The 64,349-nt window shown below is 36.3% G+C and overlaps 4 protein-coding genes across 12 annotated transcripts; 2 read left to right on the forward strand and 2 right to left on the reverse strand.

Moving 5' to 3' along the window:
* Positions 1-9,659: 9,659 nt before the first annotated feature.
* LOC114251446 (cytochrome P450 4C1) lies at positions 9,660-20,812 on the reverse strand. The gene is made up of 10 exons (XM_028185705.2): positions 20,577-20,812; positions 16,113-16,202; positions 14,152-14,262; positions 13,509-13,694; positions 12,007-12,203; positions 11,381-11,444; positions 10,709-10,889; positions 10,466-10,617; positions 10,188-10,376; positions 9,660-9,900 (listed from the first exon to the last, which is right to left on the reverse strand). Exons 1-10 carry the CDS (start codon positions 20,731-20,733, stop codon positions 9,740-9,742), a joined length of 1,488 nt encoding a protein of 495 aa, XP_028041506.2. The 5' UTR covers positions 20,734-20,812; the 3' UTR covers positions 9,660-9,739.
* Positions 20,813-27,790: 6,978 nt separating this feature from the next.
* Positions 27,791-43,708, forward strand: LOC114251435 (protein smoothened-like). Of its 4 annotated transcripts, none has more exons than XM_089737386.1 (11): positions 27,839-28,010; positions 28,136-28,334; positions 32,845-33,499; positions 33,581-33,794; positions 35,676-35,796; positions 36,653-36,734; positions 37,430-37,654; positions 38,447-38,648; positions 39,037-39,207; positions 39,798-40,001; positions 42,785-43,708. In XM_089737386.1, the coding sequence occupies exons 2-11, from the start codon at positions 28,323-28,325 to the stop codon at positions 43,182-43,184; spliced, it is 2,286 nt and encodes a 761-aa protein (XP_089593512.1). In that variant the 5' UTR covers positions 27,839-28,010; positions 28,136-28,322; the 3' UTR covers positions 43,185-43,708. The 4 variants fall into 4 exon arrangements, with proteins under 4 accessions (XP_028041489.1, XP_089593512.1, XP_089593515.1 ...); XM_089737389.1 differs by lacking the exons at positions 27,839-28,010; positions 28,136-28,334 and adding exons at positions 29,513-31,035; positions 31,108-31,229; XM_028185688.2 differs by lacking the exon at positions 28,136-28,334 and having other exon boundaries at positions 27,791-28,010.
* Positions 28,154-30,979, forward strand: LOC149503285 (pre-mRNA 3' end processing protein WDR33-like). The gene has a single exon (XM_089737380.1). The coding sequence runs from the start codon at positions 28,154-28,156 to the stop codon at positions 30,791-30,793; it is 2,640 nt and encodes an 879-aa protein (XP_089593506.1). The 3' UTR covers positions 30,794-30,979.
* Positions 43,709-45,169: 1,461 nt separating the features above from the next.
* LOC114251441 (protein quick-to-court) lies at positions 45,170-56,638 on the reverse strand. Of its 6 annotated transcripts, none has more exons than XM_028185696.2 (6): positions 56,382-56,637; positions 49,890-50,157; positions 48,506-49,549; positions 47,626-47,727; positions 47,270-47,362; positions 45,170-46,640 (listed from the first exon to the last, which is right to left on the reverse strand). In XM_028185696.2, exons 2-6 carry the CDS (start codon positions 50,124-50,126, stop codon positions 46,437-46,439), a joined length of 1,680 nt encoding a protein of 559 aa, XP_028041497.2. In that variant the 5' UTR covers positions 50,127-50,157; positions 56,382-56,637; the 3' UTR covers positions 45,170-46,436. The 6 variants fall into 6 exon arrangements, with proteins under 6 accessions (XP_028041497.2, XP_028041499.2, XP_089593523.1 ...); XM_028185698.2 differs by lacking the exon at positions 56,382-56,637 and adding an exon at positions 50,369-50,758; XM_089737397.1 differs by lacking the exon at positions 56,382-56,637 and adding an exon at positions 50,365-50,421.
* Positions 56,639-64,349: the final 7,711 nt, after the last annotated feature.

The following is a 64,349-nucleotide window of genomic DNA, read 5'->3' on the forward strand; positions in this document are numbered from 1 at the left end:
AATAAACGCGGCACGGTCACGGACTGATTTTATATGCGGGCGGAATGTCATCGATGCATCCAGGGTAACGCCCAGGTACTTGACCTTCCTGGCTCAGGGTATGGGTTGTCTAAAGAGAGTAATCGGGGGTGTGTCTTAGGAATTGAGTGCGCACACTGGTTATGTAAGTGATAACTTATATCACTTCTATTTCACAAAGATTTATGTTCTTAAACGAAGTTCAACGCACTAAACGTTAAATCTAAGTAATGTAAAAATTATATATCAATAATCCAAAAAAAATTCGGATTGGTTTCGCAAGTCAGAAGTTAAACGAAAACACAACAAACTTGAAATGCCGCCTGATCGAGCGGGCTCTCCGAATTCAAAAAGGTGCTTTATGATACTGATGCTATGCTAATTGAAATACATACTCACATAAACACTTTGCTCATACTTTGCCAGCACTACTAGTCCGCTTCGACTTTGTTGGCATATTGAACAGCTTTATTTGTCTTTTAATAATAAAGGTGGAATCAATAACATTTGCAGTATTCAGTTTGAAATTTGGAGATGTTCCATTCCCGATCCTGCGGACAGCATGGAAAGCAGTCGACGTCGCCCAAAACACTTCATTTCGGACCCTCCCGATCCACTAACGGTGCTTCTAGGCACTTCAAGCACCGGTCATCGTCTTCGTCGAACACGTCGCTTGCGACGAAGGACTCGACGAGTAAATTAACCCACAGACACAGCCCACTGAGTTTCTCGCCGGATCTTCTCAGTGGGTTGCGTTTCCGATCCGATGGTAGATTCTGCGAAGCACGGCTCTTGCTAGGGTTCGTGTTAGCAACGTCGTCAGGTTTGAGCCCCGTGAGCTCACCTACTAGTTAAGGTTACGCTGGAATAGCCTCTCAAGGCTATCAGCTTAGGTAGGAAAAAAACGGAGATGTTTAAGCTTTCTGGTTCTAGTAATATATATTAGTTGCTTTTTTGAACTGAGTTGAAGGAATCTGTTATTGTCTATTCGTTTAACTGAACGCAGGGCCTAACAATACTTTTGTTGTAAAAATTCAGCGATGTCAATGAACATAAAGCCAAATTGGCCTCTAAAATGTTGGGAGTCCTCAATAGAGCGAAGCGGTATTTTACGCCTAGGCAAGGACTTGCGCTTTAGAATGCACATTCAATATTCTCATCTTCTTACAATGGCATTAAAAAAAAACCAGTGGAAACAATTAATAAACTAGTTTTTGTATGAAACTATAAATTGCGACTTACTTTGTTTTTAATATTTTAACGTGATCTCCATGGTCGATATTTTTTATTTTTTTATTTCTTAGATGGATGGACAAGCTCACGGCTCACCTGGTGATAAGTGGTTACTGGAGCCCATGGACATCTGCAACATAAACGCGCCACCCATCTTGAGATATAAGTTCTAAGGTCTCGGTATAGTTACAACGACTGCTTCACTCTTTAAACCGAAAAGCATTACTGCTTCACGGTATAAATAGGCGGGGTGGTGGTACCTACCCGTGCAGACTCACAAGAGGTCCTGCCACCAGTAATTACGCAAATTATAATTTTGCGGTTTTCATTTTTATTACACGATGTTATTCCTTCACCGTGGAAGTCAATCGTGAACATTTGTCAAGTACGTATTTCATTAGAAAAATTGGTACCCGCCTGCGGGATTCGAACATCGTTGCATCGCTAGATACCAATGCACCGGACGTCTTATCCTTTAGGCCACGACGACTTTAACTGATACTATAGCCACGTTTCCGCGGAACATACACATTGTCGGACACTGTATACCCAAATTATTTAATGATTACATTATATGTAGGTACTATACTATAGCCACGTTTCCGCGGAACATACACATTGTCGGACACTCTGTATACCCAAATTATTTAATGATTACATTATACCATAACACACAAAAAATATAACCTCCAAATTTTTTGATCAAATAACAATGTTAGGTACCTGTGCTTTGGTATAATTGTCATTGCGGGGCTGCGGAAGAATTTGGATTCCCGCGGCCCTGCGCGCACGTGTGGGTGGACACCGGGGTGGTTTTAGCCGGTAGGAGTCCGGCAGGCCCCTCCGCCTTTCCCCAGGCGGAGGTAGTCCTTGAGGATTTCCCCCCGAAAAAAAAAAAAAAAAAAAGGAATAATTGTCATCGCCGCAAGATGAAGTGTTAATTGTTTCTACAATCAAAATTAACATATCCACAGATACATGTTTATTTATTAATGTAGAGTGACATTCTGTAATAAGAAAATCGTTAAAGGAAAAAAATTTTTTTTGTTTTCGTTAAGCGTAGATAACATTAAATATATTTTATGGTTTAATCCAATCCGAGATTAAGTCGTAAAGTGCCCGAAGTTTTAAAGAAGGTCAATAAAATGCAATTTAAAATAAATCTTTTTCGTATACTACTTGGAGTCACTGCGGTCATCCACAGTGCGTTTCCAGAGGTACCTATTTTTTACCACGTACCATCCGGCTATGGAATGAGCTCCCTCCACGGTGTTTCTCGAGCGCTATGACATGTCCTTCTTCAAACGAGGCTTGTATTAAGCGGTAGGCAGCGACTTGGCTCTGCCTCTGGCATTGCTGAAAGGCATGGGCGACGGTAACCATTCACTCACAGACGGCTCACACTCAGGTGGGCCGTCTGCCTACAAAGTTTTGATACTGTAATTATTCTAAATGGCCCGACGATGTCATGGCCGACTTATCTTAAGTGGATACCGAAGCCCATATCACACTCATGCTTTACTCACTTTTACTGATGTCAACACAACTTTAACGAGTGTTTTGCGGCTTCGTTAGCGGTTGATGAACCAGTACCTAGCTCGTACGTAACGACATAATGGATAAATAGTAACTATTGTTTATTTTAAAGATAAATTATGCCAAATATCATGTCTTTTAGAAATATTATGTGTGTGATATCCTTCATTGTCGATATCTTCTTTTATTTGTGCGTTGAATTCAATTTTATGTATATGAATCCTGTTATATGATTGTAAATATTGATGTGAATGACATTCAATATTCTCTTCAAATAATAAGAGCCATAATATTTGCACAACGTTTCCTAGTTAGTAACATTTCGCAAGTACAAATATTGCACCTACATTACTAATTTGCATTACGTCTAAGTTAATAAAATTAATATTTGTTTACCTGATTCCACAAAAAGGCCATGTTCGAGCCACAAACGTATAGTAGAAAGCGATAAACCATGTCTTTGTCAAGGCAATCTAAAATGATTTGTGCGTGTTCTGTGTCGCAAATTGCCTTAAGTTTAATTATATTTATATACATATTACAACACAACAATTACTTTTACAACAACATTTACTTATTTTACAATAAAAGTCAACACCGCAATAAAAAGTTATTCGGTCTAATAAAAAATATGATTTTTATCTACTATTATACATATTTACGACTTACAGACACCTACCTAAGAGTAGAAGCTCATTTATAATTATTATTTTTCTAATCAACTAAACCATATGCTCTTGACTCATCATGAAAATACTTTTGGGTATTTTAGCCCAAAAGCTTCGTGTATAAATTTCGAGTACGGAATAATTTTGCCGTTTCTACGACTAGAGGTACGGTCTAGAACAGAGATTACGAGACTTTTTTCTAATATACCACTTTTAAAATTTGACTGATTCCGGTGGACTATGCCGGTGGTTATTATGCATCATAGATGACGTTTACAGTACATAACTCCGGTGCTTAGTAGAGATACCAATGTATTAGATTACGTAAGTAAGTATTATTTTACGTAGTGTAAGTATTTATTTGATATTAATTTTAGTTTGTTACGATTGTAGATTCATTGGTACCTATTCGTACCTTTATCTGTCATTAGATTTCACTGTTACTATCTCCACATATACAAATTGGATGAATTTTTGCGTTTTTTATCTACAAAATGACTAAATATCTAATTGTTGGAATTGGAGGAGGCCTTTACTCGAGGAGAGGTTCTTGCAAATGAGTAATAGAAGAAAAATAGATAAAAAATGTATGTATTATCTTTCTGGTCGTTCCCTCAATGCTGAGGATCGTGACTGTATGTTAATCTTCTCCACTCGGTCCGATTCTGCGTCATATGTACCGCTCCTCGTATCTGGCCTCCAGCCACCTCCTTGAGTTGGTCCACCCATTTAGCTGGCGGTCTTCCTCTAGCGCGCTTCCCCTCCATTTGTCCGAGAATGATGAGTTTCTCCAGGCTGTGCAATGGGGATCGCATTATGTGCCCAAAGAAACTCCGGATCCTTTCCTGGCACATAGTAGCAGGCGCCTTGTGACCTTCAGCTCTTCGAGAATGGAAACATTGGTTCTCATAGCTGTCCAAGCATTATGTATGCATTATAACCAGTAGGAGTAGTAATCGTACCAATATAATAGGGATCAAAAAGTACTAAATAAAATTAAGTCTTCTCCTATGAAATTGCTGTAAAGTATGCAGGAAGTTAGTAATTTTTTATTTCTATCATTCAAAATACCTATATGTATCCTAGGTAGCTCTCTCAGCATCTCTGGCAGCACATTAGTAATTTTTCAATGCCCTTCTTGAAGAAGTCAGGTGTACTGGAGTCAATAAACTCTTCAAAGGCATTTTGTATTGCCTCTCGGGTACTGTATTTTTCCCCGTCAAGAAGTTGTCCAAACTTTGGAAAAAGTAGAAATACGTCAACACAAGGTCTGGTGAATAAAGTGGATGACGCAAAACTTCCAACCCTAGCTTTTGTAGCTTAGAGCTGTCTGTTGTCGGGCGGGGTCGTGTAAAATCAGCGGGGACGAGCAATTAACCAAGACTAGCCGGAGATTCACGTGCTCTGCATCATTTTGTCCAGGGTAAGTTTTCGTTTGGGGCATTGTCAAGGTGCTGAACTAAGTTCTAACGCACAGGACGACCGCTTACGTTTAAAAAGAATCATTATGAAGAGGTGAGTGAATTCATTGATTCATTCATTCATTGAATTGTTATTCATTTTCTTTTCAACGCACGGCACGATATGGTTCAAGACCGAGGTTCGTTTCTGTGTCACGCAAGATATATCTTGACACGTTCATCGCGCTGGTGATCGTTCAGTTCGTTTGGCACCCACTTATCAATATTTTTTACCTTCGCAATTTAACGCAAATGGACCATAATTGTTTTGTAGATAACGTTGAAGCTGCCAAAAGCTGTCGCCAACTTAGCGGTAAATTGAATATCGTCAGCTAGCACTACGGCCTTTAATTCATCGTTGTTGATTTTAGTTTTTGGGACGACCACGGGATTCAGTTTTTAAATCAAAGTTTCCATGACGGAAGCGTTTAAACCAATAGCGAGACGTGCGTTTATTTATACTCGTAGTGTTGACTCGGAACACGTCACTAATGTTATGAGCCGTTGGTGCGGCATTGCTGCCGCGACGGAGCCCGTATTACATGATTACTTCTAATTTATTGTGTCCATATTGACGTAAAATGTAGTGAAACCAAATAGTAAACATGACTAAATTTGAAAACAATATTTCATATTTCAACATTAAAATTAATTTGAATTTAGAATTTATTTACCAGCTATAAATAGGTAAATTGTTTCATAGGTTTTGTTAGATAGACGGTCGTGGTCGTGGTATCAGAGCCCATTTTATTTAACAAAAAGAATACTGTCCACTTTAAATGGTAGAATTTTTTTTTTATAGCTTAGATGGATGGACGAGCTCACAGCCCACCTGGTGTTAAGTGGTTACTGAAACCCATAGACATCCACAACATAAATGTGCCACCCTCCTTGAGATGTAAGTTCTAAGGTCTCAAGTATAGTTACAACGGCTACCCCACCCTTCAAACCGAAACGCATTACTGCTTCACGGCAGAAATAGGCAGGGTGGCGGTACCTACCCATGCGGACTCACAAGAGGTCCTACCACCTGTAAAAAATTGTATTTGTTTTATATAACGACTACCCGCCTTTCACATAGGAGCGCATGAGAGCTCCCCGTGTGGGATCACAATACACTACCTGGCAAAGCCCATCTCTCCTGGCTGAGCCTGTGCTCGCCCATCTGTCCTGTTGAAGCTTGAAAAGCCTCCGGGCCACCAGTAATCCTTCCTTCATAATTTTTTTAATAACACTAAACGACATGGGTAGATGAGCCTATCACCCGACTGGTGTGAAGCCGCATACCGAAATCCACAGCCATCACGTTTTTTTTTTTTTTGCTTAGATGGGTGGACGATCTCACCACAGCCCACCTGGTGTTAAGTGGTTACTGGAGCCCATAGACATCCACAACATAAATGCGCCACCCACCTTGAGAATAAGTTCTAAGGTCTCAAGTATAGTTACAACGGCTGCCCCACCCTTCAAACCGAAACGCATTACTGCTTCACGGCAGAAATAGGCAGGGAGGTGGTACCCACCCGCGCGGACTCACAAGAGGTCCTACCACCAGTACTCACAAGAGGTCCTACCACCAGTACTCACAAGAGGTCCTACCACCAGTACAATGACACCACCTCCCTTGAAACCTGAAGCCCACTATTGTTTCGTGGCAACAGTTCGGATATGCATCACCTGTTAATATTAAATGCTCAGATCGCATGATACCGCGTATTGATAGATTTTTACACTTTTATAAAAACCAGACTAGATTATTGTGAGAAAAAAACTCATGGTCAGATAATAATTACATTATTCAAATTTGTTTTCAACCTATAATGGGGCTAATCGACAACAACAGTTTAACAGCAAATTTTACACTACTCAACAATTCTTCGTAAGTACATACACGTAGTACATTATCTACACGTGAGATTTTTCTGTTTACTGCAGATTTAAAGTGTGAATGATAACAGTATACGTACAGAGAAGGTCAATGTAGTCACAATTTTTTTTAACAAAACCTAGATAGATTAATGACTATACCGGTGGTTCTTGAAAGTTAACATTACTTAACCTGATGTTTGAAATTTCTTTAATGTACCTAAACATTTTTACTGTCTACAAATATTTTAACATAAATAAAAGTAATTACTTTAAGGAACTTTCAAGTTGGAATGGTGAAATACTTCAAAACTAACGTGTATGCAAGCATTTTTTAGTGTTCATTTCATACAGCTTTCAGATAAAATCAACTAAACTCAATTCTATGCAAAATATTTAATTATTTAAATCTATAATGGCCTCACTCCACAAGGCAGAGGAATTCTGTAGGTATAATTTTAAAATCTGTGTCTTGAAATCGTTATATTTTTTCCTTTTTTTCTCTTAGATGGATTATTTATTTATTTATTTACTAGCTTTTGTCCGCGACTTCGTCCGCGTGGTATATTACTTTGGTATAACGCTAAATTTTTCCCGAGTCTTCATTTACGTAGAAAGTGAAAATATTTTTGAATAATAGAATGTTAAGGAGCTATTTAAGGTACCAAAATCACGCTTTCTAACCGACTTCAAAAGAGGAAGCTATCAATTCGACATCATTTTTTATCTATGTATGTTCACCGATTTCTCGAGAATGCTCGAACCGATTCTGACAATTCTTTTTTCTTCTTTTTGTTCGAAAGAGTAGACTTCCCGAATGGTCCTGTAATCATCAAGATCTGATGATGGGATCCTGGAGAAATCCAGAAAAATCTATAATTGTCAAAACCTATCTTGAAGTGATTTAGGTGTTTCAATGTTGTAATGAATAATGTATTTATCTGGATAGGGATTAATATCATCTTTATAAAAACACCTTCACAAATAATGATTTATTTTAGAACAAATTTGTTTAGCATAAATAACGGTATAGTGAGCCAACCTTTAAATATAGACATATGCTGTAGCGGTTTTTTTTTTTAGATCTTATAAAGGGGAACAATTCTCTCATACATTACTTTAGCGAAGCTTTAACCGTTTCCGCAGCACACGCAGCGGAAGCTCTCAAAAGGGAAAAATACCCCGATTTTGAAACATTCTTTATTGTTGCTCCGCTTGTATTGGTCTTAGCATGATGTTATATAGCCTATAGCCTTTCTCAATAAATGGACTATCTAACACTGAAAGAATTTTTCAAATCGAACCAGTAGTTCCTGCGATTAGCGCGTTCAAACAAACAAACTCTTCAGCTTTATAATATTAGTAAATATTTATTTATTTACTTATTTAGTGTACTTAACGTAGGCATGGGTGGGACAAATGTTATTGACATACAGTATAGATACATACTTTTACTTATTATCACAAGTCATTATTGAACTCACTAACCCTCAGACACAGCCCACTGAGTTTCTCGCCGGATCTTCTCAGTGGGTCGCGTTTCCGATCCGGTGGTAGATTCTGCGAAGCACGGCTCTTGCTAGGGCTCGTGTTAGCAACGTTGTCAGCTTTGAGCCCCGTGAGCACACCTACTAGTTAAGGTTCCGCTGAAATAGCCTCTCAAGGCTATCAGTTTAGGTAGGAAAAATAAATAAATGAACTCACATCTCGCTGCATCGATAGACTCCCGTGACCACTTAAAATGACTTAAATCGATGAGTAAAACCACTTTTAAGATTTAATCTAGTTAGCCTTTTTTTTATTGTTATTATATATTATTACATAAAATCGGGACGCGATCTCGTTCATCAAAATTATGCGAAAAAGTCGTATTGATATTCGAAATTAAATAATTACTATGTGCTCTCCAAATAGGTAGATTCACATTTTTTATCTCGCCTTGTACTTATTTTAGGCAGTCATCGAAATACATATTTCGCTCCGTGTCCTGATTTGACTTATTGACATTTTGTTTTATATTTGTTTTACGTGATGATCACGTAGTCCCGCAGCTCATTGATGATACTCATCACGTAAGCAAATGGTTGGCGACTAATCGTATTCAATAGTAATAGCGGCACATTTTATGTAATTTATGCAAGTAAAATTATGTAATATTTGTATTGTCGACAACAGGGTTAACGATTTGAAATATTTGTTGGATTTAAAAAAAAAACTAATAGTATGAATCTCTTGAAATGACTTGAAAGTCTGATTGGATTGTTATCGGGCGTATTCTTTTGGCGGCGTTTGAACAGTGGGAAGGACAAGCCATTAAACAATACAATTGAGGCTTTGATTTCATGTCTCAAAGTGGGTTGCAACATTGATGTCAATGGGCTCTAGTACTATTTAATGCAACATGGACAATGTATCGTTCAATCAATTAAGTATTATATAAAAGAACGAGCAATGGATGCGTTAATTTCTTGTATATACCACGCGTTAAATCATTATCGTACTAAAATACATAAATCTGTTTGATGTACAATGAATATTGCAATTTCAATCTTGGATCCCACAATCAACACGCATAGTCCTGTCTGTCATAACACCACGTCCTTCTTCAAACGAGGCTTGTGGAGAGTATTAAGCGGTAGGCAGCGGCTTGGCTCTGCCCTTGGCATTGCTGAAGTCCATGGGCGACGGTAACCACTCACCATCAGGTGGGCCGTATGCTCGTCTGCCTACAAAGGCAATAAAAAAAAAACCAACGACCACAGACAGTACTAGTAAATTCAATTTTAATTCTTGTTCAGTACCTTTATTAAAAAACATTTTTTTAGAGTACATTATATGTATGTACGTAATGTTATTTAAAAGAAACAAAATTAAATGAAAGCGATACGGAACGGCGTTCGTTTTTATTTTTGCATATTCTTTAAAGTGTTTATAATTAAGTTAAAAATTTAGTTTAAATTAACCTAAAGTTTCTCTTCTAGATATTCTAATTTGATGACCTCTGATTGGAAATAGAAGCATTTCAATCTTAAGCGGCCCAAGTTCATCTGCTTCGATTCTATAAGACCTGGAGATGGTTGAGACAATGCTCTTCATTATCAACATGCCGAAGTTCCGTCCTGTGTTACCAAAAAAAAAAATTGTCATAGAAGTTTTTTTTTTTCATTTGTTGTAGATTGGCAAACGGATTACAACTACAACTGGCGAACCTTGAACTATGTAATCGAAAACAAAATAGTAATAACGACTGACCTTTGAATTTGAACGAATATCTGCTTCATGACAGTTTATGGATTCTTACAACAAGGTCATGTCCATCCAGTTAATACATTATAATTTAAGACCGCTAACTACAAGAGTGTAGGAGAGCAATAACAAGAATGTTTTGATGCAGGATCTTATTTACCGATGCAGTTCCTGGATCCGTGGCTGAAAGGCAGGAACGCAGCCGGATGCCTATTCAAAGACCTTTCCGGTAGAAATCTGTCGGGATCGAACTCATCAGCGTCGGGACCCCATACTGCTTTGGACCGGTGTATGGCAAAAGGCCCGACTACAGCCCCGATTCCAGCTGGCAATGTCACTCCACAGCGTGCTGGGAATTCAAAAATGCCGTGTCATATGTCTGGACAAGACTTCTTAATATTTAGTGGCACTTTAAAATGCATTGGTTAGTTTGCTTACGGAGGTACGTATCCTTGTGAACGTTACGGGCAATAATCGGGACCACGGTATAAAGCCTCATGCTTTCCTTCAGTACTCTCTCTAAATATTGCATTTTTGCTACGTCAACTTTGTCGGCGCCTCGTTTCGAGTCTCCGAAGATTGTTCTCTGCCTACAATTTTGATAGGTTCACATAAAATGGATTTCATGAAACTATTAAAAACAACCAATCCCTTAAAACTTTAATGCCTAAATATACTCACTCAAGATAAACTTTTTCTTGTACGTTCTGATGTATTCCTATCAGTACAAGAGTGTACGCAATTACAAGCGCTGTAGTGTCGTTGCCGGCGATTGTAATCGAATCGATATGTTCTCGAAGCTGTTCGTCAGTAAATTCTATTTCACGACCGAAAAGCATATCAAGAACGGGTCGAACTTTCCCTGTCGGAAGTAAATGAATTTAAAAAAAAGGTTTACAGAAATATCGGCATTGTGATGTGTAAGGGCTTCGGTATCCGCGTTAACCCAGGTGTGCTGTCAGCTCGTTGACCCGATGTATTATGAGACTGGATTTAAAAAAAAAAAAGACTTTGCTAATTAATAAAACTCGTAAGATTAATAGACTTTAGAATTTTCATCCATTACCACCATTCTCAGTCTACTACAAATCACTGTCGGATTTGATTTTGTTATTAACTTTAAGTTTTTTTCCATTATTTTTTAGGGTGGCACACTTTATAGATCCCGGGCGTTGAACCTTAAAAAACTCCATTGTCATTATATTACAAAAAAAAAACATCTTTCTTTGTAGACATCATGCCACAAGTTTAAGCATTAGTTATATCTATTAATACAATAATGACAATCAATCGTATTTGTACATTATTATGTTAGTAACAGATAACGATTTGATATAATTAATAATAATTTACCCGTATATTGATCTGTACCGTCATTTTTCTTTCTTTCATATTCAAGTCTTCTTTTCTTAACAACCTGAAAGAGCTTTATTTTTTATTGCTTATATAGGTAGACGAGGTCACGGCCAACCTTGTGTTAAGTAGTCACCGGACCAATAAACAAGACAAGAGTTCTAAATCTCAGTTTTTACAATAGAACGGCTGTTCCACCGTTTAAACCGAATCGTATTAGTTACTACTTCACGGCAAAAATAGACAGGGCGGTGGTACCTACCCGTGCGGGCTTACAAGACGGCCTACTAACAGCTTAGTTGGTTATCTAAAGTATTGAATTGTTAAGTGAATTTGATTTAATGTGAGAAAAAATAAAGAATATCTTTATACTGTTGTTAACACATAGATATATATTTAGTATACTTTAATTTCACATGTAAATAGGTAATGATTCCAAAAGACTACACGCGATACGCAATAAATTTAAATTTAAGTACAACTAAATAAATTCTGTAGGCAGCCGCTTGGCTGTGCCCCTGGCATTGCTGACGTCCACGAGCGACAGTAACCACTATCAAGTGGACCGTATGCTCATCTCCCAACAAGGGCAATAAATAAAAACCTACGCTGAAACTCTAACATACCTCATCTGTGAACTTGTGAGTGAGATCTATGTTGTCCTTCTGCTGTTTACTATAAGATGTTAAATTAAAAATGCAGTCTGGTTGAAGCCATACTTTAAAAAAGCGCATGTTTAGTATTGTCATAACTGTATGCCGAGCTCGCAAGTAAGGAGTGTCGGGAGAACGCTGAACATCCATTCGTTCGCCCATCGCTGTTTCTGTGCAATACAATAAATAAATTGAATAAAATTAATCGAGAAGTAATGCAATAATCTAAGAGTGACACAGAATAAGGCACCTTATCTTCTATATATATATATTGCTGTTCGTTAGTCTCGTTAAACTCGAGAACGGCTGGAACGATTTGGCTAATTTTGGCCTTCAATTATTTGTGGAAGTCCAGGGAAGGTTTAAAAGGTAGATAAATATGAAAATGCTCGGAATGAAATAAAAATAACAATTTTGTTTTTCCTTTTATGTGTCCCCCGTCGGACGGATTCCTTTTGTTTGTTTTAAGTTTATTTATTACAAAAATTTTGGTCTTTTATTTATCGATTGAGGCACTACGAAGTCTGCCGGGTCAGCTAGTAATAAATAAATATTTACTAACAATCACGCCACGTTTTGGTCCACTGGTCCCGTGATAAGTTCGTAAAGAACTTGTGTTACAGGTACCAGATAACGGAAATAAATGTAAGATTTTTATTATACACATACATATATTTAATATACATCCATAACCTGGAAAAGACATTTATATTTATCATGCAAATATCTTTCCTTGGCGGGATTCGAACCCGCGACCCCCTTGTGTAGTGACCATGTCACTTACCACTACACCAGACGGCTTATCCAAACAGACCAGACACTTATATTATTCGTTTTCTTTTCTTTATTCCCTTCGAAAGCACACGGACTTACGATCTATCTGACCCGGTGCATGGTTTCCGATGTTCGTGGTCATCAGTAATGCCATGAACATAGCTGAGTCGCTGATTGCGATTGAGGACCATTTTTGAACCTCGTTTGAAAAAGGTTATGGTCGTAGCGTTCAGACAAAATCACGGAGCGAATTTCATTCAAGAGCTTAGTGGTAGAATCAAAAATCAACTCCGGGAATGGACTGTAGATGAAGGCAGTGTCACTTTCACATTGTCTTTGAGGTTTATAAGCCTGTCGGTCTCTGTCTTACTACACTGTTAAAAATATAGAAAGTAAAAAAAAAACTTGACAGGTGTCAAGGGACACCCGGATGGAACGAAGCTCCTTCCTATTAACTATTACATTGTATTCCTATTATAAAATTAGGAATTGTAATAAATTTTTTTTTAAGTTGTTATAATATTTTGTTTATTATATTATTTTGTTTAGTAATAATATTTTGTTTATTAAAAAAGATTCATTACTATTTTCGTTTCAATTCGTTACAACTTTTCGTCTAAAATTTTTTCGTCTAGCCCCCTTTCGCAACGCGCGATAAGGAACTTCGTTTCAAAAGTTAGTATATTTTAAAGATAACTTACCGAACACTATGTCTAATGTACAAGCGGTTATGTATTTAAGAACATCGAACTCTCCTTTATTTGCTTTTTCGTTAAGTCGTTCGACAAGGATGTCAGCTTGTGCGGATATCATTTGTAGATATTGTTCAACAACTTTATTATGGAACACTGGTAATAGTACTTTTCTATGCGATTTCCATAAACAAACTGAAATTAAATATGCTATGTAATTTATCTAAGAATAGATTGGATTTCATAGCTATGAATGAGTTAGGTATATTTATTTCCTTGTTTTATTTAATATCACTAATTGTTAAATTAATTTCCGGAAAAGTGAGAGCTTAAAAGATAATGAAAGTTACAGAATTAAAATATAAGATGTATATGGAGTAATTTGTTAGAGTAAAATCTGCTAAAATGATAATAATACTATTATGTAATATGAGTGGAACTAATTTCATGAAAAAAAGATTATTTTATTAATAAATGGGAAAGTGTTATTTATGAGGCTTAAAAGGATAATTAGGCACAGTTACTCAAATATGAAAGCAAAATATTTGAATCATATTCTTTGTTAGTTACATTTCGCAAGTTGACAATTGCTTCATTATTACACTTACGTCACTAGTTTGCATTACGTATAAGTTAATAAAGATATGTTTACCTGGAGCCACGAAAAGGCCATGTCCGAGCCACGGTCGTAAGAACCGATAAACCACGTCTTTGTCAAGGCAATTTTCTAGAACTACTTGTGCGTCCTCTGGGTCGCCTATCGCTGTGATATAATTGTAAAAGTATTTACATTTTTACAGCTAATAAAATGTTTCGTGTCGATTATTTTGTAAGTCCAATTTCTGCGTTATTAATGTGACTTTACTAAATAGGCATTTCCTATTCAATATAATATAGGAATTAAAAAACTAGAAAAGAAGCCTTCAAATTACACAATTCTAAATAAGTAACAAGTGAACAATTTATTTATTTAATACGTATATTTCATTTCTTTTGTAGATTTATCTAAGCTTATTTGTGATTAAGCTTTTATTTATTCCTCAGTAACTATGTGGACGTATGTTTGTAATTTTAATGATACATGTTAACTTATATTCGGTTTATTTTTAATTATTTTTATTGCCCGTGCAGGCAGACGAGCATACGGCCCACCTGATGGTGAGTGGTTACCGTCGCCCATGGACTTCAGCAATGCCAGGGGCAGAGCCAAGCCGCTGCCTACCGCAAAATTATGTATAATTATTATTATTTTTGGAATGCACTATAAATAAATTACGTATGAATAGAACTACATAATCCCCCGGTAACCGTACTCGTCGAACTCGACAAAGAGGTCGACGTGCAACCTAACCCATGCATCAGCCCGCTGAGTTTCTCGCCGGATCTTCTCAGTGGGTCGCGATTCCGATCCGGTAGTAGATTCATTCGCGAAGCAATTGCTCTTGAGTTGTTAGGTCTCCTTCGGAGGCGCTCGGGCAGTTGTTAGCAAATCCCGCCCCTCTTGGCTGAGCCTTTGCTCGCCCACCTGTCCTGGTGAAACTGGAAAGGCCTTCGGGCCACCCGTAAACTTTCAATCATAAAAAAAAAAAAAGAACTACATAATAGTTTTCGAACGGTCGTGACATACGGACGTACGGGCTGAATTAAATTATAAGGGTTCCAATTTCTGTTTTAGGTTACAGGAACTATACGCACAAATCAGCATTCCGTGTGGAAAAGCTGTATTTCTTCGCTTAATTTTTTTCGTGTACATAGCACCGTTAACATTTCAATAAATTGTAGCGTTAATCAAGAATAATCATAAGACTCTGGTGTGCGACCCCAGTCATCGTTCTATTTAGTAACCCCTCTTGCCTTTGATATTTGTGGTATGGCATCGTTCCATGTAAACAATACCGTTTTTACCATAAGGGCACACGGGGCCCGTGCCCAATGCCCCCATTCTCAGGGGGGCCCGAAGGACCGACAATTTCTTTCACACGCTTATTCTCAAAACATTTTTGTCGGGCACATTACACTTTTTTCACAAATCAGTAATCAGAAGGTATTTACAAGGCATATACTATGCCTATAATAGAAGATTTTGCTCAAAAGACATCCCGAAAGAAACCGTTATCGAAATCGTAACCAAAAAACCAGCAGCATTCTAATATCAATAATGACATATTATATCATACTGTATTTGATTACCTATAATAAATGGTCATACTCAGTAAAAAAATGTTATTATAATTCGCTTTTTTACTTTCCAAAAGGGCCTCAAATTCTTGTGTGCCCAAGGGCCCCATCCTAGTTTAAGACGTCCCTGCATGTAAAGTTAGCATTATCTTGCAAAACTACTTAACGTGGGCGGCGCCGTTTACGTTGTGATGTCTATGAGCTCCAGTGATCATTAAACAAGATTGGCCGTGAGCTCTAAAATAAAACACAAACGGCAGCATTTTCACGATGTGTCTATCATGTCATGTTTGACCTCAGACTTATGAGGTCTGATCTGAATCATTATCTAACAAAAGAGTAACGGCGATTTATTTGCGATACGCGCTGCGATAGTTGTTTTGTTTTGCGTATTATTATTAATTTAATTTTAATGTATTAGTCTACTATACTCACCGACGTATAACTTCGGACCGAGCCATAGTTTTGCGGAGCCTTTGTGTTTAATAGCAATATCAGCGATGTCTTCGAGGCTTTTTAGAATTTCTGTAATAAAACCATAGTATTATGGTTCAATACTTACACTGGAATTTCTGTATTGTAACTATTCTCTGCAATTTTGAGATAAACACCTTTTTTTTTTAAATCCATTGTTTTCTTTTAGTGAAATACATGGAGCTTACAAAAAAAAAAAATTCCAAAAAAGAACACTCGTTTACTATTTACGTTTTTTTCATACTTATTTTGAAGTCGTGCGTGGTAGTCTAGCAGTGATTCTCAACCACTGTTCCGCGGCACTTTTGTGTGCCGCCAAATTTCAAAAGTGTGCCGCCAAATTTTGCGAATATATAATAATGTTAATATTATTAAATTATACAATTTTAAAAGAAAAATATTTTAAACATGAACATATATTTAAATCCACAAAAAAAAATTTATAGTATATTTTAGTTTATTTCGTATATTAAAATTTTTTGATAAACTATTTATGCAGTGTGTTGTAGTAAGTAAATAATTTTTATCTTTTTTTTTTGTGTGCCGCCAAATTTTGAAATCGTTAAATAAGTATGTGCCGCAACAAAAAAAAGGTTGAGAATCACTGGTCTAGAGGTTAAGACATAGGACCTACTGTTTGTATCGAGCTATGACTTTTCCTGATCAGATACGTAACTAAGGTCACGACCACGAATAGCTTCCAATTTCAAAAAGATAACATGATATAATAAAAATCTAATCCGCAATAATTATGATTTGTGCAATAAATACACAATTGAGACACGGAACTCAAATGTCAAAGTGGATGGCGGAATTCATGTTGTAATATCTATATAAAAACTAAATGATGATATAAGTTTAGTAATATTTTGTATTAGGTATTAGGTATATTTATCCCATGGGTGTCGATCGTACATATCAAATAAAAATTTTATGCTATTATAAAATAAGTATTTTTTTTACAGCAACCACAGAGCGTAGAAAATATTTGTAATACACTAAGTGCATTTTCAGATATCTATTATTTATTATTCATGTTATACAACGGCTGTGTTAGCGTGGAGATTAGACGTTTGGGTGACTAGAGATTGAGGTAACAGCAAATACGATTTTTTGCCAAAACACTTATCAAGAAATTTAACATCACGACGTACATAGTGTTTCTCGGAAAATTTAACAGACAGGGAATTAAAGAAGATTCGTCGAAATACAGTAAATGTATGTTGTTTAAAGATCAAGTAATTTATAAGGATATTTCATAGTAATAGGCTGGGAAAAAAGTCTTTTCGCATTATAGTATGTATGAACTTGTAATAAAATCTCTTTGGATAAATTATTTGTATCTGGCTGGTTTTGGTATCATTGAAAGTTTAAATTTTTGTGAAGATAATTCCAAATTCAAATTAGGAAAATATATGTTTTTTATTTATTTTTCGTACTTTCAAGATGAGTGAATCTAATGAAGAAATTCGATACATTTTATAATTGTACTACAAAAAAGGAAAAGAGGCAACGCAAGCCGCGAAAAAAATTTGCGATGTTTATGGACCTAGTGCAGTGTCTGTGAGAGTAGCACAAATTTGGTTTAAGTAAGCGTTTTCAGTCCGGAAATTTTGATGTCAAAGATGCACGTCGCTCCGGTCCTACTTACTGGGCCCTGGGCCCTATTACGGATAAAATCGATGCCATTTTTGAAAAAATAGAGCAAGATCGGCATATCAGTAGTTACGACGTAGCTGAAGAACTGGGAATTGACTACAAAACAATTTTGGCGCATTTGAAAAAAACTGGGTACACAAGAAAGCTCGTTATTTGGGTACCTCACGAGCTCACTGAAAGAAACCTAATGAACCGTGTACTCATTTGTGATTCTTTATTACGACGTAATGAAACCGAACCATTTTTGAAGAAGTTGATAACTGGTGATGAAAAGTGGATCACGTACCACAAGAACGTGCGAAAAAGGTCGTGATCAAGGGTCAGTCAAGCTTCACAGACTGTGGCGAAACCTGGGTTCACTCGCAACGAGGTGATGCTGTGTGTGTGGTCGGACTGGAAGGGCATTATTCATTATGAGCTGTTGCCACCAGGCAGGACCATCGATTCTGAACTCTACTGCAAACAGCTGATGAGATTAAAGCAAGAAGTTGAGAGAAAGCGGTCGGAATTGATCAACAGAAGCGGTGTGGTTTTTCATCATGATCACATCAAACATCTTTAGCCACTCAGGAAAAATTAAGAGAGCTTGGCTGGGAGGTGTTAATGCATCCGCCATGTAGTCCTGACCTTGCACCTTCAGATTTCCACCTGTTTCGGTCTCTTCAGAATTCTTTAGGCAGTGTCAGGTTAATATCACGAGAGGACTGCCAAAACCAATTGTCGCGGTATTTTGATCAGAAGCCCCAAAATTTCTATAGCAATGGGATCATGTCCCTACCTACAAGATGGCAAAAAGTTATCGAACAAAATGGTACCTACATACTTTAGTTAAATGTAAATAAATTATATTAAAAAAACGTTGTGAATTTTCTTAAAAAATGCGAAGAAACTTTTTCCCCAACCTATTACATATATTAAAATATTTAAAAACTAGCTTTTGCCCGCGACTCCGTCCGCGTGGAATAGTTACTTTGGCATAACGCTAAATTTTACCGTCACTTCATTTTCGTAGAAAGTGAAAATATTTTTGAATTATAGAATGTTAAGGAGCTATTTAAACCCCTATTTTGAAACATTCTTCATTGGTGCTCCACTTGTATTGGCCTTACCGTGATGTTATATAGCCTATAGACTTCCTCAATAAATGGGCTATCAAACACTGAAAGATTTTTTCCAATCGGACCAGGAGTTACTGAGATTAGCGCGAAAAATCCCAAACAGCTAAAACTATAGTCAATTGGATTGGATATTGCCGTGACCGTCAGTAATACAGTGCTTTTTTTTTTTAGCCTACCTAAGCTGGTAGCCTGGTGCGGCTATTCCAGCGTAACCGTAACTAGTAGGTGAGCTCACGGGGCTCAAACCTGACGACGATGCTAACACGAACCCTAGCAAGAGCCGTGCTTCGCAGAATCTACCACCGGAACGGAAACGCGACCCACTGAGAAGATCCGGCGAGAAACTCAGTGGGCTGTGTTTGAGAGTTAATTTACTCGTCGAGCCCTTCGTCGCAAGCGACGGGTTCGACGAGAACGGTGACCGGTGCTTGAAGTACCTCGCAGCACCGTTAGTTGATCGGGAGGATCCGAGATGACGTGTTTTGGGCGACGTCGGCTGCTTTCCATTCTGTCCGTAGGATCGGGAATGTAGTTACCGGCGGCCACGATGAGAGGGTTCTCGTGTCGTGCCGCTTTATCGAAGTGGCGCATCGACGCCGACTGTAGATACTTACTGATGGACTCTAAGTCCAGGTCGTCATGGAGGTCGACGTTCCTGACGAACCACGGGGCTCCGACGGCTATCCTGCAAAAACGGGATTGAATGATTTGGAAGGATTTTAAGTGAGTGCGGGCCGCGTGAGCGAACACTACACTTGCATAGGTCATGACGGGGCGTATGCAAGTTTTGCAGAGTGTCACCTTATTTCTAAGGGAATACAGTGCAACGGTATTACAGTACTCAGGATTGGAACTTCATTACTGAACCGGTAGATGGCGATGAAGAAGCTAGATTTTGAGATTTTTTGACAAACATTTTTTTAATATTTCGTAAAAAAATATATTTTTTTCTTAATAAAAAGTATCCTATGTTACTTCTAATACCTCCAAAAATATGTGTATAAAGTTTCATGATGATCGGTTGAGTAGTTTTCGCGTGAAAGCGTAACAATCAAACTTACATTCACATTTATATATTTGAGATTACACTGATTTCATTTATAACCAAAGTTGAAAATCGCTTTATTTGTCGAGCTACTGGCCAAATGCATTTTTATGTAAATGAAATGAAATTTAAGAACCACTCAAAAGATTTGTTAAGGGTCTCATTTATTGTTTCGTTATTTCACGACGAAAAAATTTAAGTCCCTAATTAACAGAATATATATATATACCTACACATTTTCATTGCCTAAGCTCAGAGCCCACCTGGTATTAAGTGGTTACTGGAGCCAATAGACATCTAAAACGTAAATCCGCCACCCGCCTTGAAATATGAGTTCTAAGGTCTAAGGTACTAATTTATTAGTAAGAACATATAAACAGAGAGAGAAATATATAACAACATGTTAAACATAGTACGAAAGCGACAAAGAGCCTTAATCTCAAAATCACAGTCAAATTGATCGAACTACACTTTATGTAATAATCGCTAAGATCGGACCACATTAAGTGGAGTCTGTGCTCTCACCTGTCTTCAAAGGTAATAAATATGAGCATACACCATTTAAGCAATCTAGTAATAACAGTAAAATAGGTATATACGTACTTTGTGTGTCTCCAATAAAAAGTGTAGCATTTCCTAGTATTGGTAAAGTTGGTGGTACAGGCAGAGACGCCGTCATTTTATTCATTCTTTTTGATTTGTTTGTCCAATATAACCAGTATAAACTTGCGACAAAAAACAGCAACAGTAGAATTATCATTTTTCCTGGTTCCCTAACATAATTCGAAAAATAAAGTTAGAAAGATTTCTTAATAGGTTTTCGGCAATTGTCGACGAATTGCTCAATGATCAGATTTTTGCTTCAATAAGTGACTCATTTATAGTACTTGAAAATTCATCATTTTTTTTTAATGAAATAATTAATTTCACGTAAGTTGAGATAGATTGAAAAAGTTGTTAGACTTTCGTCAAGCTTATAAATTGAGCACGGCACGCGCAGATGAAACTAATGAAAACACGTGAAAATTAAACTATTGCAAGCTCATGGTAATTAATTATCGAAAACTCACGATTTTTATTTCAGTGAGAATAAATCTGTTTCTTCACTGTCTTTTTTCGTATGTTATTAGACGCCCGACGGGCACGACTTGTAAACCCCGACTTGTCGATTATGAATTATTCTGTCACGATACACCACGCCTACACTGGTCTAGCATTTGCCCAAGTTAAATAATGTCATAATCGTCATTTTTATTATTTGTAAAATTTATAAAGTCAGCGTTTTTTCACCATTTTGATGTCGCGTTTTTTCGGTGTTTTAAAATGATTATTAACAATCCAATTTAAATACGGGTTCCAAATCATTAGCTGTATGAGAAACAGCCACAGAAATCCCTTGATTGCCAACAGAATACAGTTTGAAATAAATAAAAACTACATAATGTTATAATACTTGATAACTGTAACTCATATCGCAGTATGCAATAAATAAAGCAAGTCTATAAATACAAAAAGGAGAAAAACATAAAATTATAATAATAGTACTCAGTGGCTATTAGTTGAGCTACATTACCCATTAATTCCTGAAAATAAGAAATGAAGCGGTAAAATGCATATTAAGGTTCGTTAATTCATTAGTCTGCAAAAAAAATATGTTTTTTTTCTCCTTCTTGTTTTCATGCATGAATTTATCATATTTTGTGCTCTAAATACGGAACCTGGCATACAATTAAGTACCACACGTAGATTTCCAATATAATATTTATTTAATTAACAAACAATATTATTAAAATATCAATTATCATAACGAAATGAAAAAATTTTACGGTTTAAGTTTTAAAGTGAAAAATCCTAAATTATAGTCAAAATGTACAAAGAGGCCTATTTATTCATTTTGCCTATTTACTCATTCATTATTCATTTTCAATTAGGCCCCTAAAATAGGTATCGGTCAGTTAGCTCATTATATGACGAGATTTTTTTTTATTTTGTGGTTTTTTTCATTTTCATCGTTTCTATTGGAGTTTCTCGGCGAATTGACCAACAGAAATCAGCAAGCATTGCTGCTGACCATTTCCTACTGTAGCGTTTTTCGATCTGCATTCTATCCTGATGAAACCTTTCACCATGCTCATCTAATACGGCTCCAATATTTTCAGAAAACAAATCTAAATGAGAGTCCAAAAAATGAATCTTGAGTGACATATTGCATCGTAAAGCTTTATAAGCAGAAAAAAGCTCCTGAATGATTTGTCGGTCGTTCTCACTTTTTGTATTCCCACGAAAATTATGACAAACTTCCACAAAAGTCACCCAAGCTCTTTTTCTGCTTCACTCAACTTCGAACCAAAAGCTTCATCTTTCATTAGCTAACTGCGGACCTACAAAAATTCCTTCCTTAAATTTTGCGTCACTGATTCGAGGATATTTGGTTTTTAGATACTGAAAACCTGCTCCATCTTTATTCATAGCTTTCACAAAGTTTTTCATCAGTCCCAACTGTATGTGAAGTAGTGGCAGAATAAAATTTCTCACTTGGTACTAAAGGTTTCTGAGACAAATTTTTAAGCCCATGAGTTAAACTTTTTCTTTTTTTTTTCTTTTTTTTTATTGCTTAGATATGTGGACGAGCTCACAGCCCACTTGGTATTAAGTGGTTACTGGAGCCCATAGACATCTACAACGTAAATGCGCCACACACTTTGAGATATAGTTCTAAGATCTCAGTATTGTCACAACGGCTGCCCCACCGTTCAAACCGAAACGCATTACTGCTTCACGGCAGAAATAGGCGGCGGGGCGGTAGTATCTACCCGTGCGGACTCACAAGAGGTCCTACCACCAGTAATTACGCAAATTATAATTTTGCGGGTTTGATTTTTATTACACGATGTTATTCCTTCAGCGTGGAAGTCAATCGCGAACATTTGTTAAGTACGTATTTCATTAGAAAAATTGGTACCCGCCTGCGGGATTCGAACACCGGTGCATCGCTCGATACAAATGCACCGGACGTGTTATCCTTTAGGCCACGACGACTTCCAAATAAGTGGCCAAGTTTTTATTTTGTAATGTTTTTCTCTTGCGCGACTGTCCCACTCACAACAGCAAAACTTTGTGTATTCTCCTTGTAATACAGTGAGTATAGCGACGACTTTTAAATCATCACAAATATTCCATAAGTATTTCAACTTCCATAAATAAATAAATAAATAAAACATCAAAAAATCTAGACGTGATGGAAAAAATCGGCCAACAGGGATAGATCCAGAACATTTGAATCGTCATGACAAAAAAAATTAAAGGAGGATTTCATTGCATACCTGTGTTATATGATCGAATATTTGCTTAAATTAGGAGGTACTGAAGTACGCATTAAAAAAGTAACGCGTAGATCAAGTAACAGCAATTTCAGAGAGAATATACAGGGTGACTTGTAATTCGACGTATTCCCCTTGGGATGTGATAATACATCTAATTTCCAACAAAATTAACCCTAATGTCCCCTAGTATAGCCCAAAAGCCCGCGACAGCCAGACCTTCGTTATTTTATAAAAGCTGAAAGTTTCCCTGTGTATGTCTCCAACACAGGTAAGAACGACCCGCGATTATAGAGTTCCGATTGTGGTTACTTGGGCAGGAAATAGGCAGTAAAGGTATATAAAATAGTACCTTAAATTCGTTAAATTATAAAGTTATTTTTTATTATTATTTACTCCAGAATATCTTTAGAAATCACGATATCCATTGCCGGACACTTTTTACAGTTCCTACCCCCTGCCGGACACCCCTAAACTTTAATAAATTTTTATTATACTTTCGTTATACTATAAAAGCTGAATTTTAAGTTACTTAGGGACTTATAAAAATATGTTATCCCAATAGCCAGACAGTTTTAATGGTTCTTACATCTTGCCAGACACATTGAGAGCCCGCTGTAGGTGCGAGTGCGAGGTAGCAACTAAATAATAATAAAAACAGTAAATAATAAAAAAAATAACTTTATACTTTAACGGATTTAAGGTACTATTTTATATACCTTTACTGCCTATTTCCTGCTCAAGTATAGTAACCGGCAAACATCGTGAGCAAATGACCTTGACTGCGCAGAACCGAATTTTAGATCACTTTGGTGGTGAGGGTGAGGCGCGACGGCAGGGGAAATCGTATCGAGCGCGTTATTGGTAGATCAGTCGAACCTTGCGTCCCGCACCGCGCCTTCGTTCCGCTTGCTCCCAAAAGTACGCTTGCGTACAGTGAAAAGTCTATCGTTATTAATCGTTAAGTTATATTTTGTTATAATTGCTTGTTGACTTTGTTGCCATTGCTATTTGTTGAGTGTTTGTTGATTTTTTATAAAAAATACACTATGCCGCGACAAACTGGTGTAGTATTCAAAAGAAAGGGTAGAAAAATTGTGTACGACGTATATTGCTTCATTATAAAACAGGGGAAGAATGATATTATGGAAAAAGTAAAACAGACTTCGGAAGCAACAAAAACATCAGTGAGTACTGTTAGGTGCATTATTAACGAAGCTAAAGGCTCTGGCTTGCTCATCGTGCTTGGGACTCCGGGTAAGAAAATATCAGGGAAGAAGAAAGTTACCGGAATGGATAGTTTCGTTCAATCTGTAATAAAAAGATGTAATCATAATAACTACATAACAAGCAGCGAAACTCCGTACCGTAGAAAGGCTTCGAAAATTTAAAAAAAGATTTAAAATCGGCTCGGAATGAAGTTTACGACGAATTAAGAAAGAGCTAGGCTTCAGATGGAAAAAAAAACAGAAAATAATTGGAAGCTGGTAATTGAAAAAAGTAACATTCGATTACTACGAATCGAATATCTTCAAAAAATAATTAATTATAGACAAAAAGGAAGATCGAACCGACCGAGTCGTAAACTACACCGATGAGCCCTATGTCGACTTATCACGATGATGGCGACTCGGGTGATGAAAACAGTGATGATGATAATGGTCAAGATTATGATAACGAAAAAAAAATTACAAATACCAGCTTCGCTTCAACTGAACGAAGACTTGGCAACAGCTCTAGTTTTGACTTAATAGAAGGAATATCTATTTTACCCCAAGATTAAATTATTACAATTATTAACCTATATTTTTTGTTGATGTTCTAATAAATATATAAATAAATACATATGTTGATTTTAATAATTTAATTGCATTATGACGCAGAGTAAATAATGTTTTTGCACGTGAGTGTACCATGCGCAAACTTACCCCCACTACGTCAACAAATGCTCAAGAAGTTTGCCGGCTATTATAACCACAATCGGAACTCTATAATCGCGGGTCGTTTTTACCTGTGTTGGAGACATACCTACACAGAGAAATTTTCAGCTTTTATAAAATAACTAGGGACCCGCCCTCGCTTCGCTTCGGAAACATTAAAACACATGAAACAAAAAAAATTAAAAAAAAATTAAAATAAGTAGCCTATGTTCATCAGGGACAATGTCGGCTTCTAATGGAAAAAGAATTTTTCAAATCGATCCAGTACTTTCGGAGCCTATTCGAAACAAACAAACAAACAAATCTTTCCTCTTTATAATATTAGTATAGATATAGATATAGACGAAGGTCTGGCTGTCACGGGCTCTTGCTCTAATACCAAAGTGTGTCGTTATCGAGATATTCAATATTTTTCGTTTTGTTTAAAAAAATCCCGAATTAACTGCAAAAAAAATCATTAAAAGAAATGCTATTGTTTTGAATTAAGTTGTTTGAATTTTTATGAGTTACCAATACATCAACTAACATTTATTAATACTAATACTGGCACGAATGTCAAACATTTTAAAATAGCAAGTGACTTCTTATAAAATTTTGTTTTGATTCTCTAATTTGGTCGATAGAAAACTGGATTTATTTTGAAAAATCAACTAAGCATTAAGCGTACAAACTACTAGAAAAACTTCCTTGGTTTATTAGCTACTTAAAAACATTAAATTGTTTACAAAAAAAGGAAAGATTCTCAGAAAAAAATGAATAACATGATGATAGGTAAAGTGTAAAGAAAAAATGGAAATTAAAAAATATCTTTTATTAATCAATTTTGCGACATATTTTACAAATCTTGTTCAAAGTGACTTCCCCTACGGTAAATACATGCCCGCACACGCTTCCTTATCTCTTTCACTGTCACTCTTGAAGTGAAAGACCGTCGTATTTCTACAGCCGCCTAGCCGCTTCGATTATTTTTTCTCGCAGGATTTCGGCAGACGGAGTTGGCGTTGCATAAACAAGGGATTTCATGTGCCCCCACACTTAAAAATCTACCGGTGTCAGGTCGGGACACCGTGCAGGCTATGGAATTGGACCCCCCCTGCCAATCCAACGCCTTGGGAATGAGGTATCCAGCCACTGGCGCACAGTAATTCGATAGTGCGCTGGACAACCATCGTGCTGGAATATCATTCGTCTCCTTGTTTGTAATTCCACATCCATTCCAAAAAGATTACGAAATCCAAGAAAAGTCAAACCAACAGGTTCACAAAGACGCTTTTCATTGAATGTTTGGATGGGCGTCATAAATAACCATTTCATTGGACCCCACTTTTTGCCTAACAATTTAAATGGTGAGAATTATGAGGATTTTTTGAGGAATGAAGTTCCCTAAATTTTAAATTCCCTACCATTACTAAGTATAAAATCTCACGACTTCGCACATCCAATTGTATCAAAGGTCAAACAAAGGACGAAAGGTGTCAAAGCCGCTGCCTACCTCTGACGACTCCATTTAAATTTAAATTGATGAAAGACACAATGATGAAGCTTTTTTATCGAGATTTATGGGTGGGCATGTTTACATAGATGCGTGTGTACAATTAGGTATAAGTATGTATTTGAAAAGGAACAACTTTAATATTCTTTATTTGCTAAACCCTATCATAATGACTGTAACAACTCAATAAATAATTATTTAAATTATGTAAATTTTTTTTATTAACTATGCTTTTTAGTTGCGTATAACGTCACATGGATGTTAATGTGGCAAGGTACCCGCACAATTGCACATTTTATTAAAAATATAAGCTAATTGTGAGATTTGAAATTCAGCACAGTCCTATCGCTCAATACGAATACACTTATTCTTAATCAAGTGTTATATTTGAATACCCTACAACAAAATATCGTAATTTAAAAGCTCACCTACTTACTCCAAATGTTCGAAAAATCAGTAATTGAATAATATTCAGCATTTATTACGGACTACTATTATTTATCTTAAATTATTTATTATTGTGCACATAATAATGACAGTATATTTATTTAGATTCCTCAAAACATTCTTAAAATTAATCTTCTGCAAAGTAATAGTTAAGAAGAATGTTAAACTCTTCGTCGATTACGACAAATAGTTCGACAAGGACGATTATGCAAGTTTATTTCGGTGTGGAGGGTACGTTGCGCAAAGGATTTCTGGAAATGCCCTGTGAATGAGCACAGTGCTTCTAGGCAGTAGGAATGAACCATGGTGTTATCCATGGTTTTTCTCTATACTGAATTTGCTTTGAAATAGTGTAAAATCAAACACTGCTGCTAATGGAATTTTCAACTTCAATGTAATTTAAAAAAAAAACCAAGAAGTAATGTTCGTTGATATTCCTTGAATGTACTGTGATTTGAATGCAGTTTACTTATAATATTGAGTTATAATAAGGTGACACAAGTTTGAATTTAAAAACGGTAAGAAAATAAAACTATTTATTACATGTTTTCTGACATTCTAGCCAAAACAGCTTAATTACATTTTTTTTTGGATTTATATAGTCTATGGTCGTTTCGAGTGCCATAAATCGAAATGGATTGGTACCTATCTGATATTGGCAACCCTGTTTCAAAATGGCTGTTTGCTTGGTAGCGTTTTAATGAGGTTATTGTATGTAATGAAATTTGTTTTCTGTTTGTTTATATACATAAAAAAATCCTGACAATAATTTCAAAGTGTGTATTGTGCTGCTGTGAAGAAACAATCGACAATGTTATAGTTTAAAAATCAAGATAAGGTAAGTTATTAAAAGTGGTTGACTTGAATCGTGTTAAGTTTTCGAAATGGGTAGAGCAAATTGCAACGCGTTGTATTTGGGTTTACTAACTGCAATTGTAATATTTACAATGTTTCTCTAACTAGGTATCCAAGTAATAAAACATGGATTTCGGACATCCTCACCAGAACATGGGTATGCCCCCGCCGGGCATGGGTATGATGGGTCCACCCATGGGCCCGCCACCGGGGCGGAACAACATTCGCCATAACTTTAGACCTTTCAACTACCAGATGCGATTTCCACCACAGGGCCCTCTTAATATGACACAAGATGATTTCGACGGTAAACGTTTGCGTAAATCAGTAATGCGTAAAACTGTAGATTATAACGCGGCTATTATAAAAGCATTAGAATGCCGCGTTTGGCAAAGAGACTGGCGCGATAGACATGCGCTTCAACCGGACGCGATGTACACCCCTGACCTTTTACCTCCTCCTTCATATCCTGATAATCCAATAAATGCCGTTACAACACGTTTTGTTAAAACAGCCACTAATAAAATGAGATGTCCTATCTTTGCTGTAGCATGGACTCCTGAAGGTAGAAGATTAATAACAGGTGCTTCCTCAGGAGAATTTACACTATGGAATGGATTAACATTTAACTTTGAAACCATTCTCCAAGCTCATGACTCACCAGTAAGATCAATGGTTTGGTCACATGGAGAAGGCTGGATGGTAACTGGAGACCATTCAGGATTTATAAAATACTGGCAGAGTAATATGAATAATGTTAAAATGTATCAAGCTCATAAAGAAGCTGTAAGAGGAATCAGTTTCAGCCCTAGTGATTCTAAGATAGTAACATGTTCAGATGATGGCACGCTCAGGATATTTGATTTCTATAGATGTCAAGAAGAAAGAATATTGAGAGGTCATGGTGCTGATGTGAAATGTGTTCAATGGCATCCAACTAAAGCACTCATTGTATCAGGCAGTAAAGACAACCAACAGCCTATTAAATTATGGGATCCAAAATCAGGGACAGCATTGTCAACTCTTCATGCTCATAAATCTACAGTAATGGACTTAAAGTGGAATGATAATGGTAACTGGCTAATAACTGCATCCCGTGATCATTTACTTAAATTATTTGACATACGTAAGCTAGGGTCTGAACTGCAAATTTTTAGAGGACACAAAAAGGAAGCTTCCAGTGTGGCATGGCATCCACATCATGAAGGCTTATTTTGTTCTGGGGGATCTGATGGAGCTATTTTATTTTGGAATGTAGGTACTGATAAAGAAGTTGGTTGTATTGAAGGAGCACATGAATCTATTGTCTGGACAATGGCTTGGCATCCACTGGGTCATATATTGTGCTCAGGTTCAAATGACCATACTTCTAAATTTTGGACTCGGAACCGTCCAGGTGACCTTATGAGAGACAAATATAATTTGAATACCTTACCTCCCGGAGTTCAAGATGATCAAGACTTGGAAGAACCTACTACAATTCCTGGTATGGGACCTGAAGATAAAGTAGAAATATTTTCCTCTGATACAGATAAAGTTATTCCTGGGTTAGATTTAGATACTACATTTGTTCCTATGGAATTTGAGAAGAAAGTTAAAAAAGTTCCATATAGTAAACCTATTCCTCGAAACTTCCAAGCCCAATGGAATCATGCTCCTAGTGCTGAAGAATCTTCTACAGAAGTCCTGAGCCAGGCTCTAGTTGAATCAGTCCCAGGCTCCATACCACTTGAACACATCAATCCATCTGCCATATTCATTTATGGAAAATTAATTGGAGTAGAACCTGGGTCTAAACTTGAGAAAGCAATAACTGAAGGACATGTTTCTCTTAGAAAATATATAGCTAGTGGGGAACTAGAAGAGTTGCATGATGTTATGCCTCATTTAGAAGATGATGCCGATGAAGAAAACTTTCAACCATTTGAATACCCTGACCAAAATGAAAATGAAAATGGTGATGAAGATGAACAAAATAACAAAGAAGATTATGAACGAGATGAAGAATACTATGATAATGATATGGATAAAAATGGAACCCATGATTCAGAAAAAACTGCAAAATATAATAATGGCCCAGACATGTCTAACATGCAACAGGTGACTAATATGCCACTAGTTATGAATAACATGATGAGACCCCCTATGGGTATGGGACCAATTAGACCCCCTATGAGACCACCCCTTGGTTCTATGCACATGCCTCCTCCACACATGTCAGGCATGCCACCCATGGGTGCTATGCCACCCTTAGGAAATATGCCTCCAATGGGAAATTTGCCACCAAGAGGTAGTATGCCACCAATGGGAAATATGCCTCCAATGGGAAATATGCCCCCAATGGGAAATATGCCCCCAATGGGTAACATGCCACCAATGGGAGTCATGCCACCCTTGGGAAACTTGCCACCACGGTCTTCCTTTAATGACAATGGTTACAATAAATCTCAGTTTGATTCTAATTATGAAAATCAGCAATATTCACAAAATGATGAAGAATATAATGAGGAAGAATCTTACGATCAAAATTATGAAGAAGAAAGTAATTACAATGAAGACGAGAAAGGTGATGAAGGATTTTCTAGAAATCAGCGATGGGAGCATGGTTATAGGGGAAGGACTCGTGTTAGAGGTCGAGGTATGAATGGTTATGGAGGACGTGGTAATCGACGCGGCAACAATGGCTCCAGAGGATCACCACGAAATCGACGAGGTGGTGGTCATAACAGAAACTTTAGACGAGGCAGTAAATCCGTTTCAAATTAGTTAATAAAAGATTTGTAATTTTCGGTACCTTCTCAAATGAATAATTTCGCTCCTGTAAGTGAAGTGTCAAGTTGTGTATGCGAGTAAGACAATTTTATAGTGACTGAAAATGGTTGTACATAATTTTTATTTACAGCTTGTATCTTAATTTCATAAGCTGAAAACTTAATAAATCTACGTTACAAATTTTTTTTTTAAAGTTTATACAGGTATATAAATATTCTTTGTTGTGGCTGTAATTGGTGAGTTTATCTTTTCTATTAAGTTGATTTAAAAAAGTTCTACTACTTAAATAAATCTTTCTATGATATCAGGTAATTAAAATTGTGAAAAATTGAGAAGACCACACAGACATTTGAAGATTGCCTCCAGTATTTCAAGATAGTGTGCAGTCTTGTAATGCAGTAGTCATCCGTTCAACTCCAGCAACTTTATAGTAAGAGACTGGTATTTATTGAATTTGTTTTGTCAATAATATATGAATTTTTCTGAAATAAAGTTAACAATGTACCAAACATTTTGTAAATGTGGTTAAATTTTTATTAAAAAAAAAAATAAAGATTTATGGAACCAATAAAACTGTCCAAGGGTTATCCTACCCTGATATCCTTAAATTATCAGTGTATTCAGTAATGCATTTTACTCTAGGCTATACTTGATTGAAACATTTCTATTTGTCATCACGAGAACACCATTTCATTGACAATTGATTGGTCTATACAATTTTCTTCACTATTCGTTTTTTCTGAAGTTTTTGTTCCTTACATTTTTTTAGCTCTCCCATCCATATTTTTCATTATAGTTTCTGATTGGTTTTTAACAGAAATCAAGTTGTGGTTGTTTTATTGAATGAATTACAAAAATTCCTGTACCTCAAGATCCACTAGGGAAATGCTTTGAGAAATCATTTGAAATCATATCAGCATCTTCATTTTTCCACCATAATATTCTTCATTTATGGGAACACCCATTTTTGATAAAAAAAAACATTAAGGTTGTTGTGTTTCTAGAGATTTTTTTTCCAGTCCCAACAAATATTGCATTTAAGCAGCAGGGCTGTGTCCTTTTTCAATAAGTTTAGAAAAAGGTTTTCATTAGCATGAAGTCGCTTTATTGCACCAGAGGCATCAACAACATCGACCTAGTGGTTGATGGATGTACCTCAAATATTCCCATTGTGATTGACAAACTATAATCTGTTCAACACTTCTCTTGCGGTTTTTACTTCCATGATTAACAAGTTTGTTTAGGAACTATATATGAGAAATTAATTACAGTTGTTTAGTTAGTACAAGATTATTTTAATGTGTAAGTTTTAAGTTATTCTGGTGAGATGTATGACGATGAGAGCGCTGTAGTGTTAGTTGTATAATTGCAAAACATTCACTGCTTTTTAGTACTGTTTTATATATTTTTTTTAAAACAAAAATGTGTTCATTATTTAGTTTTATCAAATAAATTACAGTGAGTTCTTTATTTCACCACATCCTCTTCAACACGACATTAATAATAACAATAATAAACGCTTAGTGTTTACTTATAGGGTCTGATCAATTTTCAGTATAGAGCTGCATTCGTTGATGTTAAGTTGAATATTTATGTCGTTATTCAATCATGAATATTTGGAAGGCGCTAAAAATAACATAATGATTGGATAAAAGTGAATATTGAATCTGATATTTACAAAAATGATTATTCTGATTGAATGAAGGGTTAATTCTTATTTTGAATATTGAGTTTCGTAACTTTATGCTGATATGTTATATCTAGAATGCACTGATCATACCCTTCATCACTGCTTGCCCTCAACCCTTGGACTGTCATCGATGCGTTAATTATAATAAAATTGAGGAATACGTTATTAAGGATCCTAAAATTTTGTGGATATAATAAATTTTTTAAATTTCTAAGGGTTTCATTTAATATCGCCCTCAACCTTGAATAAAGGAAAGTTGGGAATAAAATTGTAGTTTCAATTGTTTTTAATTTTGGTTTTGCCCTGATCGTAATTAATAAATTGCAATAGTCAAAACCCTCTCTTTTTGTTCCAGATGATCTTGACGTGGACGCGGTGGCTGCTCGTCTTGTCATCATGTCGCGGGAGTCATTTCGATTCTGGCAGCGACAAAAACTTATTAGTGGACTTAAAGGAAAACGTCACCGTTCACCTTGAAGCGATTAACGGGACCCCAATTTACAGATTAATAAAACCAGACGAAAGTACACAATGGTTTCCGGAACGAGAAACGAAAATGAATAGTTGTGTGATGAGGGCCCGCTGTGAACCGCTTTTTAATTCCACGTGCCTCGGGTCGATACTTCCATATAGTAAAACAAGCGTGCACTTGACTTTCTACAATAGTCAGCGGCAAATACAGAACCAACTAGAGTTTTATAAAAATTTAATCAATGTACCCAATTGTTGGGCCGTTATCCAACCCTTGCTTTGTGCGACTTTCATGCCGAAATGTGAGAAAATATTAGACCACGATATGGTATATATGCCTTCGTTCGAGATGTGCAAAATAACAATGGAACCGTGCGCTATCCTCTATAACACTTCATATTTTCCTTCTTTTCTCAAATGCAACACAACATTGTTTCCGCCGAATTGTGATAATGCCATGAGAGAGGTTAAATTTAATACAACCGGAAAATGTTTACCGCCCCTAATACACACGGACAAGTCCTTGCGCGTCTACGAAGGTACTAGAAATTTCTAAAAAAATCGATAATGCTTTGAAACATCCATCACAAACATAAGTTTTTTTCTTTTTGTTTCTGTAGGTATAACCGGTTGCGGATTGCCGTGTCGTGACCCGTTGTACACTGAAGATGAACACCAACAAATACATAAACTGGTAGCCTGGGGCGCCGGTGTGTGTCTGGCCCTAAACCTGCTGACCGTAGCCACGTTCCTCATAGACTGGCGGAGTGCTAACAAATATCCCGCATTAGTTATATTTTATATCAACGTGTGTTTCGCTGTTGCGTCAATGGGGTGAGTGGAATAGGACTACAACATAATCCACTTTTTTCACATCAAGTAGTCATTGGCTTAAAGGTTCGCTATCCGCAAATCGGCTTTATTAAGTTTTCGTTTGTTTTACGTTTGGGTAGTTGTGATCATACAAGCCACCACATCTCGCGCAAGTCAGTCGTCACTTGGGTTCTCGGCTCGATGACTGAATGTGTAAAATCCAGCAGACCATCCAGACCAAACCAAAAGTGGTCGCCTTGTAGTACATTTGGTCTGGATGGTTACTGGATCATAACGTGCTATAAAATAAAATAAAGAATGTGCACATGTACGCCGGCGATCGTCTTGTTTGGATCCTTGTAGGCTTTACGGCCTGGCCACGGGGATCGGCGGTGCGAACAGCGAAGCGGTGGGCGAGGCGACCATTCGCGCAGCACCGTTTGCAGGCCACGGGTACTCACGTTCGCCGCCGCGACTAGTAAGGAAGTCCGACAGCGAAATGTCTATATCGAAATTATCTCGATATTGCTTACAAATTAATAGTTTTTTGGTTCAGGACCTATTATTTGGAAAAGATTGTGAAGTACATGATTTGAATAAGAATCGGAGTATACCTATAGATGGAGAATTCCACAAGAAGTACGAGAAATACTTTGGGTGGCTAGACTTCCAAATAGCTGGTCTAGCTAGTATTTCAGCTATTTTATTTTTTTATTGCTTAGATGGGTGGACGAGCTCACAGCCCACCTTGTGTTAAGTGGTTACTGGAGCCCATAGACATCCACAACGTAAATGCGCCACCCACCTTGAGATATAAGTTCTAAGGTCTCAAGTATAGTTATAATGGCTGCCTCACCCTTCAAACCGAAACGCATTACTACTTCACGGCAGAAATAGGCAGGGTGGTAGTACCCACCCGTGTAGACTCACAAGAGGTCCTACCACCAGTAATTACGCAAATTATTATTTTGAAGATTTCATTTTTATCACACGATGTTATTCCTTCACCGTGGAAATCAATCGTGAACGTTGAGTGTTGTTGAGTACGTATTTCATTACAAAAATTGGTACCCGCCTGATATTCGAACACCGGTGCATCGCTCAACACGATTGCACCGGACGTCCGTTAGGCCACGACGACTTTAAAAATATAAAATAAAAAATAAATAAAAAATATAAAAATTTGGGCGTTAATTTTTCGCGGCGAAAACAACTAAACTCATTTAATCACTGTACTATTCGCCGCGACTACCGCTCGACTCCGTGGCTCGCGCCGTCCGTATTCATGCATTTGTTTTGCTCGCCCGCCGCATCGCGCGATTCGCTCGGTACATTTCGCCGGTCGCTTCGCCGGTCGCCGGTGCGCGTGGCTTGTTAGGTACATTTCTATGCGCTTGTTTTAGTCGCTAGACGCTTCGCCGTTCGCACCGCGCGAATATTCGCATCGGCGAATGTCCCGTGGCCAGGCTGTTAGAGGTATATTCGAGTCTTCGGCAATCCACTGTATTGACTGTGCCATTCATGTATATTTCTAGATGGATAATAGAATCCTGTAGTGATTTTTTTCTGTTGAATATTTATCTATCATGCAGTGATCTTTTAAAAAAATGTTTCATTACTTGCTGACAGATACGAAAATTTGTGAAACCTTACAAGGCCGATACATTTGAGTTTAAAAGTCTTTTCTTCTGGATCCTTCTTATTCTGAGCATGTTGAAAAATTTAGTTCTGAGTGAAATTTAGTTAACCAGAGTAAGTTTTGGGTTCTTAATGTCGCTGATTTGTTTTTATCTAAGACTGCTATGTCAAAGATGGTGAATAAACGCGGAGTTCTCTGAGAAGTCTTTTAATTTATCGATATTTATTTATTTTTTTTTCAAATAACAAAACTTTCTGTTTCAGTTGGCTTGTTCAATTCGGTGTCGGCTCAAGAGACGATATAGTTTGCTCGAAAGATGGCACTAGACGACAAGGGGAGCCATCGGCCGAAGAAAATTTATTTTGCGTTGTCGTATTCGTTTTGGTAAATATAAACAATGTTTTGCTTTAATGAAAATTTCACGTCTAATTTTTGTACTGGCACTTGACTTGACACCACACGTGATCCTATCGTGGAACAGGTTCAAGTCTGGGCACGTAGCGTGTGTACATGTATTTGATCTTTTGACATAATGAGAAGCTTGTTCTCGAGTATTCGCAGCTAGTAACTAATGAACTAACAGCTTTCTTTCGGAACAGAAAAATCGAGGAGTTTATTCCAGAACCACATGGAAGGCACTGAAAATGATCTCATAAAAAACTTAAAGACAGCTACTACAATTAGTAGATGTTATAGTTTGACAGATCAGAGGCCCTAAACGGCTTATAGACAATTCGAAGTGATTAAAACGACCCCTTAAATATTTCATCGAATAGCTGAACACACTACACGCCACAGTTGAGACTTCGATCTCATGTGTCTAGGTGGATAGGGCAGCATTCAAATTGTTTTACGTAACGATGACGACTCATACGAGAGGTCGCCTACTCATTTATAGTTAAACTAGCTTTTGCCCGCGACTCCGTTCGCGTGGAATAGTTACTTGGGCATAACGCTAAATTTTACCCCCACTTCATTTACGTAGAAAGTGAAAATTGTTTTGAATTATAGAATGTTAAGGAGCTATTTAAACACCTATTTTGAAACATTATTTATTGGTGCTCCACTCCTCCGTGCCGTCCTCAAAAAATGGGTTGTCTAACACTGAAAGAATTTTTCAAATCGGACCTGTAGTTTTTGAGATTAGCGCGTTCAAACAAACAAACTCTTCAGCTTTATAATATTAGTATAGATATCAATACCCAATTTGACTGTTGAATACAGAAATTATCTCTTTCAGGTTTATTATTTTATGATGGCAGCCTGCGTCTGGTTCGTTATATTCACGTACGCTTGGCACATGTGTAGTTTTCGAGCTCTGGGTGAGTGAATTTTTGGATAAAAATTCTAATTTAATTTATAATTTTAAATAATTTTCTTTTATTTTTCATAATCAACTTCAGTTTCGGACAGAATTAAGTAGCTTCGAGGTGAGAATTACAAATTACTCAAAATATTAGTAGTAAAGGGATTGATAATTCTAATAAAAATGTAAACTAATTTTTACACAGTAGATTAAATGTGGTGTTTTAGATTCAGTAGTCTTCTGGTAAAGTAGGTATTGTAGATATTCTGTAGGCAATCAACAATTTTACTGAAAAGTAATTGTGAAATTTTCATAAATTCACTGTTGCATTCTTAAAAATGTTGTCGAAATACCTTTAGATCATCTAACTAGATGTCAACTTTTGAAATATTCTAGATTCCCAAAATACCACCACCATGCTACTTTTCACCACTATGCATTCAAAATAAAACAAAAGTCTATCATTTCTTAGCTGTCTATCGTACTTCATTAATATGAATTAAACAATAAGTATTTCACTAATCTCAAAGAAATATAATTTAAGAAGATAACATTACGTGGGTAGTATTTAATACTTTAATTGCCTAAACTATTTTAAGTTTAACATAAATTAATAATGGCAATGTCAATCCTATTTTTATTTTGATCGCATAGTAACCATCGCCGTAATATAATTGCAGAATTAAAAAAAAATAAGTTATTTTATTACAGGTAAAATACAAGATCGTATTGACAAGAAAGCTGCGTATTTCCACCTGGTGGCGTGGTCTCTCCCTTTGATATTAACGATAACAACAATGGCGTTCGGAGAAGTGGACGGGAGCAGCGTCACGGGCGTGTGCTTCGTCGGCTACGTGAACCATCCCATGCGCGCCGCCTTGTTGCTCGCGCCGCTGGCCGTCGTGCTTACTTTAGGCGGATATTTTCTTTTAAGAGGTGACATGTTTGTATACAACAATATTTGATATATTTGGTGGAAAATAATAATTGCAAGGAAAGCACTAGTATTTTATAAATAAAACTAGTTGACCCGGCAGACTTCGTAGTGCCTCAATCGATAAATAAAAGACCTAAACTTTTGTATAAAATAAACTTAAAACAAACAAAAGGAATCCGACGGAGGACACATCAAAGGAAAAACGAAATTGTTATTTTTATTTAATTCCGAGCATTTAATATTTATCTACCTTTTAAACCTTCTCTGGACTTCCACAAATAATTCAAGACCAAAATTAGCCAAATCGGTCTAGCCGTCTCGAGTTTTAGCGAGACTAACGAGCAGCAATTCATTTTTATATTTAATAGCGACCCGCCCTCTCTTCGCTTCGGAAACTGTAATTTATTATTGATTTCTCAACTATTTAATGGATGTTATTATACATATAAACCTTCCTCTTCAATCACTCTATCTATTAAAAAAAAACCGCATCAAAATCCGTTGCGTAGTTTTAAAGATTTAATCATACATAGGGACAGAGAAAGCGACTTTGTTTTATACTATGTAGTGAAGATAATGAATAATGTGCTTTGCGTTAATGTGGACCGCTCGAAATTAAGAGTTATAGCAGCTGTTAACTTCCAAGATTTGTATCGGTTGTTAAATTGATTTCTGCTTCCGTTAAGCTAGTTTATTGCTGATCGGACCCCGGAAGCCTGTGTACATTCACATTACAAATTCAATACAACATTCTACAACAATACAATATTCATAACAATATTTTCTTGCAGGCGTATTTTCCCTTGTCGTGGTCCGAGTGTCGAGTAAAGATGTGATATCTCCGCGAGCCTCAAACAAGATCCGCCGTACGATCACGCGGTGCTCCATCACGGCGGCGCTGGTGGCCGTCTTCATCTGCGTCACGTTCGCTTGTCACATCTACGAGTTCAGGAATGCAGACCTTTGGAAAGACTCGTTTAAGAGGAATATCATGTAAGTTAGACGATCCGTCACATCGACCAACTCGGTATTACTGTTTACTTTACATTAATGAATATACAATTACGTATAGAATTCAAATGAATTTTACGATAAAGATTATAATTAGCATGTTCAAATATTTGAAAGATTTCATAAAGATCACGGAAGGAAATACTTTGGTATACTATTGTTTGTCTAACTTATTTACCCATTGATAACACTTAAACTAAACAAACAGACTAAAAAAGGGTATTAAACTGTTTTTAGCCTATTTATATCTATGTAGAATCGTGAGCACTAGTATATATTTTTACAATATACATTTGATAATTAGTAATTGGAAAAATTCACTACAGAATTTTCATGATGAGTCATGTTTTATGGTACCTACTTATTACAGCTGTCGACTAGAAGCTGGTCAAGAAAGGCAGAAGGAATGTTTGACGGGCTCTCGTCCCTCGATATCTGTGCTGCAGCTGCGACTGCTGTGTTGCTTCGCGGCCGGAGCACTCATGTCCTCGTGGACCTGGACGCCGGCTGCCCTCGCCGCCTGGAGACGATATCTGGCCAGGTACCGGAAGCAATTTATGCCGTAGGCAAAATGCTTTAGGGCGAAAAACAGATTTTCTAAGCCCTTGACATTGCTGATGCATGAGCAACCATCAGCACTAACATCAAGTCTTTTGACATATATAACGGTTAGCTCGTGAAGTATTAACACTTTGAACGCCACATGAAAAATCGAGTATTTTCCTTCAGGCCACATAGATTGCAGCTATCAACGCATATGGAAGTTAGCTATGTGGGCTTTAGCCGAACCGAATGCATTGGTTTTCAAATCCAATAGAAAGTTGTAGTTGTTATTATTATTATTATTATTATATAAGGTTATGATGAACAGGTTTTTATCAAGATTATAGGCTTTTAAAATGTCTTAAAAACTAAACGGTAAAAGTTGCTAATTTTTATCGCATATTATAAATTTTAGAATGAAAATCTCAAGTTAATAAAAAATACTGATTCCCTGATTTTGGCTTGGTCCGACTGGTATAGTACGCTAGGCCCACCGGTATGCCGCATGGCGATCAACGCGTTAGCCCATATTCATAATGTGTGTGCCCTACAATACAATGTAATACAAAATTAAATTAATATTGACAGGAAATGTGGATGCTCCGTTGATGAGGAAATAACTCGTCGCGCACAAAAGCACGAGTTGATACGTCGAGCCTACAGGCGCCGCGCGGAGTTCGCGGCCCGAGGACGACTCTCCATATCTCTGGGCGGCTCCAGGCAAGATCCCGTTGGGCTGTGTCTGGATCACACCTCTCCGATCGATTACCCGGAAGATGCGAAACATGAAAGGTAAAAACTATTATAATACAAGCTTACAACTATTAAGCGGTATATAATTGAATAAGATATCCCCGTTATATTAGAAAGGAAAAGTATTTAAAAAATAATGCAACATTTTATATTAAATTATATTAAGGTTATGTTGGCTTAGTGACAATAGCTTTGATACAATGGTTATCGTGTAGACGTGAGCCACTTTTGAGGGCTCTACCATTAGTAACTTAAGATTCCACGTCCTTACGGATCCATCAGATCCAATAACCTTTGCATTAGACGCCTTCAGCTCTAACACTAGGAGCAGGCTTAGGGACCCCGGTAACCGTACTCGTCGAACTCGACAAAGAGTTCGCCGGTTAGCAAATCCCAACCCTCCCGGCTGAGCCTTTGCTCGCCCACTTGTCCTGGTGAAACTGGAAAGGCCTCCGGGCCACCAGTAATTTAAAAAAAAAAAAAAAACTTTAGATTTCTATCTTACTGATCAATAGACAATCACAATTAACAGTTGATTCTCTAACATATATCTGCTTTTATACCCACACATACAATGTACAACAGAAAGTTCACCGATAAAACAAAACTGCAATATATATAATATGCCTGGAATTGTACAATATATATTTATTTTTAGGACTATACCGCCATACAATGCTCTTAATATAAGCATAGGACAGGCTCTCGGCTAACTTCACTCATATAAGTATGGTCCGAAAAAATGTTAAAAATAGATCAGCGCCATTTATTTGTACGTAATTTGAAATGAGTTTTCCGATTCCCGAAATCCGTCATTTTATTATACGTATTAATATTTTTAAGGCAGTACAGACGCCATCTTGATTTGATGTTATCGCGAGTTTGGCATCGGGGTCTTGTCAGTGTATTACGCGATCTGAGTGCATATACATACACACTTATGTTGATTTTCTTGTTTAATTTGATTTTGTTGATTTGTTTTTGTTAATTCTTAAAATTAGTTTTGGCTTTTTTTTCAATGACGATGAGCAAAAGAGTTAGATGTTTTACATCGGCGAGCTCAAGAAGTTGTTAGTAATGTTGATAAGTACTTCGAAGAAGAGAAAAAGCGTGCCATTACACTATTGGACCAGTTAAAACCAGCGAGAATTGTATCTGGATCTGATAGCAATAAACCGCTTAATATATTCGTGAAAGCTTCATGAAGCATTTCGAAACTGCTTCGAAGATACCGTTTGACTTAAGCCAACTGGTATTAATAAAAGTACAGTTAATCGTATCCACGGTGAACAGACATGCAGCAGAAGCAAGCACAACCGAAATAGTGATTAATAGTGACTCCCAAAAAGAAACCACGTCATTAAATAATAATTTATTAGTAATACACTAGTACGATATGCCAAGTAGAGACAACTTGTGAGGGCCCTATGTACTAATGGGGTACCCTAAGACTACAACAACGATACATCAAACATATATTTATCATTTCGTTTTTGCATATTGTACTGAGTTCCTGTGACCTCAAAATATGGCGTTAGGCTGGTCCTATTCTTATTGTAATCACACATTTCGTTTTTGCATATTGTACTGAGTTCCTGTGACCTCACAATATGGCGTTAGACTGGTCCTATTCTTATTTTAATCACATAGTACATAATTTAGAAAATAAAGTGAAAGATATATTAAGAATTTGATGTGTACTTTTAAGTATAAGCCGCGCCATTAAAGAAACGAATCTAAAATGGCGGCGGCGATCATGCGTTCTCACTTTAAACTATTGCTGTCTTTAGTCGCACACGGCGCGTACTGCATGCAAAAAATCAGTTCTTTGTTCTCACACTGTTTCGACGCGCTTTGTTTTCTCTCAAATTCTGTTGTTATTTGTTGTATTTGTTCGTTATTATGTTGTTTTTATTAAATTTGTTATTGCTTAAAGTAAAGTAAAGTAAGGTACATTCTCATTTGTTTTTTTTATTAATTTTTTACAATAAACAACACATTTTCTTTCTATCTTTCTTTTTATTAGTTGACCCTACCATCTGCCAGTTCAGGTACATAGACGCCATTTTCGATTCGTTTCTATATTGGCGCGGCTTATACATAAAATGTAAATAAAAATATTTATAAAGGGACAGTTTATGATACGTGATATAAGTTTTATTTTTATTTTTGAAGTGAAAACTTCTTTAGAATCGTTGTGATTTCAAACCGGATGCAACGGAAAAAACGACAGGTAAGAGACACAAATACAAAAATGTGGAGGATGAAGCCAGCAAAGAATGAGAGAGAAATATACATACTATTTAATACAGCGCCATCTGTGAGATTTTTTAATACTAACGTGTGTATGAAAGCTCTTGTAGTGAATTTTAATTTAGGATTATACGTGAAATTAAAATATCAATTCACAGAGGGCGCTACCTTACAATTATTTACTAATGACAAAATTTTACATATACTTAAGACGTTTAGGATAATTGTATTTTAATTTTGGAAGGTTTCACTTCTACCACGTGTGAATTGCACACATGTATATTTTTTTATTGCTTAGATTGGTGGACGAGCTCACAGCCCACCTGGTGTTAAGTGGTTACTGGAGCCCTATCTAGATATCTACAACGTAAAATGCGCCACCCACCTTGAGATATAAATTCTAAAGGTCTCAGTATAGTTATAACGGCTGCCCCACCCTTCAAACCGAAACGCATTACTGCTTCACGGCAGAAAATGGCAGGGCGGTAGCACCTACATGCGCGGACTCACAAGAGGTCCTACCGTCAGTAAAAGTTAAGTAAAAGTATAAGTTTATTGTTTGTGCACAGCGGTGAACTGTCGTCGTCGTGGGCGGCCAACCTGCCGCGGTTCGTGCGGCGCCGCGACGCGCTGGTGTTGCCCGCGCACGCGCACCCGCACCACTCGCTCAGCTCCACGCCGGACCGACGCAACTCGCAGGACTCTCAGATCAGCATCAGCCTGCGACACGTCTCCGTAGAATCTCGCCGCAACTCACTCGACAGTCAGCTCTCGGTGAAGATCGCCGAGATGAAAACCAAAGTCGGTCGCCGCCGAACTAAACATACCAAAGCGAAACGTAAACGGGCCACTGGGCCCCGCAAGGAGAGCACGCCTTCCATCGAGAGTCAAATAAGCCGCTATTGGCTGCAGGCCGTCGCGGCTAACAATGATCGCTCCAGAGAAGAAGTCAAATTCAGCTTTGAATGATCGCAAATCATTTAATAATCTGTGCCAAGAATTACTTCATAATAAATAAAAACTTGAATCTCGAACTTGAAACTTAAATTAAGTTAAGAAGCAACTTATTTTTTGTGATTATACTGATTACGATAAAGACTGATTAGAAGAGTCTCTACGATTGTATTAATATAGAATTAAAACAATTCCATGACATATTACGAATGTGATGAAATTACGTTGTCTTCATTCTTGACTGTGCTCGTGCCATATCTTCAGAAGTTGTTTGGGAGTCATTCTAACTTGTGTGGCGTAACTTTTGTTATCGCATTTGTACAAAGCGTTTTGTAATATATATTTTTGTCTATTAGTTTGATAAGCAATAACATAACAGTAAGGTTGTGATTCGCGTTGTATCTGAGACAACACACGATTGAAATGTTTTTTTTAAGCATGTTTTATTCTTGTTGTCGACAAAACAGCAAATACATTAAGTCTGCACTAGCTTTAAATTTTTCGATAAAAACGTTTTTTAAATAAATTTTTGATACATATTGTTTGTTTTTATTTAATAAACAATGTATACAACCTCCAATCCATACAATCCCGCTTTTGCAGGCTAGCCGTCGGAGCTCCGTGGTTCGTGAGGAACGTTGACATACACGACGACCTGGGTCTCGAATCAATCCGGAAATATATGAAGTCAGCGTCGGAACGATACTTCGATAAGGCTATGCGTCATGATAATCGCCTTATCGTTGCCGCCGCTGACTACTCCCCGAATCCTGATCACGCAGGAGCCAGTCACCGTCGACGCCCTAAACACGTCCTTACGGATCCCTCAGATCCAATAACCTTTGCCTTACACGCCTTCAGCTCTAACCCTAGGAGCAGGCCTAGGGACCCCGGTAAACGTACTCGTCGAACTCGACAGAGTGTAGTAACCTAACCCTATTTACTGATCGATAAATCTCTTCAAAATTCGTCTATTGGCCATTTGAATTGGTTTTCTATAAACTTGTGGAACGTCTAGGCAGTAACATTTACCTTGTATTCATTTGCATAAGCTCGCGTTGGTCTAAGCTCGACCAACATGTATTGAGGGCTTAAGATCTCTAACGAGCGCCTGTGAGAGGACGGTCAGGAAATGCCTATTGACAAGCAGATCGTGCGTTGCAAAAGGAAATGGGTAGACCATTACTTCAGGAGAGAGCCCACACACATATTGAGGCAACCCCTTGAATGGACCACCATGGCAAGCGGAAATTAAGCCGTCACAGACAGGCCGGAGTATGGCGCGTAGTAAGACCTATACTGATGACGAAATACGGTGGAAGCCCTCTATCTCATCTGGGCCCCTCAGGACCTTAAACAAACAAGATTACCGATTTTGTGCCCTACTCCCTGGGTTAGTACCATATTTTCAAAGGAAGTGTGTACTTATTTTGTGTTCAACGAACGATTTCCATAACGAAGGGAAAAGCGATAAAAATGAAACCTTCAAATAAAAAGTGTAAATACTGACAGTAGGGTGTCCTATGAGCACGTATGGTGCCTACACCACCAGCATTACTCTGCCTATTTCTTCCGTGCAACAGTAATCCATTCCGGTTTAAACGATAGGACAGCTTTTATACTATACAATTGAGTTAACCTTACGTCACAAGGTAGGTGGCGGCGCTGACGCAATAATACCTATGGGTTTCGCTTAACATCAACTGGCCCGTGAGTTCTGCCACCTGTCTACGCAACAGAAATAAAAAAGATGTGTGGTGTCGTGAGACACCGGACAGGAACGAAGTTCCTTATAAAAAAAAAAAGAATTACGAGAAAAAAATCGCGCGGTGAAATATCGCTGTGCGGAAAACAAGGCCTTATTCCACGGATTTTTTCTTACGGTTTTTACTATCACATTTTTTTCAGTTCGGTCGCGCAGCAAAATCCCTATCCCCTCCAAGCCTGGCGTATGGAACTTCGTGCCAAAAAAAGAGAACGCGATGAAATAAAATTAGAAATGTATTTATTTATCCTTTAATTAATTGGAACAACGGCAAAACAAATCATGTCACAGAAATTATCTTCTATCTATTCATCTAGTGCATGTCGTATGTTGTATCTGTACTAAAATACAGTAATAAATATACCTATTACATTACTAGGTATAAGCTTTCATATAACTATAGGACGCAAAGGTAATTTAATTAGCCTTATTAAATATCACTAATCAATGAACGGAAAGATAAAATTAGAAAAACATTTACTTAGCTACTAAGTATGCTTTTAAGAGATAAATTAAGATTCTAGTTGCAAATTATACTGATTCGTTAAGATTTCTTTAAATCTCTTACTAGGTTATTGAAAAACATGGAACAGTACTGAATTATTTTTTATAGCAAAATAAGATAGTTTAAATTTTTGTAATTGCAATGTTTTTCAAATGTCTAGTAAAAAAAAAAAAAAAAACTGAGATGGTAAAAGAATTAGCAACTTAAGTTGATAAATCAATTTAATTTGCACTTTATTAGCCTAAACAATGTTACAACAATCAATCACAGCAGTAATATTATTACCTCAGGCAAGATTATTTAAGTAGCGTTTCATATCCCGAAAGATAGCCTCTTATAACACATATCCAAAATAAACACTAAAAGTACACATTCACGGGACTTTATTTAATATTATTTTTTAATTTAAACGGGTTAAAAGAAAACATTTTCCGCCGTGAATCTTTACTCTTAATGATTATTTACAAACAATAAAATTTTAATTATAAAGCTCTACATTTTGTAGACCGTGTGATTATAGTACATACGCATAAAATTAATAACAAAAAAAGTATGTCATTTGCTGACCAGCATGCAAATTAACAATGAAAATAAAACAAGATTTATAAAAAATAAAAAGAGAAAACATAAAATATATCACTAACATGTAAGGAACGTATAGTCGCAGCTTTTATTGTGAAACTAGTCACAACAATTGCACAATAAAGGGAACTTGATTCTTTGGCGCTTAACAATAATAAAAATCACAATTTGAAATTTATCTTATAAAATAAATTCAATAAAACCCCCAATAAAACAAAAATAACCACCATTACTAAAACTATTATTATGTGTAAAATCATTATGCTTTAAAGGTGACTTATTATTAAGTGCATATTATCTATATCACTCGGACGTCTAGCTGCGTTGTTTCTTACTACTAATACAAGAACATAAGTAGAAATTAACAAAAAAATATCTTGTAAAAGACATTTAATTTAAGTACTTTCACAGCAGTCTAAGTCGATCTTGCCTTGCGAATATTTTTCTTTTCGGCTTCAGTAAATCCCAGTATATTTTCTATAGCGTTTAGATGTCCTTGATGGTTTTCAGGATCTGTCAAGAAGTAGTAGATGGCAGATTTCAGAAACTGGAGAGTCACTTCGGGATCGATGTTGTTTTTGTTACCTTTCTGCGCCTCGACAATGCGACGGTACATTGCCTGAAAAAAGAAATAATTACTTTACTTTTTGTCCTTGTATTTACTTTTAATCCATGATCAGTGAGAATGAAAATTTTACCATTATTAAATTAAACTAAGTACAATACAAATAAAAAATCTTACGGCTACAAAATTATTTTACCCATAAACCAAAAGAGGCTGTTTCAACGTATTAGCATGCAAGCTTGGTGTAAGTATTAACTAAATGACTATTGCAAATTAAATGAGGTTAGAGGTCAATACTCCTGTTAGTATAAGCGCTAAGACCTACATAAATTACTACAGGGTTTATTAAACAAACCACCCATATATAAAAATAAGTAAATATTATTCCATATGGTTGTTTCCAATGGTTGGGTAGAAGATTAAGATAACTTATATTCAGAAGATTTTTTAACTATCATAAACACTATCAAATTGGGAGCTAATAAACCTTAAGTATTTACAAAATAAAATATTCTACTAGCCCCAGCAATTATTATTCATTTGAAATTCAAATTATAATACAAAAATATTTAGGGAACTAAGGCAAAATAAATATTAGCAAGTTCCTGTATGGTAAGCAGGGTGTACAATAAATAAAATTTATTTAACAGTGAGCGCTACACGTTCCGGTATAAAAATCCAACCTTTCGAGCTCCTAGGACCCATAAAGAAACAGCCTCCTTTGCACTTAGCAGTACTTGTGATTTTGCCGTTCGGTCCTCAGTGAATGCCGTGTCCTGTAATGCACTACTTATTAAAGCGAGCTCTTGTTAATGCCACATGCACAACTACTATCAGTGAGCTCACAATCATTCTGTTAAATAATTATCGGAATGTGATTTTCTTTTTAGTTACTACTAAACTTTAATTGGTTAATTAGGAAAATTTAGTATAAAGTTTCCATGGAATTTCAATGGTAAATTGTAATGAAAAGCAGTTAAGTATATAAGGATATTAAACTAAATCATTTGTTTATTGGTATCAAAATTTTCAAACTTACTCGGATTTTCTCGAGCTCAGTCTGCGTAATCTGTAATTGCTCCAGTAGCTCTTCCACCGAAACTCGGCTCATTTGCCCTTGTGACATTCCAGGTTCAATCTCCTGAAATTTAAAGATGCAAATCGGATGAGTGATTTTTAAATTTTATGTGTTTGTTTTAATGAAGTGCTTAAATATTTTTACAAGTATTTCTAATGATAATTCAAGTTATAAACAGATATATGAAGCGCAAATATAATCGTTCACGAATTACTATATTTGCATAATCACCAGAATGCAAGTTGCACAACATATTATCGAGTGAGCAAATTACAAAGTGCGATCGGTTATCTTTTATAATTGAAATGTGTTTTACACACATAAATGTTTAAGATTGATTAATCTTGGTGTCAATTGATTAATTGACACCATTGATTTTGAATTTCTGACAATATTATTTTTTGACTTATTTTTAGTACTTTCATAGTTTCACAAAAGATGGCTTTTTGTCTTATAGACTAAATAATTATTTACTTAAACCATAAAAGACAGATGGTGAACACCTAGATCGTAGCTATCTTCAGTAAAGTACGTACTGGTGGCAGGACGTATTGGCCTACATAAGTAGGTACAGTTGTGCTAGCTATTTCTGGTGTGAAGCACTAATCTGTTCCAGCTGGACAATATGCAATTGGTATTTTGTAATATCTATGTGAATATTTTAGAAAGAGAATTAATATGAATTTATGTGAATGTAGATTATAAATAATACAATGCTGTTTGTTACAACTTTTTTAAAAGGACTAAATTTGCTTTGATTCTGATGACAAATTTTATTTTTTCGAAACCCCAACTAAAACAGTGATATAGAAAATTAAGTTATAGTGGGACAATACTATACCTTCCCCATTTCAAACTTAGCAGCTTCTACACCTTTGTTGTACATCTGCAAGTACATTGAACGGTTTCTACCATCTTCATCCTCTAACTGCTTACTTGCTTCTTCCAGTTGTTTTTCCAAGGAATGAATTCTTTCCTTTGCTTGTTCATAATTAGGTAGCAATTCACAATACCGTGTGTTAACATCAGCCAATTTCTGGAGTAAGGCTTCTACTTTGTCATTATGAGCTTTTTTAAGTTCTTGTGTTTCTCCAACATGAGAGCGAACAACATCCTCAATTTTTTTCTCATAAAATGCAATTAAACTATGTCTTTCCTCCTCTGCATTGTTTATATCAGTCATGCAAGAGACTTCATGTGTAAGCATATGAACAGATTCTTTTGAGTGTAAAGATGAGTTTGTGAGATCATCAAAATGTCCAGAATCAGTGAACGAACCTTGCATTTCATTGCGGCATCTTGTTGGTGTTTCATCTTTAAACAATGGGCTGTCAATAACATCAAAATTTCTACAAGATTTTTCACATTTAGAAGTTGATTGATTATGTAATGCATCTTCAGCATTCTCCCTTATAGTAACTATTTCACTAGAGGTTGATTTTTCGTCAGGTGAGCATATAGCTGTTTTATAAAGACGTAGTTCAACTACTTCTTTTGTTAGTTGGAATATTTCACTATCTTTTTTTTCCAGGTCTCTCTTTGCTTGACTAAGCATACTTTTAAGCCGACGGATTTGCTTTTGAGCTCTCTGTGTAGGAGTCAGATATTCATCACCTGCCAAACCTGCATGAGATGAGCAATGCAAAACATAGCGCATTGATCTGCCACTGAATGTGGTCCCATTGAACGGAGCATACCCAGCATCAACAGAGGCAGCTGTAGCTGCACTCCCATAGCTATGCAGAGATTCATCATCAGGTAAGTCTTCAGGTGACCCTGGTGGTGTGTGGGCAGAATCAGTCATACTCAAGTTTCGATTTATACAAGCATCTTGTGTTTTTAAACAGGACTTTCTGGGCTTTTGCTGAGCATTTGAATTAAATGACTGAAAACAAATCAATACTTATTAATTTTAAATAATCAAAAACAGTCAATTTTATAACATTATACATATATACATACATATATGCACTCTATACCTATCAATTATTTTCTAATGATTAATGATGACCTAGATATGATGTAGGTAAGTACTTGTAGTTTTGGCCTTGCCTAACGCTTTAGACTGTGGAAAATTAGTGTAGTGTACTTAACATACAAGTGTACAATCTAGATTCAATCATTTTATAAATTATAATACATTTTGATGTCTTTGTCAAAGCGTAATCAAGACAATCATGTTATGTATAGTAAGCAGTGCACTTGTCAAGATGCCGGGAACTTACATGACTCCGCTGGCGATGACCCGGCTCTTGGAGTCGAGAACCATCGCTGCGTTGTTTTTGTGGCGTGTTTTCCGTGATTATTGGAATCAACTTCCTTGTGCAAAGTGGTGAACGCTGTACCATCTTTTCGCCGCGCAGCCGCAGTGATGAGCTGCGTCGAAAGTTACCGCTGACATTGGCCGCACAGCAGTGTTCATCGTGGAGTTCCGCGGTTCTTCTACTGTAGTTTCTATTCATTTTCTTCAATTATTCACATTAGCACGTTTCACTGTAATAACCAAAACAGCTGTTTTGAGTTTTAAAATGACTCGACGGGGCAGCGCAACCGCAACGTAGGCAAGCGTTTGATGACATTTCTCGATAAGTGTGTTTTGGTAACAAAAGCGTAAAGCGTTAAAAGTACCTACATTCTACATAACAATAAAGTACCTAACCGATTTAATTTGAATTAATATTCATTCATAAAGATACTAACTTACATTTAAATACACAGGCTATAAATGGCTATAATGATTCATGGAAGTCTTGTAGAAATTCTATTTAATTGAATTTAATTAGCTCCACGTGTGTAGCAAAATTGCTGTTTTGACAATAACATTTTAAGCGCCAAATTCAAATACTTTTTGAAAATAAATAAACAAATTGCTTGCAGATTATTGCACAACAGCAAATACCATTTATTTGAAAAGATTACGCAAGATTTCTTAAAACTGTCGTTAACGTAATTAAAAGTACTTGTATCAGAAACTGCTTTGCGACGTAAAATAGACTGAATAGGAATAGTGATACCACGCAGATTCACAATGCACTCTAGTAACAGTCAAAATATTTTGAAAAATAACTTATTAATATACACTTAGCAACATCCACCCGTAACAGGTATTAATAGAAAAGTAAATCAATACAGTGAGAATAGTTTGTGGTTTGTAATTGTATCAATGTTTTACACAATATAGCACAATTTAATATCTACATAATATTACTTACTACCTTGATAATCTACTGTTAGCGAACTCAAGTACATAAATTTGACCTTTGGGGTTGGAACTGAAAATAAACATAAAACAAACCGTTTAAAAACCAAAAAAAGTTTAATTAAATTTCAAGCCGAACTAAAAAAAAATTTTCTGATCCTTGATACTGATACAAATTTCAAGTCGGAAATCTTGAGGCTAATGAGAATTATGTTGAAAGATTACATTACATATGTAGACAATACTATAAAAGCGAGTTAAAGTGATAAGCACAAGATACAAGTAACTTGGAAGTAGTCGTGGCCTAAAGGCAGGTACCAATTTTTTCTAATGAAATCTGCACTTAACAAATGTTCACGATTGAATTCGATGGTGAAAACCTGTAAAATTAAAATTATAATTCAATATAAAATAATAATTACTGGTGGTAGGACGTATTGTAAGTCCGCACGGGTATGTACCATCATCCTGCCTATTTCTGCCGTGAAGTTGTAATGCATTTCGGTTTGAAGGGTGGGGCAGCCGTCGTACTATAAAAACGGAGACCTTAGAACTCTTATCTCAATGTAGGTGGCGACATTTACGCTGTAGATGTCTATGGGCTCCGATAGCCCCTTAAAATCAGGTAGGCTCGTCCACTCATAAGCAATAAATAAAAATAAAAACATATCAAGAGGTGATTATTATAGTAGGCATAGTGTAATCTATTGCACGCCAAAATATACCATACACACTACAAGAAAAAGGGTACTACATAATATGTAGCACCCTTTTTCTTAGGGAGGAAAGAAATTGAAAATGAACAAAGAAAATTAAATTGATTAAAAGACACTGATTTGGAAGTAAACAAAGAGAAATCCACCGTGTGAGTGAAATTGCTCCGTAGACCCACGGGTCACGATGTTTATAGCACGTTTATAGCTAGCTACTAGACTACAAAAAAATCGTTAAACACTAATACAAAATTTTTAGGGTACTCTCTAAATTTTGGGTCTATTTTCGTTTTTCAAGACTATGCATGATATTTACAATGGCTTCCGTGTTTGAGTATCTTAACCCAACTTTCTATTCTAGTGTATACTTATTTTAATGATGTCTCTAAGTGCTAAATTCCGTAACTTGAATTCTCTATTTTCAATTTTCTGTATTCGAATTTAATTTTGATCTTTTTGTATTTAACTTCATTGTGCGAACATTAACATTTCGTCAGGCCATTTGAAATTTTATCATATACTAGCGACCCGCCCTCGCTTGGCTTCGGAAATATTAAAACACAAATGAAAAAAAAAAAAAAAAAAAAAGTAGCCTTTGTTCTTCAGGGACAATATCGGCTTCTAGTGGAAAAAGAATTTTTCAAATCGGTCCAGTAGTTTCGGAGCCTATTCGAAACAAACAAACAAACAAACAAATCTTTCCTCTTTATAATATTAGTATAGACATATCGACGCTTGAAAGGCAAACGTGACTAAGCGACAATGCGTGAACTTTACAGTAGACTAATTTAAAGTTGAAATACCTGAAAAAAAATCTATTATAACGAATCTAGCTGTAGGATTGAAATGATTTTAATAGACCTAGAAATATATTTTTTTCGCGTATCGAATATGGGTATTGCCTATCATTCATGTATAAAGCAGTTATTGTCGCTTAGGCACGTTTGCCTTTCAAGCGTCGATATGTATTACTATTTCTAATAATTGCGATGGCACAATATTCAAAGTAAATAAAGTTAAAACAACTGCATGTGAAGTATTACACTTAAAATTGTTATTTAAAAATAATGTTGTATCCTACGTCAACAACCATTACAAAAACAATTGTCAAGTTCTTACTTAGAAAACTTTCTAGAAGTGTTTCAAACATTATATTGTGTTGCCAGCGTTATAATAGCATAAGATTAGACGGAACTCATTACGAAACCCCAGTTGCACAAACTGCGTTAACTACAACCAGACATTACCTACAAGAAAAAAATATTATAGGTTGTTATTATGTTTAGTAAATTGATTCAAATAATAATGTTCGGAAACAGATTCGTTGGCGTATATCTATTAAGAATGCTTAAATAGATAGTTTAAATTTCAGTACCAGATGCTACTTAGGTTACAAGATCATTTTTAAATACTTAGATTACAATAAGATAATATTGTAAAGAAATTTATAATTAGAACGCCGTATTAAAATTTAATAATTTGCTTTTTTACTAACTTAATACTACAGCTCACTCGGCACACTTAGTGTTAAATGGTAATCGGAGTTCATAGACAACTTGATAATCAGTTAATGCCCTAGTTTAGAACAATAACTTAATTCAAATTAGATTATTAAAATTGAGATAATAAGAACGTATTTACACATAGCTAACAAGCTTATTTTAGAAGTGTGTATGTATTTTTTTCAACCTTGAAACTACCGACCCGAGTACAGTAGGTATCTTGAGTAAGTACGTCATAAAAACATGCTTATGCCTCTCTAAAATTAAAGGTTGATGTTTCATAAAAAATGAATTATTAAATAGTTTTTAAGTAATCGTAAATTGTGTGATATGTTTATGTTAGGGAGGTAGGGCGTACTGTGAGCCTACTGAGGAAGACAATCATCTTGCCTATCTCTCTCATGAAGCAGTCATGTTAAGCGAGCTCACAGCGACTGTCATGTTTCCTACCATCAGGACACTACCACTTTCCTACCAAACAGGAACTCATAACTAACAGGAACTCAAGGAATTCAACCAATTAAAAAGTACGATGCGGAATATACTTAGGTATAGGTACACACAATACGAAACCCAGTATATAAGCACACTCATAACTCAATAATCTAATAGGTTTAGTAAGGATATTAATTTTGTTAATTGGGATTGTATACAGAAGAGCATACGGCTCACGCACTATGGTAAGTCTGGTGAGCTTGCACGGGTATCACCATCCTGTCTATTTCAGCCGCGAACCAGTAATGCGTTCCGATTTCAAAGGTGGGCACTCGTTGTACCAGAAAACTGAGACTTAGAACTCATGTCTAAATGTGGGGAATTTACTTTGTTCGTTTTTATGTCCGGTAACCACTTTACATCCAATGGGCCGTGAGGCCGTTCCATCGTCTAAGCAATAAAAAAGCCTAATGGTGGTGATTAGCACTGTTAGATGTCAGTAATAACAGAAGCATAGCCAAGCCGCTACATATGGGAGAGTCGTGTAAATGTAGGGGAAGAGTGTATTTAGCGCATACCCGATTCTGTGAACCGAATGTTAAACAGTCGACGTCGCCCTAAACACGTCATTACGAATCCTCCCGATCCATAATGGTGCTTTTAGGTACCTCAAGCACTAGTCACCGTTCTTGCCGAACCCGTCGCGTCGCTTGCGACGAAGGGCTCGACGAGTAAATTAACACAGCCCACTGAGTTTCTCACCGGATCTCCTCAGTGGGTCGCGTTTCCGATCCGGTGGTAGACTCTGTGAAGCACTGCTCTTGCTAGGGCCAGTGTTAGCAACACTCCCAGTTTGATCCCTGTGAGCTCACCTATATGTCAAAGAGAAGCTGAAATAGCCCCTCAAGGCTATCAGCATAGGTAGGAGAACAAAAAAAATTCTATTGAGCGCAACAATCCGCTGTGGTGGACGGCATTGTCTTTGTCTAAGGAATGATATCAACGTTACTTGCAGTAACCTATTCAATTTATGTATTATTCCACGAGTATTTGCGTTTCTTTTCAACTGGCTGACTTCGTTGCGGTCACTAACCAAGAACACTATTGTTGAGAAATAAGTGGGTGTGCAACAGCAACATTTTTATTTTTCCACGGTGCTGTTCGAAATGTTTTCGACTAACATTTCAGTGGACTATTTTGATGGTAGCGATGAGTATTTAAAACGTAAGAACTTTAGTTCATCTGTCTTGTTTATTTGAAACGTTGCGGTCATTTAGCATGCGTTTTCTGAGTTCCTTCCATTTCAGAATTAGGACTTCTTCAAACTAGAGAGAAAAGTAGAGTTCTCAGCGGTAGGTAGAGGCTACGCTGGTATTGCTAATGTTCGTAAGCGGCGGTGATTACTCACGATTAGAAGCCATATAATAATATCTCCCTGTCTGTGAAGACTAATATGAAGAATAATACCGTAAATGTGTGACGAAGTGATGTTTTGGGATACAGGATTATGGTAAATTGTTATTGCCCCCTGTGGATACTAGGAATGCCATTGGCATAGTCAGCCTACTGTGTTTTTAAACATTATTTAAAAAATGGTGTAATTTCATAGGGCTGAGGGGCTGTAGAGTAACCATGAGTTACATAGCACGGGAGGTGACATGACAGAGACTCTATGGTTATAAGGTGCTAGGACCTCTTGTGAGTCCGTACGGGTAGGTATCACCGACCCACCTATTTCTGCCGTGAAGCAGTAATGTGTTTCGGTTTGAAGGGTGGGGCAGCCGTTGTAACTATACTGAGACCTTAGAACTTATATCTCAAGGTGGGTGGCGCATTTACGCTGTAGATGTCTATGGGCTCCAGTAACTACTTAACACTAGGTGGGCTGTGAGCTCGTCTTCCCATCTAAGCAATAAAAAAGGTACAGTGTGAATCTCATCTCTGACAGTTCCTCAGAGTTTTCCAGAGACATTTTCTTCGGAAAATACGGCATTTAGAAAAGTTAAATTTTTACTCTCTGGTGACTCCCCAACTGATTCTCGATCGACATTCAACTCTATTTATATTTATGCGGTCAATAGCATTCAGAATGACTTCAGTAACGCCTAACAACGGATAAACTGTCAGCTGAACTTGTGTATAGAACAATAATATTGGATTGCAAAAATAATAAAGACCGTTGCCTTAAATCCGGCAATTGTACTTATTGTTCGTAAAATGAACAGGAAGAGAACATTTTAGACGTAGGTAGTCATCCTATTAATGAATCTTTTTTTTACCAATGATAAACATTTGGTGATGTTAATAAAACTAATAATGCTAATGTTAATAAAAAGAAAAGTTAGGTACTTAACTGTTATTAGAAAATCAATTTCCCTTTGGTTTTAGAAAGTTGACGAGAAACCAACAAAATTCATGCAATTCGTAATTTAAAATTTCTTCAAACATAAATGAAGATATTACGTACATATTAAGAAAATCAGTTCAAAAGAGTTTATTATAGACTCACTTCCTACAACAAAGAAATCACTTTCAACCGATGTTTTAAAGCATGTTTAAATAAAGCGTGAACTGTCTTTACACTACATTTATTTTTATTTGTTATTTGTTTTAAGAAATTCTGTTAATGAGCTCTTTCGTTTTTTTTTTGTGAATGGAGTTTGATCCGTGCCTAATACTAATTCAAGGTCTTGCTTAGTTAGAAAATTGTGAATATCGTACCGATTAAATAACTGATGAAATGCTAGAGGGTTATTTTAGTAATGTATAATACTTATGATAATTATTATTGATATCGTATTATGAATTTGACGTAAAGATTCTGAACTATGTTTCGTAATACGTTTAAAACTAAAATGGCATACTTACTAATTCCATTTCGCAAAGTTTTCCCATCACTACCTTTAGCGGTAACATCCGCGAAACACATCGCTACTTAAAATCAAGCACAGTCGTAGTTCGAGTTAAGTTAAAAGTCGTTGGCACAATGATGTTCGAAGGAAAATTGTAGAAAATTCAACTTAAACCCGCAAATTACATAGAGTAAACCATCCACGGTAACTTTTACGCTAAGAATGTTGCGGCAAGTTGTCGGACGGAGTGCAACGCGTGCTTGGTCAATGTTTGGTCGCGGCGTGTTGGTGGCGCTGCCGCTAGCGCCCCTCCGCGGCCACGTCAATGAAACAACAATAACGCATTGCCGAGAATCGCGATGTTACAACATTCGGTAGAAAAGTTAAAAAGAAGCGAAATGAATTCGACAAGTAGAACTGTTACATTTTGGTTACATCAGTCGTTTTTTCATTGAAGACGTTAGCTGCGCCATCTGGTTCCGCTACACGATAGTTGGCTATGCGGAATTAGTTATAATATTGTGGCTAGATCAACGCCGCGTAACGTTTATGTAATGCCGATCGAATCCAGTTGAATAGCATAGAAAAGCTCACACAAAAACCTTTTTCATGTTCATTCATGTTTTGTCGAAATGATAATTAAAAAAAAAAGGTTATTGTATTTTTTAGATTGGCGGTTAGGTTGACAAAAAATCGATTTTAACTTATATAATTTAACGGTTTTCAAATTAAACATGATCAATCAACAAGACATTTTTACTATCAATTATTGTGACTTAATTTCAGTTGAAAATATGTTTTGATTTGCTAAATATTTTTGTAAAAATTGTGAGAAAAATCGAACAGATCCCAAATCAGGGAAATATTTTTATACTTGGAAGGCAGAAACTTGTTTCATTTAAGCCTGAATTTTAATGAAGTAAACAATAACATCGGCAGACATGAGAGAAGAGTTACTGAACTGTTTTTATCTTTGCCTATTTTATACAGATTTATTTATTTCTATATTATAAACAATGTTGCACATTGATATCACATGAACCAAACAAATTTCTAGCATTATTTTTAACACTGATCAATTCATTGTGCATTTCAGTGCAAATTATATTAATTAAAATACGCATGCTATTTGGCAAATATTTTTTCTCTTGCTGTTTCATTGTTATCAACAAATTTTTTTTTTTTTAAAGACGAAAAATTTATGAAATTCATCTAAGCAACGTTAAGCAGTTTTAAGTTTTTTTTTTGGATTGAACTTCAACGACTGATCATAATTTCATACACATACATAATACAAATTGTTTTTTTATACTAGTATGTTTATTTTTTTTCTTTACTCTATATATCAGGATGAGCAAAGAGCTCCATACGTTTAATTTTTGAGAAAAAAAACCACTTCAACCTCACGTAAAGTAACAGAAAATATATGTACCTATACACGATTAAAAAATTAGGAGTATCAATAAAGCATCGGTTTCGCCATGTTTGGAGAAGTTGATCTACCAGTCCTGTCTCTTATGACCAATAAAGCGTATCATGTTTTTATTAATGGATGCGAAAGGCAAGAGACCGAAAATATAGTGCATAAGTGCATAAAATATGAAGATACATACTACACTACACTACACTCAGCATTGGGTGGACACCGGTTGAAGAAGAAATGTTATAAAACTCATTTATTTTCTTTATAACAAACATAATTATCTTAGTAATTAGAGTAAACGATGTAATTTATTTATATTCTCATGTATAAATGAAACTTGATTACGTTCGCTCGTGACTATATGGAAAATGTATAAAAACATGTACTTCTTAAACTACGCAGTATCTATCGTTCTTTGATGTGGTATTATGACAGAAACCTTCTTGCTGGGGCCAACAACTGTGCTTAGTTACAACACAATCAGGTAGAGAAGCACATAGAGGACAATAAAAAATAGATTATTGCACAAATTATTAATTTAAAGAACCTCTTATAATTTCTTGTTATAAATACTTTCACAATGTAGTACATAATATCACAATTTAAATGCCACCCTCCACTTTGTGACATAATGTTGAATCTCAGTCATATCACCACCACCAAATTCAACCTTCAAGTCAACACATAACTATGTACTTTGCGGCAGAAAATATGCTGGTTATTTTTCGCTATTTAATCGTTCATAATAGGTTATTTATTATTTATAGGTTTCGACCTTATGTTTTATGGTGAAAGTGGGCTTTCAGCTTATGATCTGTATGGAACTTTATAAGCCCCAATAGCGGTTTCTTATACGCTTAAATTGGCGAAATTAAAAAATTACCTTCATATTATCGGATCGTTTGGAGCCTCTGGGTCTATGGAGAAACTTCGGTTCCCTCTGTATTTTGTACCATATGTTCCATAGGGAGTGATCTGAGGAATTGTTTAAGATGATACCATCTTCTCGTTCCATCGGAGTGGAGTTCATCCATACTACCGGGAGCCACTGTGTTTATCCACAGTGCGTTTCCACGTACCATCCGGATTTGGAATGAGCTCCCATCCACGGTGTTTCCCGAGCGCTATGACATGTCCTTCTTCAAACTAGGCTTGTGGAGAGTACTAAAAGGTAGGCAGCGGCTTGGCTCTGCGCCTGGCATTGCTGGCGTCCATGAGAGACGGTAACTCCTCGCAATTAGGTGGGCCGTATGCTCGTTTGACTATACGGTAATAAAAAAAATACATTAACCCTTATTGTTTATGCCATTAGTTTAGGACTTTGACTTAGGACTTTTTCATAAAAGCAAGATAAAATAGTTATACAATACAAATAACTAACTGAGAATAAGAACATCCAGTAAAATATGCACAAAATATTTGAAACATAAATACTAAGTTTGTCATTACACGTTGCAAAGTAGATTTGATTTCATCCAATAATTAACTAATCACTACCTAGTAGGTATATTTGGTAAAAATTGCTCAAGGCTTGAGTAATAATGTCGTTCTTTGCAACTTGTCACGTTGACCGAGAACAATTGCTTTATTGCGCAATTGAGACGGCGGAGCAGTTTTTGCTAACTCAGGCAGACATATTTACTTATAATACTATATTATAATAATACTTACACAGATCCAAAGACGACGTGACTTGCCTTTCAAGTGATAAGCGACCAAACGGAAATGTTTTGTTATTTAAAATACTCATCCTTCGGAAAAATGTATGTACAACGATATTTTTTTTAGGACTGAAGTATTACTGGGTGCCCGGAGGCCTGTTAGACCACCCTAGACCATGCAGCTGGTGTCCCAGAATACCGCATTGGACCAGAACCAGTCTGCTGGTTTAGAATGCGATATATCTCCCACCTGATTGCTCTTCGACACAGCAGTTCTTAGCTAACCTAAGCCCCGTAAAGTTGCAGTTTCGCGGAACTGTTGTAATACCGCTTAAAAAGGTTAGTAGTACCTGGAAACACTGCGTTAATTTACATGGAATTTCCAGAGATAACATCTGTAACGCACACTCCGCTGCCCCCTTCGGTGTTCCCTAATTTGTCCCTTCTTAAACAAGGTGTAAAGAGAGTCCCCCGCTTGGCATAGCCTCTGACCTTGTTAATATCCATTAGAGACGATAGCCACTCACCATCATAAATTACCGTATGCTGGTCTGCCTAGGAAGGCAAGAAAAAATATTACTTCAAAACCACAGTTAAATTGAAAAAACAAAACAAACAAGTGTGTTATTGTGAACGAGCAATCGTGCGTTCCGCTTTGAAGGCTACGATAGCGGTCACATAATACAGTAGGGACTAAGATACCATGCTTCAAAGTGGGACCATTCGATTTCTTGTGGTGTCTATGGGTTCTATAATTCAATACGCGTCAGAAATGGGCAGGCACGCGGCGGTAATCGATATACAGTCAAAACCGTTTACTGCGACATCGTTTAATACAACATGCCGGTTATAATTACCAAGAACAAAGGTCCCGGCTGAATGCCATATGACCGCCTTATTAAAAATATTGCTTTCTACGACATTGGTAATAACGACATACCTCATAAAACGACCACATTTAACTAATATTTCGGAGAATTAGATCTGTTAGAACGACCGGCTAAGCTGTATTGTAAACAATTTGAATAGGTCTCCACATTTGTCTTCAATGGCTATTAAAATCAGGAAAGAATACAATAGGATTTAGTTTAGTGTAGGGTCTTTTCTAATTCTTAGAAACAAAACACGTGCATGCGGTAGAGTCAAAGCCCGCTTCTTCATATCTCTTCAGTTAGTTTGTTACTTATCTATACACAAGACGCACCAAAACTTTGTGGAGCCATTCGTGAAACTTTCAAAATGCCGCAAAGAAAAAGAAAACAAATGAATATTAAAGAAAAATCGCGTATTATGTAAATATATTTTTCCAATAATTCCCTATCGAGTAGTTTGTACTTGCACGATACACATTAAACATCACCGGTTGTTACGACTATCGGTTTTTACGACTGAATATGAGCAGTCCCTTCGATGTCGTTATAAGAGATTTTGACTGTAAATAAAATAAAATAAATAAACAAATTATTATTAGGGTTGGTTCATGACTCAAGAACAATTTTTACAAGATCATAACGTTCCCTTTATTTAAAAAAAAAACTCGTCATAGCAAAATTTTTATCTGGCAACTCATAAGGTGGCCTCCGAAGAATTTTAAGCATCAAGTGATTTTAATCCTAGAGCATGTCTAACATCTCATATACTCGAGATTTCTCTACCTTATAATAATTTTCAAGGTGACTAAGGCAAAACTTGTATAAACTGGTTCGCTTTTTATAAGATCTCCGACTACAGGGACAAATTAAATTGCCCAGAATAAGGTTATTATACGATGTAAAAACCGTAGCTTTTGTACAACGTGACAATCTCAAATTCAATGCAACCTCGAAAAGTAAATTTGATCAAAACTAAGCATGTATTGTGTTTGAAACATTAATTCCACTGAAAATAAAATAATATAAAACTTTACTACTCACACTGGGTCTATTTATAATACTTTACATACATTCAAAGTTGCTTAGATATTTTTTTGGTAATCCAATTTACGGTAGGCTAATAGACTTTGTTGGTGAAATGATTGAAATCGTGAAGCATTTCTCGAGACTCTCCGAACCGGCTTGACCGCCTTGGCAGCTGCGGAGGCCGCGTACACTGCTCAGAACAATTTCAATACTTTAACCGAACTTAATGAATAATAATGTATATTTCATTAATTTTGACACGTCCTTCTATAAAAGAGGCTTGTGGAGATTATTAAGCGGTAGGCAGCGGCTTGGCTCTGCCCCTGGCATTGCTGAAGTCCATGGGCGACGGTAACCACTCACCATCAGGTGGGCCGTACGCACGACTGCTTACAAGGGTTATAAAAAAAAAAAAATTACGGCTTTAAGTCGACAATCCAAAAGTTTTTTTAATTAAGCGAATCCAATAGATTTTGATGTATTGAGTTCTATTTAATGAATAGTGGACGAAAGATTTAGTAAATTGCCATGTTACATATTTTAGAGACTTAATTTGTGTTAACGTCCTGTGTTGATCTTTTTTATAATGAAAAACTTATTCTTCCGTATAATTATATCCGTATATGTATAATTTGTAAGAATTCGTAACAGGAACCTTCAAAATCTAAATACGGGGGGCATACTTTATAATTTTTTCTAGATTACATAAAGGAATTATGCATAATACATCGGTATTTGAATCGTCGATTATTACATCATTTTACACATGTCCGTTCTTTAAGCTTACGATTTTACGATCAAAATCAAGAAAGACATCCCATTGTGTTGTTTTTTATCTTCCACAGCATTTGATGGATGGTCGAGCCGCATTAAAACAATTTCTTGCTTGATCAACCATTGCATAAACTCTCTCTTCAGATTTCACAGGAGTTATGGGCACAAAATTAACATGCATACGTGCAACTGCTACTCGACTCTATTGTTACTTTAACAAAACTTATTATAAGATATCATAACCAATTAAACTCTAACGAACTTGACTGGTGGTAGGACCTGTTCTGAGTTCGCGCGGGTATGTACCACCACCTCGCCTATTTCTGCCGTGAAGCAGTAATGCGTTTCGGTTTGAAGGGTGGGGCAGCCGTTGTAACTATACCTAAGACCTTAGAACTTATATCACAAGGTGGGTAGCGCATTTACGTCGTAGATGTCTTTGTGCTCCAGTAACCACTTAACACCAGGTGGGCTGTGAGCTCGTCCACCCATCTAAGCTATAAAAAAAAAGAACTTCTGCGTTGGTAGTTACAGTTTAACACTTCAAATCAAATCCTTGAAATTGGTATAGATCGTCGGCCCTACAGTAAGGAGCAACTGATAACATCATCCAGGTGAGTTCTTCTCAGTATCTTCTTCGAAGATTACAGTTCTGATCCAGTACATGTACTCGCGAAGCAGCTGCGCTTGAGAGGTCAGGTTATTGGACGCGATTGGGCAACTGTCACAAATAACACCTGCCTTCTCCCTGACTGACCCCACGTTCACCCACCCATCTTGATGAAGTTAGAAGGGCCACCAAAAAAGTCTCCATCCAAAAAAAACTACCTACCGAAAAATATTTTTTTATTAGAAAAAAGGTTCGTACACGCAAGGGGACAGTGTCTTTCTTTTTAAAAAAGAATAATATGTATTTCACTTTATTATTACTGGTTTTAATTTATCTTTATGGCAAATATTACGTAGAACCGATAAAAAGAAAAGACCTTGATAAATATTATTTAAAACAATTTTCATTTTGTTTGTATTTCTTATCTTGGTGATTGCACAAGGGCTTTGAAACGAGACGAGAACGAAACAATGGATTTAGACATCGGATAGCGTTCGAGAGATCTCTAAACTTACCAAACACTACGTACCTAAGTACAATTGCATTATAGTACATAAAATTTAAGAGTTATTTTGATTTTTTTTCATGACGAAAGTTACTGTTAAATGAAATAAATTATTCTCACATAATAACTTATTATTTGTTTGAGAGTATTATAGTCTCTTAAATCTAACATTTAACATTACGTGTACAGCCCATCTAATGGTGAGTGGTTACCGTCGCGTTCAGCAATGTCAGGGGCAGGAGAGTACTCAACGGTAGGCAGCCGCTGCCTCCACAAATTTTCAATTTTTCAATTTGACCACAGATTATATATTTAAGCAATAAAAAATTAAATTAAAAGTTTTTAATGTTTTTGATTTAAATTCGTTTATACATAATTTAAAAAAAAAGTGGGAAAAAAGAAAGTTTAATTGTTTACAAATGTTTTCTTGAAACTAAAGCTTGAAAATAAAGCTAATACATACAAAAAATGTTTGGTAAATAGAGATTTGTTTTGAAATTTTTATACATTATTCACGATTTTATTTAAACGGTAAGGCATCAGGTATTTATACTAGTCTCTGTGCGAGTTTTTTAACGTTCTCGATAGCGTAAAAGTTAACTCAAATTAGTATGGAGTTGGAACGTTTACCACCAGGGGCGCTGTTCCAACTGTATACTAACTTGAGTTAAACTTTTCCGCTATCGAGAACATTAATAAACTCGCACTAAGCACATCGTAACGTAGTTTTAATAACGAATTATTTATTTATTTTTTAAATAAGTATTCTTTTCACTACTTCATATTTTGTGCACAAACATTGAAACTTTGTATAGTTAATCGTCGTTATGCACTAATTGGCTTCTCGTTGGGTAATGCACGCATCGTTGCTCGTGTGCTGTGAACTATTCAGTTGATGATGTTAATTAATGCTTTTTGTTTTCCAACAACATGCAAAAGAATGAAATGTTTTCAGCCGACTTAAAAAAGGACGGGGTACTCGACGCGATTTATTTATTTTAAAGCTGGTGCCTCACATGTGGTCCCATTTAATTTTTAATAAATTCGAACCGGTACTTTTTTAAATAGGTATCCATAATAATGTGTATTTCATTGACCTATAGTACATTGATG

Source organism: Bombyx mandarina, chromosome 03, assembly GCF_030267445.1.
Source record: "Bombyx mandarina strain Sakado chromosome 03, ASM3026744v2".
NCBI lineage: Eukaryota > Metazoa > Arthropoda > Insecta > Lepidoptera > Bombycidae > Bombyx > Bombyx mandarina.

Coding starts and splice junctions, on each gene's coding strand:
- LOC149503285 (XM_089737380.1), top strand. CDS start 28,154: ATGGATTTCGGACATCCTCACCAGAACATGGGTATGCCCCCGCCGGGC.
- LOC114251435 (XM_089737386.1), top strand. Junction 35,797..36,652: donor GCGTTGTCGTATTCGTTTTG/GTAAATATAAAC, acceptor TATCTCTTTCAG/GTTTATTATTTTATGATGGC. Junction 37,655..38,446: donor CGGATATTTTCTTTTAAGAG/GTGACATGTTTG, acceptor ATTTTCTTGCAG/GCGTATTTTCCCTTGTCGTG.
- LOC114251446 (XM_028185705.2), bottom strand. CDS start 20,733: ATGATAATTCTACTGTTGCTGTTTTTTGTCGCAAGTTTATACTGGTTA. Junction 10,890..11,380: donor CGGTACAGATCAATATACGG/GTAAATTATTAT, acceptor TACTTCCGACAG/GGAAAGTTCGACCCGTTCTT. Junction 10,618..10,708: donor CAAGAAAAAGTTTATCTTGA/GTGAGTATATTT, acceptor TCAAAATTGTAG/GCAGAGAACAATCTTCGGAG.
- LOC114251441 (XM_028185696.2), bottom strand. CDS start 50,126: ATGAATAGAAACTACAGTAGAAGAACCGCGGAACTCCACGATGAACAC. Junction 47,728..48,505: donor CTAAGTTTGAAATGGGGAAG/GTATAGTATTGT, acceptor TTTAAATTTCAG/GAGATTGAACCTGGAATGTC. Junction 46,641..47,269: donor GGGTCCTAGGAGCTCGAAAG/GTTGGATTTTTA, acceptor TTCTTTTTTCAG/GCAATGTACCGTCGCATTGT.